Source organism: Callorhinchus milii, unplaced genomic scaffold (genome assembly GCF_018977255.1).
Source record: "Callorhinchus milii isolate IMCB2004 unplaced genomic scaffold, IMCB_Cmil_1.0 Scaffold2, whole genome shotgun sequence".
NCBI classification, from domain to species: domain Eukaryota; kingdom Metazoa; phylum Chordata; class Chondrichthyes; order Chimaeriformes; family Callorhinchidae; genus Callorhinchus; species Callorhinchus milii.
This window is the reverse complement of record NW_024704743.1, coordinates 117,296,811-117,368,899: the sequence shown is the minus strand read 5'-3', so window position 1 is coordinate 117,368,899 and position 72,089 is coordinate 117,296,811.

The following is a 72,089-nucleotide window of genomic DNA, read 5'->3' as shown; positions in this document are numbered from 1 at the left end:
GATGAAAAGGAGAGGGCCAAGGACAGAGCCCTGAGGGATGTCACACGTGATGGTGCGGGGGCTGTAGGAGAATTTGTTAGAAGCGACAAAGTGGAGACAGTGGATGGAATTGGGGGAGAGGATGCGCGAAGTGCAGGAAGTTGGACAGAGGAGGTGATTAGTGGTGGAGAAGAGGATTTTGGGATTGTCTTTGGCCTCCAAGATTATCTTGGAGTAAAAGGATGATTTGGCGGAGGCAAGGGCAGAGTGGTAAGATTTAGTATGGTCAAGCCAGATCTGCCGATGAACCGTTAGGGTTGATTTGGTCCAGGTGCATTTGGTGGCGAGTGAGAGGGAAGATAGGAAAGTGGAGATATTGGGAGGAAGGTGGGGAAGGGCTTGGGGAGGACGATAGATAAGGAGAAATTTGAGGGAAAGGTTGGAGTGGTGATAAAGGTGCTCAAAGGATGGGAAAGTTCAGGAGGAGTAAGGGGATAGGCCGAGTGGGGACCGGGAGATGAGAGCCACACCGCCACCATGGTCGTTCGGTTGTGGGGTATGATGAAAGGTGTAGCTAGGTGGTGTGGCCTCTGTCAGGGAGAAGGTGTCACCTGGAGTGACCCAAGTCTTGGTGAGGGCGAGGATGTTGATGTTTTCATCAGCAAAGAGGTCTTGGATTGTGAGCGTTTTATTGGAGAGGGAGGGGACATTTTGTCGGCTGATGTGTAGGGGACAGTTGGTGGTGGAGGAATGTGGGAGATGAGGGGCAGAATTGACAAGGAGTGTGGGGATGTGGATCAGGGAGGAGAAGTTGGCCCCCATGATCAGGGACCGATGGGCCTTGTGGTGAGAACAAGGGATAGAGCAGTCAGAGTGGCTACTGTTGGACATTCAGCGGCATCTGCCACAGTGGGCCAGATGGAGGATTCGCAGGCTGGAGCAGAGGGAGTTTGTGGGACAGTCGAGCAGGGATAGATGTCGAGGAGGGCGGTGGGAGAGGAGGACGGAGCGGGAGTAGTGACCCGAGCAGGGGGGAAATGGTCAGGGTGAGGGGAGGCAAGGGAGGGAGCGAGGAGGGGGTAGAGAATTGAGAGGGGAGGTGAAGGCATGGTTGAAGAGAAAGGTCTTGAGACCAGCCTTGAAGGAGGAAAGGGAGGAAGCAAGGCGAAGGCACTGGGGGATGGAGTATCAGAGCCTAGGGGCTGAGAGGCTGAAAGCCCGGCCACCGATGGTAGGGCGGTTAGGGCGGGGGAGCAGACCGGAGCCGGAGGAACGGAGGGTACGGGCAGGTAAGTAGGGGGATAGTAGGTCAGAGAGATAGGAGGGAGCAAGGCTGTGAATGGCCTTGTAGGTGAGGATGAGGATCTTGAATTCGAGATAGCGCCTCATCATGTTTTCGAGACATCGCAAAGCGCTTCAGACAATAATAATAATAATCCTTGCATTTGATATAGCGCTGTTCACGTCGGGAGGACGTCCCAAAGCGCTTCACAGAACACACTGTAAAGTGAATTGACTGTATATTTTGTGGGCGAAATACAGCAGCCAATTGTGCACAGCAGCGTGTTACAAACAGTCATGGAATGAAGTGAACAATTTATTATTATTTTTGAAGGAAATATTATCCCCGGAAAAACAATCTGCCAATCGACTTACAACATTGTTCCTACTTACTGCTTGGTAAACAGAGACATGTGGAGTAAGGAAACTTGCCCAACATTTCGCACTGCTGGGAATCGAACCCAAGTCTCACTTGCGAGGCGAGTGCTCTAACCACTGAACTACAAGATGGATGTTACAGAAGTGTAGGATATTAGTTAATTGATTAGTCTTTGTATTTGATGTAGTGCCTTTGAGATGGGAGAGCATCTCAAAGTGCTGCACAGGATTAGTAGGATAAAGAAGTAGTAAATAAGGCAGGTGAAGTTTTGGGTATCTCAGAGGCTGTGGTGTGCCGTGAATTCTACTTATTATGTATTATGCTGCGGACAAACCATGTGGGAAGACATTGTATTTTGTTCCATATTTAAATAATGTGTGAAGGCATGTACATAGAGGGAATTACATCTATCCTCGGGGTTGGAGGGGGAGGGAAGGAGGGTCTCCTTGGAGCTAAACTGAGCTGGCTCTAAGGTGATACAACAACAACAACAACAACAACAAGATTACATTTATTGAGCACCTTTCACGTCGGGAGGACGTCCCAAGGCGCTGTACAGTTGGGTCAGGACCCGAGCGGGGGGAAATGGTCAGGGTGAGGGGAGGGAAGGGAGGGAGCGAGGAGGGGGTAGAGAGTCGAGAGGGGAGCTGAAGGCACGGTCAAAGAGAAAGGTCTTGAGACCGGCCTTGAAGGAGGAAAGGGAGGAGGCAAGATGAAGGCACTGAGGGATAGAGTTCCAGAGCCTAGGGGCTGAGAGGCTGAAGGCCCGGCCACCGATAGTAGGGCGGTTGGGGCGGGGGATGTGGAGCAGACCGGAGCCAGAGGAACAGAGGGTACGGGCAGGTAGGTAGGTAGGGGGATAGTAGGTCGGAGAGGTAGGAGGGAGCAAGGCCGTGAATGGCCTTGTAGGTGAGGGTGAGGATCTTGAATTCGATATGCTTAGTAATGGAATGTTGGAATCGATTGTTTAGTTGCCTACAACACCAACAACAAAATTACATTTGTAAAGCACCTTTCACGTCAGGAGGATGTCCCATGGCTTTGGACAATCAGTGTTTTGGACCCGATCTGGGGTTTAGGCTCGGGGAGGGTAGGGAATGAAGGAGTGTGACTGAAGGCATGGTCGAAGAGGTAAGCCTTGAGACGGGTCTTGAAAGAGGCAAGGGAGGGGGCGAGGCGGAGGGACTGAGGGATGGAGTTCAAGAGGGTGAGAGCAGAGTGGCTGAAGGCCCGCCCACCAATGGTGGGGTGGGCTAGGCTGGGGACGTGAAGCAGGCCGGAGCCCGCTGAACGGAGGGAGCGGGTCAGTTGGTAGGGGGGTAAGAGGTCGCAAAGGTAAGGGGGAGTAAGGCCATGGAGAACTTTGAAAGTGAGGACCAGGATCTTGAACTGCATCCTCTGTGTGATGGGAAACTAGTGGAGTCAGGCGAGGATGGGGATGATAGGGGTGCAGAGTTCTAGATGATCTGCAACCTTTGAAGGGAAAAGTTGGGGAGGCTGACAAGCAGGGAGTTTGCAGAGTCAAGCCTCAATGTTATGAATGTATGCATGAGGGTTTCGGCGGCCTGCGGTGTGAGACAGTGGCAGAGCCAGGCGATGTTGCGGAGGTGGGGGAAGGCAGAGAGGGTCATGGCGAGGATGTGGGGTAGAAACGATAGTTGAGGGTCAAACAAGGCTCCAAGGTTCTGGACTGGCTTAGTAAGGTAGAGTGTGCAACCATGGATGGTGATGTGTCAGCCCCTGGGGTGTGGAGGCGCTGAAGGGAGCCAATCAGGAGAGCCTCAGTCTTGTTGACGTTCAGCTGTAGAAAGTTAGCTCTCATCTAGAACTTGATGTCGGACAGACATTCTACTTAGGATATTACCCCTCAACCCCTGCCCATGCCTTTCCAAGACACAGTGTGACGGGCAACAGGCTTATCCAGCCCCTCACCAACAGTGCAGTTCTACTGAACTTTTTAACCATATCATGTCGAAAGAGCCTTTGTCGAAGCAACTGACCCACTCAGATATGGAGCTACAGTGACTGTTTGGCTATAAAAATGCACTGTGCTCTCATGTGATGGTCAATGTTTATTATATGGTGACTCAGCAGAATGGCAGTAACATTGGTACTCTCATTAGATAAGGCATACTACGGTTCAAAATGCAGCATTTGCAAACCTGAGGTCACTTTGCTTATTGCACTGAAAATCTTGGGATATGTGACCAAATTCAGGATCAAATCGACTAAAACATGGCCCCTATAAAGGTGCCCTTCTCAAAGGCCGCAGAGACCATTTTGCAGCACTCTGTTTCTGCTGACATTTTTTTGGCTTTTTTTTTAATAAAATGTATATCTATTTGTAGATGTATATTTAAACTTATCTCAAAAAGAAACAATTCCCGTGACAGAATGAAGAAAAGTTATTATCCCGTTACAGGACACAACAGACCCGTCCCCTTGTGGAGGAGGGATTGTCTCTACCACTTTATTTTGGTAGGGGAAGCAATTTGTTTACTTTTATTGGGCCTTTTCAAGGAAGTAAATCGACAGCTGTGATTGAGTCTTGTTTTATGTGCTGGGGATTAGCAGTATCTCCTCACCTAAGGCTCCAAGTGAATCAACCTCCCTGTCACTCACTTCAGCTCATGGTGACAGTAAGGAATCTTGGATTTTTATTTGACCTTCGACAATCCTTGAAACAATCCGGGCTCTGAACAAATCCACTTTCCTCCATCTCCACAACATTGTCTGCCATAGTTACTATCTCACCCGCAACACAGTCACAACCCTCATCCATGCCTTTGTCATCTCCAGACTTGACATCTCCAATTGAAATGCAAAATACTGCAGATTGTCATCTCTAATGCATTGTGCATTTCCCTCCCCTTCGCCTACAAATACAAAGTCACTACACTTCACAGAAAAGTCTGTGAAGCTCATTGAGATTATTGATAGGGCTACTCTATTAATTGCAAAACTAATTTTATTTGTGCTGTGCAAGTTCCGCTTTTTAAACCCCAATATTTGGATTCCTGCACTATTCCAACAACTAATGTTGGAGACTGAAGTTAAATATCCAACACATTTACTAGCCAGGGATGAGTTGATACAGCTATCCAAATTGGACAGGTTGTAGCTTTTCTCTCTAAAGCTGAGACGATTGAGTGAGGGGGAAATTAATAGAGGTGTATAAAATTATGAAAGCATTCAATAGAATGGACATCAAAACACTGTTTTCACAAGTTGGCAAGCCCAAAACAAGAGGGCATAACTACAAGACAACCAGTGGTAGATCGAATAGGAAGTTAAGGAGGAACTTTGTTAACAGAGGGTGGTGAGAAAGTGAAAACCACTGCTGAAAGCTATAACAAAGCAAAAAGCATCAATGTATTTAAGAGAACTTGATGCAAACATGAGGGAGAAGAGAATAGAGGGGAATAGGAGGAGTGGGGGCTCTTATGGAGTATACTAATCCAGCGTTTTGGGCAGAATGATATGTTTCTGTGCCGTACCACTCAATGTAATTCAATATAATTTAAACAAAACTATTTGACTAATTTTCAAAACTGCATAGATAATACTGTACCGCCCTAGAAAGCTACACCAGAAGTATAAATTGGGATATTTCAAAAAGCGATGGTTAGGATCTTATATAATAAATAATACGCACATTTGATATAGTGGAGTATCACTTCGCCAAAACGTATCAAAACCTCTTTACAGGATATATTGTAAAGTGGTGTGACTGTATGTATTTTGTAAGGGTATTAAGTGGTATTGGGAAAAGGTGCGGAAATAGGATTAAAAGATATGCTGTTTCTATGTTATTACACATTATGTAGAGACTGTTGTCATTAGTGTCTTCTTACTGGTGGCTTCCAATGACGGATACTTTCTGCTGATTTCTGTTTCTCAAATGAAAGCTTAAGTAACTGCAATAAAAACATTTCAAATAATTTAACATCGATCTTTCGAAGGACAAATCTGGTAACAGCATCTGCACACTTAGCAGTAATAAACAGGGATTGAATTCTGAAAGTGCTGCACTGTCAAAATTGTTGGCCGTAGTTTTTTTTGTTTAAATATTTGGATTCTCATCTTGCTTTAGGAGGCCGTGTGTCACGCCCGGAAAACAAAACTTGCACAACGGTTTTAATAATAAAAATAGAGGTTTATTTAGAAAATGAAGTTTTACCTTTTTTTAATCAAAGCTCTACCTTTTTACAGCCGTCATTTCCAGACTTTCCTTACTTCTCACCAGACCCCAACTCTATCGTGGTGCCCAATTATCACTTAGGGCTGGAAATCCAAACAAGCCTGATTGGAGTCCAGCCCTTGTTAACTCCTTTGATGTGGCACATTTTTACCGGGTCACATAAAATAAACAATATGCTCCTTTACACATAGGTTGAGCGCCAATAACCATAAAAAGTAGTGACAGGGTTTATCTCCCTGTCCCATTTGCTTATTAAGACATCAAGGGTATCAGTGAGGCCAAGTGCCACCATTGTCAAGGAGCCCCAAAATTCCACCTACTATTAGTCTGTCCAACTCTGTCTTAAATTTAACATTCAGGGAAAACTCTTGCATTCAGTCTTTGGGATCCAATTTCTTTATGAGATCTACGGAAAACCAGCTTCCAAATTAAGAGTGATTCAAGGATTTTCCACAATTCTGCACAATCTTAAACTTTAAGACAAAATGGTTTTACAGTCTATCGCAAGATGGAATTTCAGGCATCAAAAGTACTCTCAGCACAAATACAAGGGGAAATCCCAAAATAGAGATTTACTTGCATTTTAATTAGTGTCCTTCACGCCGGGTAGTCTGACACCAAGCAGGAGGAGAGAGGGAGGGAGGTGACTGTAAGCACGATCAAAAAAGAAGATCTTTAGGTGGGATTTTAAAGTGGGGAGGGAGGGAGCAAGGCAGAGGGATTGAGGAAGAGAGTTGCAGGGTTTCGGGCCGTAGTGGCTGAAGTCATGGCCACCGATGGTGGAGCAGAGAGGACTGGGACAAACAGGAGGCTGAAGCCAGAGGCAATGGATGGTGGAATGGGGGGTAAGCAGATCGGATAGGTAAGGGAGGTGCGAGGGCATGAAGGGATTTGAAAACACGTTTCATTATTTAGTTGAAAATGTGCTTCGCGATCTGGAAATTCTTCTTCTGTCTCAACAATTTAGTTATTATTGTTCGCAAAACACACACTTGATAGTGTATGCTGTGAAGCACTTTGGAATGTCATTCTGATGTGAAATGTAAAGATTATTATTGTTATTATTTGCTGCTCTGCACATTCTAAGTGCTATTCTGCTCCTTATGGTAAATTTCTTTAATTTGTCCCTGTGAACTTATAGAAAATCCATCTAATCTCAGTGCCCATTAAGCCCTTAAACAACTCCTTGGATATAATCAGCCGAACTATGCCAACATTAACATCTGTAGATAAATCTGTATAAAATGAATGTATCAGCATGCAATACTTAATAACGCTAATGATAATAATCTTTGCATTTGATATACAGCCGTATCAACACAGTAACACGTCTCAACGTACTTTACAAAATTTTTCTAAAAAGTCTTCGAACCGTGTATTTATCGCAATCAGCCAATTTGTACACAGTAATGTCCCACAAACAGCCAGGAAGTGAATGCTCAATTTTGTTTTGGGGAAAGTCGGTCAGGATACCAGGAGAAACTCCCTTCTCTTTTCAAATAGCGTCATGGGATTTTTAAACATCCACCTCAATGGGCAGACATAATCTTGGTTTATTGTCTTATTCAAAGGCTGGCTCCTTTGACACTGCAGCACACTCCCAGCACTGCATTGGAGTGTCAATCCAGACTGTGAGCTCAAAGTCCTGACGTGGGAATTGAAACCGCAATCTTTTGACTCGGAGGCGAGAGTGATACCAACTGTAACATACTGTAATACTGTACTTCATTACAGTATAACTCAACATGCTTTTAATTATACCCGAACCAGAGAAAGTATGTGTCATGTAAATATTATTTTCAATATTTTATAATAATTAGAATAATCCTTGCATTTCATATAGCGCTTTATCACATTGTCGAGACGTCTCAAAGTGCTTCACAGAATATGCTATAAACTGGATTGACTGTGTATGTTGTGGGTGAATGCCAAATAACAAATACAATCTTGAATTACAATGACAAAAATGGATTTCCAGTAACTAGATTAGTCCAAATGTATATACAGGTACTCATTGATTAGTCAGCTTTAATTGTAAGTTTTGGCAGGCTATTTGATGGAGCGGAGCATCACAGCTGAGCCCAATTCTGTCCTCATCCAATGTCTACTGACATGTGCTTTCCAGCAGGTGTCACAGTCTAATGATCAGGCGCGGGAATGGACAAACGTGGCCACCAATTTACGGTAAACACAAAACACCCATGAAATAAATGAACAATTTTATCTTGGGGATTGTTGACCAGGACTCCTCAAGAAACTCCCTTCTCTTTTCGATTAGTGCCACAGGATTTTTAACGTCCACTTGAACAGGCAGATGGGACTTCAGTTGAATGCCTCACCAGAAAGATGACACCTCCAGCAATGCAGCACTCCCTCCCCACCAGCATCGGATTGGAGTAACAGCCTAGATTATATGAGCTCAAGTTCCCTACGATCTTCTGACTCAGAGTGAGAGTGCACCCAACTGAGCCAGGAATGACACCCTTAATGATTCTAAAATAGCTGGGGCCACATTGTTACAAGATCACAAGAGAGGTTCAGATGAAGGTTTTTTTTTGCCATTTGATTTCATCCTTCCAAAATACAGACACCTGTTTCAGCATCAAGCTTTTCCTTAAATGTATCCAGCGTTGTAGCCTCAGACTACTTTTCTGGTAATCCTTCCAGCTGTTCAATAACTACCTGGTGTTAGTCCATAAATGGACTTCAACACAAGATCTCTTGTCCTGCTGTCTTGTTGGATCTGAAAGCATTGCTCCCTGTGCGTTTTTTCCTTCATATTTCAGATAGCAACAGGCGATCACAGAGCCTAGACACCAGATGGTGCTCTTCTAGGACTCTTTGGTTACTTTAACTTCTCTAAAGTCTTTCCTTCTGGAAAGCTGTTCATCCCACACAATCACAAAAAAGGCCATTTGATCACCTCTCCTCTTTGAAAGATCAGTAATGATTACATTAAAACAAACCGCAAAGCAACAAAATCATACAGAGGAGCTGCTGCATTCAACGTTTTATTTTATTAACATTGATACAATTCGCTTTGCAATTCCCTTTGCTCTGTGGCTATCCTGGTGGAGCAATAACTTCAGGAGCGTCTAAACCTATGCTATCGTCGTTACAATGTTTTCGTGAGGTTGTAACTGTTAAGTCGTTAGCAAAGTTCACATTTGTCAGCATGACTTACCTGAGGGAGTCCATGTTGTCATTCGGAGTCGTTATTAGGAGCTTGGTTAGAAATCACCTTGTTTTAAACCCCAAAATACATTCACTGCTACAAGTTATTTCTCAGCAGAAATGGATGAGCAGGGAAAGGCTGGCCCTGAAGTGTCAGTAAAACGGTAGAGTTTGAGCACAGCAGCTGCGTGTTCAGAAACCGGGACAACTGGCCGGTAAAACTGAATGGCCCACTGGTAATGCAATTAGAAAATGGCCAAAAGATCAATTTACGTTCAGAGAATTTTTCAGAAAAATCACAGATGTTATGTGCACACATAAATAATAAATAGAAATACCTTCAACTCCCCATTTACCAAGCTTGATCAATACCATGAAGGCCATTAGATAATGGAACAAAACAAACTTTACTTTGGTCCAGGCTATTTCCTTTTATCTTCCTTTACAATCTTGCCGCTTACCACATGTATCTTTACACAAAGCCTTAACTAACTTGTTGGAACTGAACAATCCTACTAGGTTTCTGAGGAGTCAGTTGTTAGCATTTTCGCCACTGGGGAAAGAGGTTGTGGGTTTTAAGCCTCCAAATTGGAATTTCAGATCAAAGTACAGGCAGTGCAGCAATATGGGGGTGGCTAGATTTTTGAAGTTCCATCTTTTGGTTAAGATAGTAAATCAAGAGGTGGGGCAGATACAGAATGAAAGGTTCATATAACTCCTTCCGATGGAAAGTTTGCAATGGTGGTATTGTTTTCCAGCTATCCTGAGGTGGGCTGGAATGTTCATATCGAAAACCTCCCTTAACTTATATTTTATCAGAGAACTCATGTGAGCGCAGGCAAGGTGGTCAATGTAAGCTGGTGTAACAGTGTATGAAGGGAAGCTAGGGATGGTCGTTTTTTTCACACACAGGGTTTTTGTTAAGTGCTTTACGAGGCAAAGAACAAATTAATTGGTCTGAAGGATTGTCACTGGGACTAAACCCTTCTCTTTTTGAATAGTGGTGTGGAATCTTTTAACATCTATCTGAAATACAGAATTTCTGTTTTATAATAATAATCCTTGCTTTTGATATAGTGCCTTATCACGTCGTTGAGATGTCTCAAAGCGCTTCACAGAATATACTGTAAAATGTAGATACTGTATATTTTGTGGGCGAAACGCGGCAGCCATTTGCGCACAGCAGTGTCCCACAAACAGTTGTGGATTGAGTGGCCACATTATTATTATCTTTTTTGTTTAGCCCAAAAGAGCTGAAGATCATCTGTTTCCAAATTAGGACTGAATTTTAAGACCGAGTTCCTTTTAAGATGGTCTTAAAATATTAAGACAATGATCCTAATCTTAGGAACATGAGATTTTTGTGCCCCTGGTTTGCACACCTTTTGCGAATGAGTGTGCTGCTTCACATATTATCTCCAGTGCGTTGCACTAATATGTTGACTTTTAGATGTATTCCAATGATTCATATCTGCTATCATAAGTGCAGAAGCACTTAAAACAGGAGATAAAGAGGTTTCTCTACACAAAACCAAAAGAGCTTGTGGTATACCCATTAAGCCTAGGAGGCTATTCACAAACTATGCACATAAAATGCAAGAATTGCTTATCCATCCTCCAGGAACTGTATTAAAATGTTACATTGTGGCTCAAGGCTTGCATTTTGTTTCAACAACTTGTCTCCTTGAAGTCACAGCCGCAGGTTTGCTTGTTTGCCTTCTAGAGACCATTTCCAAAGGCAGACTGGCCTGGCTCCTCAGAGAGGGCTGTGTGGGAATTGGTGGATTTTGGGAGCTGCCTCTTCAGTCTCTTCTGCAGCTTAAGGCCTTTCCGGCTCTGGTGTGAGAGAAGGAAAGGCTGTGTTTGCAGGGCACAGGCTCTGATGACTCTCCTCCCGCTCACTTGGACACAGTGATGCATTCAGCTGCAGCCTTGAGTCAAACTCACAGTAAACTAATAACAGGGATTGCGTAGGGGTTCGCAGGCCTGGTTACAGATGTAGAAAGCAGAGAGAGGTGGAAAATGTAGCCCGATTGTAGACAGACTGTCAATAGAGGAATGGATCAACACACATGACAACAACACTTTGAGGTGCTGACAAAGCAACACATTGTCCCATCTTCCTTTCCAACGTCTTAAAAAGGAATCAAAATGGTCAAAATAAGATCAAGGTTTAAAAGCTGCTCTGAAAAATAGTGCTTTGCCAATTAAACTGTTAGCCTGGCTCAATTGGTTTGGGGTTATCACTGTGTGCAAATTGATTGCTGCCTTTGCCTTCAATTACCTATGACGCTTTGAGACATTTCATTGTTATTTGCACTATAATACAAAAAAATTAATATTTCCAAACCCTAATTAAGGAAACGTTCACCTGAGGCATTGAAATTCCTAGTGATATTAACCACAATGGGCTCAAAAGTTAAGATCATGCAGCAATTTGGAAAATTCTTGACTCTATCTTAATTTGGAGCTGGCCTTCTGGAGTTATTAAATGTTTAAATATTGAGACACAAATAGTTTTGGTGACTGTTTCATAGTCAAGAGAATTCAGACTGTTTGATCCAGAACAAGAGGGCAAGATATTAAAATTAGAGCTAAGCCATTTTGGAGTGAAATCAAGAATCATTTTACCAGTTTATTGGATCATGGCAGATCTTTTATCCCACTCCCTACTTTTTCGATTTCAAGATCCTCACCCTCATATTCAAGTCCCTGCATTCCTCTGCACCCCCCTATCTCTCTGACCTCCTCTCTCCTCAGCATAGTACTCGTTGCCTTCGTTCCTCTTGGTCTGGCCTCCTCCTTGTCCCCGGAGTCCTCCGCTCTACCCTCGGTGGCCGTGTCTTCAGCCACTATGTCCCGAGGCTCTGGAACTGCCTTCCTCACTCCCTTCGTCTCGTTCCCTCCCTTCCCATTTTCAGGTCTCTGCTGAAGACCTTTCTTTTCAACCGCGCCTTTGGTCACCTTCCCACCCCTCCCCCTGGCTCGGTCCCGGGATCCGAAACTGTAAAACTCTCTGAGACGCCGTCCGGCGAGGAGGGCGCTATATAAATCCAAGTTGTTGTTGTTTTTGTTTTTGCCACGCACCTAATGCCCTTATTTCCTAAGCAACCCAGAAGTGATGAAGACACAGATGTTTCTAAAAGAGCTCTTCAGGGATGAAACCAATGTCTTGCGAAACTGTGACTGTGTGCTGCATGTGGATGTTTACCGTAATTGATAGATGTAAAGTAAGCCCTTGAAGCCTCTCCTCTGGGTATTGTTGCAGTACAAAAGGCTTTGATAATGACTAACAAGAGCTAACGCAACACATAATATCCATCTCGGAATACCAGTGGGAGACTAGTAAGTACTGTACATTATATTTATCGCCTGCCTTTCCACAGGCACAAAAGGGATTCAGTGGCCAGCAGTCCATCAAAACATAAATGTCAGGATGGTGCCTCAAGGATTGTTTTGCCAAAAGTCACAGTGTTTTGTGATGTAACTTCACGGCAGTTGATTCCTGCCGTGAGTCCAAGGCATTTGTTGACAGCTAGTGCTTCAAGACGTCCTCCCAGCTTGAAAGGTGCAGTATCAAATGCAAAGAATATTATCGTTAGTTTTGCATTCTCATTCATTTTGCTTTGCTGGTCTATATCTGTTACTGTGAGCTGAAATTCCGGTTAGTGTGTTTTGGAATGTCAGCTGAGAAAGGGATCGACAAAGGCACTCTGAGTAACGTTGAGTGGAATTTCAGTCACTGACACCTTTCCCATCGGAAGCCAACCTGATGCTTTTTCCATTAGAAGGCAACGGTTTGCTATTTCAGTGAGACGAGAATACGACGAGGGTCCAGCAGTTTACACAGGGACAACCATAACCCAATTAAAAAAAAGTTGGATTTGACACACAAGCCCTCTTCATCTGAACCTCTCTTGTGTTCATGCAATCCTTCAATTTTTCTGGTGGAATCTGGGTTGGATTAACACTTGCCGCATTGTGTTGATAGACTTCATCTGCCCTTCCATAATGCACTGAGAAACACAAGGAAACATGGTCACTTTTGGCGTTTGAACACCATGCCTCTTAGGAATATAGGAGCATAGGAACACAAATAGGCCATTCAGCCTCTCAAGCCTGTTCCACCATTCTATTAGATCGTGGCTGATCTGTAACCTCAACTCCAATTGCCCATATTTGCCCCATATCCCTTGATACCCTTACCTAACAAAAATCTATCCACCTCAGTCTTGAATATTTGAATGGCTCCAGCATCCACAGCTTTTTAGGGGAGAGAGTTTCAGATTTCTACTACCCTCTGTGTGAAAAAATGATTCTTGATTTCGCTCCTAAATGGCTTAGCTTTAATTTTAATATCATGCCCCCTTGTTCTGGATCAGCATGCTGCCAGTGCTTGAGAATTGCTTGGGCCATGACCTACAACCAGACAATGGTGTCTTAGATAGTGGGGCTCTCTGGAAAATAAATGAGTTACATTGTCGGAACACAATATTCCTTTTTGTTAGCCTATCAAGGCCACACTTCAAAGGACATTCCAGAGTTAAAGGCCCAGCCTCTTTTATTTTGTTAGTCCCACTTGATGGGCATTTCAAAATCATTGTACCCAATACGTGATATCAGACTGGTCACATAGTTTCAGGCAATATTCCAATATCTTCTGTATTAGCTTCAATCGACTTTTTAAATATAAAGAGCCCCTTGGTGTGTAAAAGAGAGCACAGTGTCTCCACGCTGAGACTTTGCCCAAGAAGCTGACACTACAATATTGTTGTATTGGAGGAGCACTGCATTATCAAGGTGACGTCCTTCAATAGAGAGGCTAAACCAAGATCCCAGCTATCTGTTTGGGTGGATGTTAAAGATCCCATAGTACTATTTGAAAAGAAAACAGAGTTTCTCCCAATGTCCTGGCCAACAATCTTTCCCAAATAAAATTGGTCATTCACTTCATGGATGTTTGTCGGACATTGCTGTCTGTAAATTGGCTGCTGTGCTTGCCTACAAAACACAGTCACTACACCTCGCAGTAAATCATGCGAAGCACTTTGAGACATCCTCCTGATGTGAAAGGTGATCTATTGAATGCAAAGGCCATTACGTGCAATGAATCGATTGCTGCACAATTATAATGGGATTTTCTCATTCCCCATGTTTAGCCTAACCATGGGTGAAAGTGCCTGTTTCAACCAGCTGCCTGAGCATTGAAGGCGGTAATTCAATCCAAGGGCTTCCCCTGAGATCCAGGAAGGGATTAGCTTTATTTCTCATGGCGCATGATGTTATGAGAGCCCTCTTGACCGATGCACTGTCTGGTAACTGGAAGCCAGCTGTTTGTTATTCTGCTTCCGTATGGCAGCTCAGCGACTGCACTGGGCAAACATCACCAGTCGGACACATTGAAGTCCTCACAAACCTGAAGTTAGTGCCCTTGCGTCCTCTGTTGAGCTTGTCGAGTCCTGATGCATATTGGTTAGAGCACTCCCCTCGCAAGCAAGAGGACCCGGTTTTGATTCCTGGGCAGAGGGAAACCTTAGGCAAGTTTCCGAACTCAACACACCTGTGTTTGTCTATAATAATAATAATAATCCTTGCATTTGATATAGCTCTTATCACATCTTCTAGACATCTCAAAGCGCTTCACAGAATATACGGTAAAGTGAATTGATTGTATATTTGTGGGAAAAACACAACTGCCAATTGCGCACAGTAGTGTTCCACGAACAGTCGTGGATTGAGTGACCAAATTATCATTGTTTTTTTTTCTTGAGGGATTATTATCAGGTGTGTGGAGTAAGGAAACTTGTCCAAGGTTTCACCCTGTTGGGAAGCGAACGCAGGTCTCTCGCTTGCAAGGCGAGTGCTCTAACCACTAAGCTACAGGACTCCAGTACTTCTCCTACTTCCTGTGGAGGAAGTAGGAAGCCGGTTGTTAATCCATTGGCGGATCGCTTTCCGGGGGTAATAATCCCTTTTTTTAAAAAATAATAAATAAAAACAATAATAATTTGGCCGCTCAATCCACGACCGTTTGTGGGACACTGCTGTGCGCAATTAACTGTCATGTTTCGCCCACAAAATATACAGTCAATTCACTTTACAGTGTGTTCTGTGAAGCGCTTTGGGACTCCTCCCGACATGAAAAGCGCTATATCAAATACAAGGATTATTATTTACAATATATTCTGTGAAGCGCTTTGAGACGTTTCAATGACATGATAAGACACAGTATCAAAGGCAAGATTATTATAATTATTATAGACCCCAATGGGTTGCTTTAGAAAACCAGAGAATTGTTGTTATACCGTTTGGTTTAAGGGAAGCTTGTGGAATTCAGAGGTCTGTTGGACTGGAGAGCTGCAGGTGTGGTCCAGAGCTCCTCTCAACAGATCGCTTGGTTTGGCCTTCACTGCCTTAGCGGAACTCCAGTCAGAAAATGCAATTATAATAATGATGCCCATCTTCATTCAGTTACAATGACTGATTTTACATATGGCTGACAGTAGGAATGGAAACGGTGAACTTTGCTTGATGCTGCCCCATGCTCTGCTGGAATATTAAAGGGGTATCGCCTTCAAATCAGAACCAAGTCAGCGAGAGCTGAGATCAGGGAGCATTTCTTAACACAGAAGGTTGTGAAGCTGTGGAATCCTTTTACCTAGATAGGTGGAATCACTAGGGATATTTCAACGAAAGATGGACAGAAACTCAGTTTGGAGAGGTATTAAGGAGTACAAATAAGATACAAGTTACATTTAAACAGCACCCTTCCTTTCATGTCAGAGAGACATCTCAAAGCGATTGATGCTGCTGGACGGGTAATCGAGGTGGGGGTGGGAGCTGAGGGGGTGTGGGAAGGACTTCATGAGACAGACCTTAAATGAGGGATGATGGGAGTGGGTCGAAGGGACTCCCAGATGGAATTTCAGAGAGCGGGAACAAATAAGCTGAAAGCCCACCTGCCAATGGTGGGACAAATAGGGTAGGGGACATGAAGCAGGCCGGTGCTCACTGAGCAAAGGGAGCAATCAGTTAGGTAGTGTTGAAGGAGATCGCAGAGGTAGGGTGGGGCAACATCACGGAGGGATTTGAAGCTTATAACAAAGATGTTGATTTTCATCCACTTGAGAATGGGAAGTCAATGGAGCCCAACAAGGATGGGGGTGATACAACAACAACAAGATTTCATTTATAGAGCGCCTTTCACGTCGGGAGGACGTCCCAAGGCGCTGGATAATTGGGTCGGAACCCGAGCAGGGGGGACATGGTCAGGGTGAGGGGAGGGAAGGGAGGGAGCGAGGAGGGGGTAGAGAGTTGAGAGGGGAGCTGAAGGCATGGTTGAAGAGAAAGGTCTTGAGACCGGCCTTGAAGGAGGAAAGGGAGGAGGCGGCGAAGGCACTGGGGGATGGAGTTCCAGAGCCTAGGGGCTGAGAGGCTGAAGGCCCGGCCACCGATGGTAGGGCGGTTGGGGCGGGCGATGTGGAGCAGACCGGAGCCAGAGGAACGGAGGGTACGGGCAGGTAAGTAGGGAGATAGTAGGTCGGAGAGGTAGGAGGGAGCAAGGCCATGAATGGCCTTGTAGGTGAGGATGAGGATCTTGAATTCGATCCTCTAGGGGATGGGGAGCCAGGTGAGCGAGGGTGGGAGTGATAGGTTCACGGAATGCGGGAGAGGACATTGGTTGTAGAGTTCTGCATAGTCTGTGGCCTGTGCTAGCAAGAGCTGGCAAGTCTGGTGATCAGGGCATTGGGGTAGTCAAGCCTGGTCATAATGAAGAGATAGTGACGGAGGCATGAATGGCATTAGGGTTCAAGATCTGCCACTGTCTAATAAACTGGTGGAAGAGGCTCAGTGGTTCAGTGGTCTCAGTGTAAGACTACTGGACTAAAATATCAGATTGTGCAGAAATTCTTAAATTCTTAAATTTATTCTTAGTTTTGAAAGCTCTTTTTTAATATTTTGTAAAAAGAAACTACTTCCAAGTTAGGCCTGGATTTAAGAATTTTCCATAATTCTGCACAATCGTATATTTGAATGTTTTTAAGGCTAAGACAATGAGAATAATAACATCCCAGGCATTTATTCCAGTAAAGTGAATATTACATACACCTTTAGATTCAAATGATTTATTCCTACTACTTAAATGATACCCACTGTTGCTAAAGTAAAGTTCTTGGGGGCCTACTTTGCTAAGAGCTTATTGTGTCTCTTCCTATTAGCCACGAAAATGAAACATTTTTTTTCAGATCTGTAACTGTTGTTTTTTAAAAGAGTTTGGTCTAATGTTTCAAAAAAATATTATGTCAATTTTTTTTCTAATTTTCTCTCCACAGGCCTCTGCTGGTCTCATCTGCTGTGCTCTCATTGGGATACTGGTCTCATGAGCTCTGTTGGGCCTCTGGTACCCGTGCCTCAAGTAACCATTGTTAACGTATGATCCTTGACATTGAATGTTGGCAGATCACTTGACTGGAAAGAGTGTCAAAGCCAAGTCCAATAGAATAGGGTAGAAGGCCACGGGGCAGCCCTCCGATACAACAGAGGCTTCTCAGATGCATCTGAGCTCAAACTTAACCTCCGTGGACCACCTACACCAGTCACAGCACCTCCTTGTGGCTCAGACGGACCTATGCCTAACTAGCCACTCTGGATAACTCGGCAATGAGCTGGCTTCCCCACCCCAGCTGCCACAGCTGCACACTACCAATAGCTGGTGCTGTAGAGGGACAAGGAGCAGGAACTTTAGTTGTTTTTCTCCTCCCTAATCCTTGTAAGGCAGAGGCTAATTTAATCTCCTCAACTGAGACCAGCAAACTCAGCATAGCACAGAACGGGCAGGATACCAGGAGAAACTCTCATCTCTTTTTGAATAGTGCCACAGGATCTTTAATGTCCACTTGAACAGGCTGACAAGATCTCGGTGTAACGTCTCATCCAAAAGACTGAAGTTGTCACTTAGCTCAAAGTGCTGACATGGGTCTGGAACCCACAACCTTCTGATTCAGAGGCAACAGTGCTACCTCCCCCCAAGGCAGGCTGACACATCTCACAAGGTAAGTCTCTCCTAGACTTAGTTTTGACGAGCATCTGATAATAGTACTGCATTAGATACTTTCAAAGGTACTATTACATGTCTGATCCATAAAACCAGATGGCCCAAATTCTGGGTAATAGAGAACCATTTCTCTTCTTAACCACCACTGAGAGATTTTAACCACAGTTTAGCTTTAATAACTGAGAAATTGTTCCCTTCAACTGGTTCACCAAACATGACTGGTTTATTGCAGGAAGGCACTCAACGGATAATATGAGATGATTGCTGGGTATTATTCAAGTGGCCCTTGAGACCCATCCATGCTTTGCTGCTAACTCTTGGTTCAATGATCAATGATCCCTCGAATAATGAGGAATGAAGGATCCCTCAGGAGAGTCTGATATTCTGGAATCTTTCATAAGGTTTCTCAAAAACGTTTTATTCCCCAACACAGACAAGTTTTAGCTTTCAAAAGGATCAGGGGTATGGGGGAGAAAGGATAGGTAAATGGGACTGAAAGGATTGCTCTTAAATGAACCAGCAAGGACACAATGGGCCAAAAGGCCACCTTCCATATTGCAAATTTCTATGGTTCTAAGTGGGAATTAATAAGATTTCCAACTGTATTCACATTTAACTCATCACTAGTCTCGGTCACTCCACTGCCTGCTTACATCACCACCACCTTGTAGTTATATTGCAGGTTTGACTATGGAAATTTCCTGCTCTTCGGCCTCCCCAACTCCTCCCCCAAAGGCTGCAGATCATCCAGAACTCTGCAGCCCATGTCCTCTCCTGCACCAGGCTCCACCACCCTATCATCCCCATCCTCGCCTGACTCCACTGGTTTCCCATCACACAGAGGATACAGTTCAACATCCTGGTCCTCACTTTCAAAGTCTTCCATGGCCTTGCTCCCCCCTACCTCTGTGATCTCTTACCTCCCCCCTACCAACTTGCCCGACCTGCTTCACGTCCCACACCTAGCCCACCCCACCATTGGCGTGCGGGCCTCAGCCACTCGGCCCCCACCCTCTGGAACTCCATCCTGCAGTCCCTCCATCTCGCATCCTCCCCTTGTCTCCTTCAAGACCCATCTCAAGACACTCCTCTTCAACTGTGCCTTCGATTACCTTCTTTCCCACCTTGCCCTCCACCCTCCCCAATCCCAACCCACAGCTCGGGTCTGAAGCACTGTCTGTCCAGTGACTTGGAACGTCCTCCCGATGTGAAACGCGCTATAACAAATGTAATTTTGTTGTTGTTATGTAGTGTCCTTCATGCAGGGCAGTGTCTCAGAGCCTTTACATCCTTCTTACCCTTCTTGCATCCTAAACACGAACAAAAATCTGAACGCAGCCACAGTCCAATCCAATTTACAATCCATTCTTTTTATCGAGAGCTGATGAGCTTTTTATTAACTTAATTGTATTCATCAGCCCCTGTCTGAGGAGTTTACGAGACAAATTACTTCCCTCCTATTTAAAGAATCATTACAGAACTAATTCAATGGATTAGCTGCCCCGCTGTTTGTATTGGAAGAGTAAACAGGATTAAGCCATAATTACCTCTGTTTCTCTTATTTACCAGTAAAGATGTAAATTATGCAATCTCTCAATTAATTTTTGTAAAAGTAAAAAAACATGTATATACATTTATAAACATTATAATTATTGCAAAGTGGAGCAAGAGAAGCTCTCATTTACAAAATTATTATCAGGCAACCCAATGCAGATGATGAATTATATCTCAGGCGTTCAATACAACAACAACAACAAAACAACAAAATAAAGCGCTTTCACGTCGTGAGGACGTCCCAATAATAATAATAATAATCCTTGCATTTGATATAGCGCTTTTCACGTCAGGAGGACATCCCAAAGCGCTTCACAGAACACACTGTAAAGTGAATTGACTATATTTGTGGGCGAACGCGGCAGCCAATTGCGCACAGCAGTGTCCCACAAACAGTTGTAGATTGAAAATGACCAATTTATTATTATTTTTGGTTTTGGAGGGATTATTATTAGGCGTGTGGAGTAAGGAAACTTGCCCAAGGTTTCGCCCTGCCTGGAATTGAACTCAGGTCTCTCGCTTGCAAAGCGAGTGCTCTAACTGAGCTACAGGACTCCACAAGGCGCTGGACAGAGTTACGGACCTGAGCTGGGGGTCGGAGGGCAGTGGGGGAAGCAGGGAGATCGAAAGCACAGTCGAGGAGGGTCTTGAGATGGGTCTTGAAGGTGGCAAGGGAGGCGGCGAGGTGGAGGGACAATGGGGCAGTTGTGCAGAAAAGTGCTTCTTCATCTGAATACATTTGAACCGCATTTCCTTAACATCAGTGGTGGCGTCAGCCTGATTCATTCAGTAGCACTCTAACCTCTGAATCAGAAAGTTCAAGCCCAACATCGAGCCTTTAAGCTCACAGTCTAGACTGATACTCGCCCAATAAAACTAGTGAATGGGCGAAACAATGGTCCACATCCCCGGCACTGAGTCCTGATCCACGTCCACCTTCAGATGATCTGGATTATTTCTGCGAAGGGAAAATCATTATAATCAATTCAATATATTTAGATGCTAAATTAGTTAAATAAACAAATTGCCCAATGATGGACCTAACCAATGCAGACAGACCGCTGAGGCCCAAATGGTTCTAAGGTCTCAGTCTAAGACCTAAAATATCAAATTGTGCAGAAATTCTTAAATTCTTAAATTTAGTCTTAATTTTGAAGGCTCTTTTTTCATATCGTAAAAAGAAACTACTTCCAAGTTAAGCCTGGATTTAAGAATTTTCCATAATTCGGCATGCTCATATATTTGAATGTTTTTAAGGCTAAAACAATGAGGATAATAACATCCCAGGTATTTAATCCAGCAAAGTGCACATTACTTACACCTTTAGATTCAAATTACAACAACAACAACACAATTCCATTTAAAGAGCGCCTTTCACGTCGGGAGGACGTCCCAAGGCGCTGTACAGTTGGGTCAGGACCCGAGCGGGGGGAAATGGTCAGGGTGAGGGGAGGGAAGGGAGGGGGAAAGGAGGGTGTAGAGAGTCGAGAGGGGAGCTGAAGGTACGGTCAAAGAGAAAGGTCTTGAGACCGGCCTTGAAGGAGGAAAGGGAGGAGGCAAGGTGAAGGCACTGGGGGATAGAGTTCCAGAGCCTCGGAGCTGAGAGGCTGAAGGCCCGGCCACCGATGGTAGGGCGGTTGGGGCGGGGGATGTGGAGCAGACCGGAGCCAGAGGAACGGAGGGTACGGGCAGGTAGGTAGGGGGATAGTAGGTCAGAGAGGTAGGAGGGAGCAAGGCCGTGAATGGCCTTGTAGGTGAGGATGAGGATCTTGAATTCGATCCTCTGGGGGAAGGGGAGCCAGTGGAGGTGAGCGAGGGTGGGAGTGATGTGGTCGCGAAGCCTGGTGCGGGACAGTACACGAGCTGCAGAGTTCTGAATGACCTGCAGCTTGTGGAGGGAGGTGCCGGGAAGGCCGGCGAGGAGAGAGTTCCCATAGTCCAGCCTTGAGGTGATAAAGGCGTGGACCAGAATTTCAGCAGCGTGAGGGGTGAGGTAGTGCTGTAGTCTGGCGATATTCCGGAGGTGATGGAAGGCAGTGCCAGTTGTGGTGCAGATATGAGGGAGAAAGGACAGCTCAGGGTCGAACAGAACACCAAGGATCCTGACTGGCTTTGAGAGGTGGAGAGTGCAGCCTTGGATGCTGATGCTGTCAGCGCCTGAGGTGCGGAGGCGCTGACGTGAGCCAATCAGGGGGGCCTCAGTTTTACTCACATTGAGCTGAAGAAAGTTGTCTCTCGTCCAGGACTCGATGTCAGACAGGCAGCTGTCGGGACATTGGTAGTCGTGGAGTTGAGGGTAGAGGAGGAAAGGTAAAGTTGGGTGTCATCCGCATACATGTGGAAGTTAACCCCATGTCTGCGGATGATGTCACCAAGGGGGAGCATATAGAGGGTGAAGAGGAGGGGACCGAGGACAGAGCCCTGAGGGACACCGCACGAGACAGTGCGGGGGCCGGAGGACAAGCCATTCATGGAAACAAAGTGAAGACGGTGGGACAGGTACGACCTAAACCACTCAAGGACAGGGCCTTGAAAGTTGAGGTGGGAGGACAAGCGGTGGAGGATAGCATGGTCGACCGTATCGAATGCTGCCGATAGGTCGAGGAGGACGAGGAGGCAGAGGGAGCCCTGGTCACAGATGGTCAGGATATCATTGGTGACCTTGACCAGGGCAGTTTCTGTGCTATGGGCAGCACGGAAACCCGACTGAAGGGGTTTGAATAATGAATGGGTGAAGAGGAAAGAGCGCAGCTGGGAGGCGACAACTCGTTCCAGGACCTTGGACAGGAAGGGGAGGTTGGAGATGGGCCGGTAGCTTGATAGCTGCGACGCATCAAGGGAGGGTTTTTTCAAGGTGGGAGTGATGGTGGCAGTTTTTAAGGAAATGGGAACAGAGCCAGAGGAGAGGGACAGGTTGACGATGTCTGTGATATGTGGGGCAAGGAGGTGGAGCTGGGAGATAAGGAGTGGAGTGGGGATGGGGTCAACGGAGCAGATGGTGGGTTTCAGGAATAGGTTGAGTTTGGTGACAGAGGGTGGGGAAACGGGTACGAAAGTGTGTAGGGGAGGATGGGTAGGAGTCGGAGTGTGGGAGGGAGGGGGTGGGTGGATGTTGGAGGGGAAGTGACCGCGGAGCGAATTCCCTTGATTTTGGATTCAAGGAAATCCAGCATCTCCTCGCAGTGAAGGTTGGAGTACTTCTGAACAGTATGGTAAATCAATCAGTTACCAGATATCCTTTCCACTGCACAATAGGATTAGATACATTAAATTTAACCTAATGTTCGCCTGCAAGAAAATTTTGTCTTAAAAATGAAGGTTATGCAAAAATTGTGGAAAATTGTTAAATTCAGCCTTATTTTGGAAGGCAGTACTTTTCAAGAACTTTTTAACGAGACAAAATGGTCTTACTGCCTATGAAAAAATAATAATAATAATTTGGTCATTCAATCCATGAATCTTTGTGGGACACTGCTGTGCGCAATTAGGTGCCTCGTGTCACACACAAATGATACAGTCAATTCACTTTGCAGTATATTCTGTGAAGCTCTTTGAGACGTCTCAGAGACCTGACTGCGAGCAACAGATGCACACACACAAACACCCACCATGGCTGATCAACTAACAGAAGAACGGATTGCTGAATTCAAAGAGGCCTTCTCTCTGTTTGACAAAGATGGGGATGGTATAATACAAAGGAGCTTGGGACAGTCATGAGATGACACGACAGAACCCAACTGAGGCAGAGCTACATGATATGATCAATGAGGTTGATGCTGATGGAAATGGAACAAGTGACTTTAACGCACTGTATCAAATGCAACGATTATTATTAGTATTATTATGATGAGGTGGAACTTCAGACCTTTCACATTCTGAATGACAGAAGAGTTTGGGACTCTTACTCTCTGCTCTTCCAATTCTGATCCATTGCTCACTCCTCAACACCATGCTTTTGTCCACAGGCATTCCTTCCAAAGCCACTTTGCTTTGCTGCCTCACTGACCTCAACACTCTCTTAAAAACATATTTGTCCCACTGTTCCACTGTGTTTTAAGTTAACATTAAATCTGGACTTCCCTGCTCAATGTCTGCCACTACTGGGAAGAAATTCCACCTCGATCTAGATTTACTCTTTTTTTTAACATTTGAGAGCATTCAATATTTGCTCCACTCTGTCAATTTACATCACTCTTTGTATTAAAACCACTACTTGTAGTTATTTACACCGCTGTGTATTAACGCTGCTCTGTGAATTAACAACATGTCATGTATTAATACCACTCTGTATTACACCACTCTGTATTACACCACCCTGTCTATGAGCACCACCACTCTGTGCCCGAAAACAAATTATAACTATCTTAAATTGAAGAAAAGGTGAAACCCCTTTTCTTTTTGTGTCGTGTCATTAAAGCAAGTTTCCTTACTGCATATGCATCTGTTTACTTAGCAGTAAGTAGGAACTCGGTCTTTACAACAACAACAACAACAAGATTCCATTTATAGAGCGCCTTTCACGTCAGGAGGACGTCCCAAGGCGCTGCACAGTTGGGTCATGACCCAATTGACTTTAGTCAATTGGTGGATCGCTTTCCGGGAGTAATAATCTCTCCAAAACTCAATTCACGACTGTTTGTGGGACACCGTTGTGTGCATTTGGCTGCTACGATTCACCCACAAACTATAATCCACTTTACAGTATATTCTGTGAAGCGCTTTGAGAAGTCTCAATGTGATAAGGAGCTATATCAAATGCAAGGATTATTATTAATAACACCACTAATATCACTTTGTATTACACCACTTTGTATATTAACACCACTCTGTAGATATTGGCAGAAGCTCCTTCTTATTAATGGTTTACTTATTAATTTTTCCCATGAAAGCAAACATCTAAGGAATAAATCCAATAAAAAGGTAGGTCACCATCCAATGTGTTATCACAATGTTATTACGCACATTAACAAGCAATCACAATTAATAGCACTCATACTGGCAAAGTGGCTCTAACAAATTAAATATTAATACCTCATAGAATCATAGAATCGTACAGCACAAAAAGAGCCATTCGGCACATCGAGTTTGTGCCGGCTCTTTGAATAGAGCAATGATATGTCAATCTTACTCCCCAGCCCTTTCCCCATAATCCTGCAAACCCATCCTCCTCAAATACCCATCCACCGCGTTTTTAAAAGTTGTTATCGAATCGGCCTCCACCACCCTTTCAGGCAATGCGTTCCGGATTCGAACAAGTCACTGCGTGAAAACATTTCTTCTCACCTCCCCTCTGCTTCTTTTAGAGACTATTTTAAATCTATGACCTTGAGTCACCGATATACCCACCAGTGGAAACAGTTTTTTCATTTCTAACCTATCAAATCCCCTCATGATTTTGAATACCTCTGTTAGGTCTCCTTGTAACCTTCTCTGCTCCAATGAGAATAATCCCAGCCTCTCCAGCCTTTCCTCATAATCAAGGTCCTCATTCCTGGTACCATTCTCGTAAATCTCCTCTGCACCCTTTCCAATGCATTAATATCCTTCCTATAGTGTGGTGCCCAGAACTGGGTGCAGTATTCTAACTGAGGCCTAACCAGTGTTTTATATAGGTTAATCATAACCTCCTGACTCTTGTACTCTATGCCCTTATTTATAAAGTCTAGTATCCCATATGCCCTTTTTACACCTTTATCTGCCTGTCCGGCCACCTTCAAGAATTCATTTACCTGAACCCCCAGGTCTCTCTGTTCTTTCACCCCTCCCTTAAGATTGTATTACCAGCCTGTATTACCTCCCGTCATTCTTTCTACCAAAATGCATTACCTCGCATTTCTCCACATTGAAATTCATCTGCCATGTGTCTGCCCATTTTACCATTCTGTCTATGTCTTCCTGCAGTTGGCTCCTGTCCTTCTCACTGTTTACCACCCTACCTAACTTTGTGTCGTCCGCAAACTTGGAAATGGTGCTTGCTATACCCAAGTCCAGATCATTTATGTATATTAAGAAGAGCAGTGGTCCTAATACCGATCCCTGGGGGACGCCACTGTACACTTCCCTCCAGTCAGAAAAGCAGCCGTTCACCACAACTCTCTGCTCTCTGTCTCCCAGCCAGTTCTGGATCCATGCTGCCACTGTCCCTTTTATACTATGGACTTCTATCTTTCTTACAAGTCTTTCATGTGGCACTTTGTCAAATGCCTTTTGAAAGTCCATATAAACTACATCAACTGCACTACCTTTATCCACCCTCTCCGTTACCTCATCGAAAAATTCTATTAGATTTGTTAGACAAGATCTGCTTTTAACAAATCCATGTTGGCTGTCCCATATTCTTCTAAGTGAAGATTTATTCTGTCCCGGATTATAGTCTCCAGGAGTTTCCTCACTACTAATGTTAGGCTGACTTGCCTGTAGTTCCCAGGTTTGTCCTTCTGCCCTTTTTGTACAGGGGAGTCATATTGGCCACTCTCCAGTCCTCTGGCACCACTCCTGTGTCTGACGACGATTGAAAAACATGTAGCCAAAGCCTCCGCTATTTGTACCCGTGCCTCCCATAGTAACCTTGGTTGCATCACGTCCGGACCAGGCGACTTATCTACCTTCAATGCAGTCAACCTTTTCAGTACTTCCTCTCTGTTTATACTTATCCTATCTATTTCCTCTACCCTCTCCTCTGATACTGTGGCATTTGGTGCATCCACTTCTTTTGTGAAGACAGATGCAAAGTATTCATTCAGTACATCAGCCACGCCCTCTGCCTCCACAATAAGATTTCCGTCTTTGTCTTTAATTGGCTCCACCATACCTTTGACTAACCTTTTTTTCTTGATATGTTTGTAAAATATTTTAGAATTCCCTTTAATGTTACCCGCTAACCTTTTTTCGTATTATCTTTTGGCCCCTTTTATTTCCTTTTTCAAACCTCTTGTTTGTTAAACTCTGTGCATTTAGGCACATGCACTGCCAAGACTGACTTGCCCTGTTCTGCACTTCCCCCCTGTTTTACTTCTCCATTTTCTAGCTCTTCGTTTTTTGCATTCCCTTCCCCCCTCAAAACTAGTTTAAACCCTCCCCAACAGCATTACCTTCCTATATTCTATTTGGTTGTCTTCTGTGTCTTGGGTTTGACATTTGTCATACCCTTCCTTTTTCTGCTTCATTCTAGATACAATTACCTTCTTCATCCAGGGAAGTTTGGATGCCCTATTTTCCCTTTTGTGGGGATGTATTTATTCTGTCCCTGAGCTATCTCATCCTTGAAGACTTCCCACTGCTCTTTAGTTGTTTTACCTGCCAATCTTTCTTTCCAGTCCACCTTGGCTAGGTCCCAGATTATAGTCCCCAAGAGTTTCCCCACTACTGATGTTAGGCTGACTGGCCTGTAGTTCCCAGGTTTGTCCTTCTGTCCCTTTTTGTACAGGGGAGTCACATTGGCCAACCTCTAGTCTTCTGGCACCACCGCTGTGTCCAACAAAGATTGAAAAATTGTAGCCAAAGCCTCCGCTATTTTACCCTTGCCTCCCATAGTAACCTTGGCTGCATCCCGTCTGGACCAGGCGACTTATCTACCTTCAGCCCATTCAACCTTTTCAGTACTTCCTTCCCCTCCTTGCCCTTTACGTTGTTGTTTTGCCAGTCTATGTTGGGATAATTAAAATCCCCCATTATCACGATTCTATTGGCCTTGCATCTGTCTGAGATCTGCTTGCAGATCTGCTCATCTATTTCCTTCCCACTATTTGGTAGTCTATAATATACCCCTACCAGCGTAACAGCTCCTTTTTTGTTCCTTAACTCTAACCAGATAGATTACGTTTTGGGGCCCTCCAGCACCTCAACCCTTTCCATGACTATAACCGTATCCTTGATTAACATTGCCACACCCCTCCTTTTTTTCCTTCCCTATCCCTCCTGAATACATTATAGCCAGGAATATTCAGCTCCCATTCCTATCCTTGTTTGAGCCAAGTCTCTGTTACTGCTACTACATCGTATCCCCCTATGACTACTTGAGCCTGCAGCTCACCAATCTTGTTTGCTAAACTCCATGCATTTAGGCACATGCACTCCCAAGACTGACTTGACCTGTTCTGCACTTCCCCTCTGTTTTATTTCTCCATTTTCTAGCTCTTCGTTTTTTGCATTTCCTTCCCCCCTCAAAACTAGTTTAAACCCTCCCCAACAGCATTAGTTAGCCTGTCTGCAAGCACATTCGCCCCAGCCCTGTTTAGGTGTAACCCATCCATATGGTACAGGTCCCACCTGCTCCAGAACTGGTCCCAATGATCCAGAAACCTGAAGCCCTCTTCTGGACCATTTCTCCAGCCAAGCATTCATATGCTTGATCCTGCCATTATGGTACTTATTTGCCCGAGGCACAGGGAGTAATCCAGAGATCACCACCTTAGATGTTCTATTCTTTGGTTTGTTCCCCAGCTTTTGATATTCACCCTGTAGCGTCTCAGCCCTTTTTTTTTTTTTACCAGTATCATGGATCCCAACCTGGACCACCATTTCTGGATGTTCTCCTTCCCCCTGAAGAATTTTATCCACCCATTCTGCAATGTCTAAGACTGTTGCACCAGGGAGGCAATATACCATCCTTGACTCTCGTCTTCTGTTACAGAAACGTCTGTCTATACCTCTCACTATTGTATCCCCTATGACAACACCATTGCTCCTGTTACCTAGGTCCCCCTGTTCAACCAATCGGTTTTTACTGTCCTCCCTGGAGATATCAACACTCTCAATGTTCAGTACAGAGTACCGGTCTGAGAGTGCTACACTGTTAGGGGCATTCTGCCCAGCCCGTCCCCTCTTCCTACCATGCCGGACAGTCACCCAGTTATTTTCCGTCTGAACCCATGGTGTGTGGGATGGGGTGACCACCTCCTGAAGTGTCTGGTCCACCAAATCCTCACATCCGTTGTACAAGTTTGAAGCTCAAGGCTCCATCACCCCTCTCTCAGGGGTCCCATTATCTGCAGAACTGATAAAACTATCCTGTCCCTGAGCATTAATCAGATGCAAGCATCTCCCAAGCCTCAGGGAAGTGATGGTTTCCTCCATCATACTGTCCAGGAACCTCTCACTGTCCCTAATGAAGCGCAGTGTCTGCACCTCAACTTCCAGCTTAGCTACTCTCAGCTGGAGCTTCCTGAGTTGCAGACACTTGCTGCAGATGAAGTCTCCTGGGCTCAGAGCGCCCTCCATTAACTCCCACATGTCACAGTCCTCGTATTTCACTTGCCACATCATCTTCTCACACAGTGTTTTCAATATGTATATTTTTTATTTTTTGTTTTTTTGTTTTAATTTACCTATACATATTGACACTGCAAAATATATGAGTAATGAAGAACTTGGATAATATACAGCTCAGTAGGTCTTTAGGTAGATGAATCTAATAATAATAATAATCCTTAGTTTTGAACAACTTCATCGAGAAGTCTCAAAGCTCTTCACAGGATTCATTGTAAAATAGTGTGGCTACATGTATTTTGTGGGTGAATGCAGTAGTCAATTTATGCCTAGCAATATCCCACAAACAGTCATGGAGTGAAAGACTAATTTTATCTGTGGGATTGTTGGCCAGGACACCGGGAGAAACTCCCTACTCTTTTCGGATAGTGTCATGGGATCTTTAATGTCCACGAACAGGCAACTGTGACCTCGGTTTAACAACTCATCTGAAGGATGGCACTTCGGTGAATGCAGCGTATGCCCAACACTGATATAGAGCACAGTGTAGTGACTGCGTAAACTGAGATACCCAGTCTGTTCAGGACCTGGACTACAAAGACTGCCACAGAGGGTTAACTTGATACTAACATTCCATTGCAAGGCACATCGCCTGTATCTCCATGATCTGTACCTAAAAAAGATGTTGGCTTAAATTGTGTAGTTAGATTGTTCTAATCTAATCTAAAGTTGATCATTGCAGTATTTCTGGGTAGAGAAAGCATTTATATTTGCATTCAAGTAACTGCAGCAAGGAACACTCTACCCATTTAGCTTCACGATATGTCCACTCGTGGAGTCTTGTAGCATATTGGTTGGAGTATTCACAAGTGAGAGGACCTGAGTTTGATTCCTAGGTAGGGCAAAACCTTAGACAAGTTTTGATACTCCACACTCTTCTGTTTACATAGTTGGAAGAAGGAACCTGGTTGTTAGTCGTTTGGCGGATCGCTTTTCTGGGGGTAATAATCTCTTCGCAAAAAAATAAATAATTTCGTCATTCAATCCTCGACTGTATTGTGCATAATTGACTGCTGTGTTTTGCCCATGAACTGTATAGTCAATCAACTTAACAATATATTCTGTGAAACGTTTTTAAAACGACGTGATAAGGCGCAATATAAAATGCAAGGATTATCTCCAATTTTGTCTCGAGTTCCTGCAGACGTGCCTGGTAACAGGTCAGTTTCTGAGTGGAGTGCTGGATGATGACATGAGACACATCTGGGTAAGAATTCATCTATGAATCAACACAAAGTAGACCCAGATATTTTGATCGTTGTTCAGCGACTTTACAGCTTTTATTTTAATTCAGATTGAAATGTCCACGTGAGTTATTCTAGTATTCAGTCAGCTTTATTCATAAAAGCCTCATATTGACTGAAACATCGAATGAAGGATCAATATTCACGTACAAATTATTTTCTATCTCCACCTTTGCTAATGGACCCTTTAATGTTGTAGACATTTGTGATGCCCAATGCCAAAGTATCGTAACCCATATTTATTTGCATTAACCTCCATCTGCTTTGCTCCCTACTTAACTCCCAGATGGTCAAAATTTCTATAGGCCAAAAAGGTCCACAAAGGCATACCCTGATCCTCAAAAATATTCAACAACAGCTTGCATTGATACCCCATCAACATATATTCACATTGGATAATGGAAATTGGCTTGAAGCAGTTTACAAGTGGATCACAGAACAAGGTGGGAATAAAGGAAGCTTCAACAATGTTGACTGAGCAAAGGGATGTATTATTAGGAGGATTTTGAAGGTAAGGGCGCAAAGCAAGAGAATTTGGGAGATTTCCAGAGAAAGTGGCTCAACTAATGGTGGGTCGGGGGTGGGGAAGGGGGAAGAAAACAATGAACTGGAGACTTGAGTTGAAGGAACACAAGGAATGGTTCAGATAGGGTTGGAAGAGATTGCAGTGATAGGGTGGAGCAAGAACATGGAGAGATTTCAAGGATATTTAAGTATGAGGGTCTCCATCTACACGGAATAGGAGGCAGTGGAACCTGATTTTTTTCAGCAATTTTTTATTACAGAACTATTTCAGAAAACCCAACTACTGACTTCCCATTAAAGCATCATGTGGTTTCATACACAAATGTTCATAACTAATATTCTGGATTAGTGATTAAAAACTGTTCTGGACACCATAAATAACATGGTTGGCTGAGTGCCAGGTACACACTGGATATTAAGCCGCCCAAAGCATTAATCACTCTATGATGGGAAAACATTGGCGACTCAAAGCCTGCATTTGGGAAAGTACTTCATAAAATCCCATTAGTTCATCATTATGGAAGCATGAGATCAAAAGGGCCAAACCGATTTGTGACCTTCTGTCTGCCTCTAGTTGATGCAAACAGGGTAGATAGTAGCCAATGTATGTCATTCAGTTAATCATTTCGCAAACCATAGTCCTAGTAAAAATGTCACCTCCGGCTCCATTTCAGGTTCCATTTCTGCTTCTGAAACAAAGTTTTATTCTTTGACCTGCCATGGTTTAATATTTATAAAATTCCTTTGAAATTACATCAGAGTCAATCTGCTTCTGTGCTTCGTTCACCCAGATTCAAGCAGTGCATTGGTACTGCAGCTCACAGTCTAGACCAGTGATGGCCAACTTTTATGGTCGGCCAACAAAATATTTTTTCTTGATTGAGTAATTCTTGATTTGGGCCCATAAATCAAGAAATATTCAAACAAGAGAAAACTGAAAACACACTACTGTTGTTGTTGTTGTTGATCGAACATGGACTTATCTGGACTCCTGCAAATGTTTGGGGGAAGGGCTACTTCCTGCCCAAGCACCATAGGTTGGCCATCACTGGCCTAGACAGACACTCCAGTGATGTACTGAGGGAGTTCTCTACTGCATTGTTGGAGAAGCCATCTTTTGATTGAGATGTTAAAACCAGTCCCATTTACCTGTTCAAACAGACTTTGAAGACTCGATGGAACTATCAAAAAAATTGAAAGGAGCTTCTTCTGGTATCCTGGCCAACAACTCTCCATAGTAATTAGTCATGGCTGTGTAACACTCTAGAACAAATAAATGGCTGCCACATCTGACAGCAAGTTCCGTACATTTCACAATAATTGCTGTGTAGAGTTTTTAATAGTCTGACGTGACAAAATGCTACAAAAATGCAAGCTCTTTCTTGTTCATTTGTACTGTGCCAGGCCATTTGACAACTGATTCATTCTGCCCATGGCTTTCTTCTTTCTAATGTAACCCTTGAAGAATTTTGGAATGCTTTAGCAAAGGAACTTCAATGAGTTTGTCATGAAAGGAGCTATATAAATATAATTTGTTGTTGTTGTAATCATGGGCATATTTGTAGGGGTGAATTCAGAATAAGGAGGGATTATAAACTTGGTTAACTAGTAGTAGCAGTGGTGTATGTTTGGGAGGGGGTGAGGGGTTCCAGTGGGGGGGAGTTGTGGAGGGTTCGTTAACATTCGCCTGAATCATAAGACAGAGTAAATAGCTCCATCAAAAAGCAGATGATAAAAACACAGCAAAATATAAAGCATAAATAAGATTAGTTAGTACATTTTTCACATTAGCTTTCACATATAAAGACTGCAGATCCACCCAATTCTATTTTTGGCTGGTTGTTTTTCCAATTCACCCATTTCCTGAAGTTGCCTTTTCCGTAGCTCTCTTGGAGGTTAGACAGCAATGACTTTGGCTGTGAGTGAAGGGCGGAAAAGCAAATCCAATTTCCTTCCTGGAGGACAATTTGGGTCAATAATTCAGCACCAGCCAATGCTGCTTTCTGATGCAAACACAACCAGTGATTACTTACAATTTTTTTAAATTTTTATATCCAGTTGTTTGTTTAATTGTCTCTCTACTGACATTACAAGCGAAAGGACCCAGGTTCGATTCCCAGGTGGGGAATTCGATTCCACACGCCACTGTTTACCTAGCAGTAAATAGGAACCCAGTTGTTAATCAATTGGCGATTGCTGACCAGGGTTAATAATCCCTAAAAAAAAAGAAAAATGTAGTAACTCAATCCATGACTGTTTATGGGACACTTCTGTGTGCAAATTGGCTGCCGTGTTTCACCCAAAAATATAGTCAATGCACTTTACAGTATATTCTGTGTAGCACGTTGAGACGACTCAAAGGCTTGATAAGGTGCTATAACAAATGCAAGTATTATTATTATTATTAATTGTCTCTCTGCTCCTGATCCTGTTTCCTATTGTTGGGGTGCACTTCACAGAATGTACTGTAACGTTCATTGACTATATTTTTTGGCAAAAGGTGGCAGGCATTTGCACACAGCAGTATCCCACAAACAGTCATTGGAGTGAGTGATCAAATGTATTTTTTGAGGGATTATTACCCCTGGTCAGCAATCTGCCAATTGACTTACAACCAGGTTACCCTCCGTTTGAGTCTTGCCCATTCCTTCCCACTTTCAAAACATTTTTCAAAACTTTTCTCTTTGAACACTTTGGTAATTACCCACAACAACAACTTGCATGTGTACAGCGCCTCTCACACAGCATAGCGTCCCAGAGCATTTGACAGTGGCGGAGTACAACATCAAGCTGGGGGGGAGGTGGCATGTGACCATGGACACAGTTGAAGAGGCGCAACCTGAAGATGAAGAAGGAGGGGACAAGGCGGAAAGATAGAGGGAGAGTAACTCCCACAAACGCTCGAGAGGTTTATCTAGAGGATTGTTGTTCAGGACACTGAGAGAAATTCTCGTTTCAAATCTTGTTCTGGGTTATTTGATGCCCACCTGAAGAACTTTATTTACCTAGTACTTTCGAGCATTCAGAATGTGGTAGATTCTTAAACACAGCCTTAATTTTGAAGCTGGTTTTCTTTAAGTTTATTTTAGGCAACAGCAGAAAGCTGATGTCAAAGTTAAGACTGATATTCTACAATTGGCCCATTCTGGATACTCCAAATTGCTACATAAATAGGGTAAATCTCGACCTGCATGGACTTTCTCCTCAATAAAATCACACTCTTAACAAATAGAATAAAACATTTGTACAAAGATCTGAGTAGACAAAAGTAAATAATGCAATATGTTTTGATTGAACTCAATAGTTGTTGCAGTAGATAATGAATTTGTTCTGTGGCAACAGAGGAAAGGGGAAGCGAGAATCAATAGAGCAAAACAATTCGGAAGCTTCAAGAAGGAATGTTTGTGTGTAAAACATGTGACTGACCAGAAGAGTCTGTGGAAATTAGCTGTGTAGTTAGAGGTGAGTAATGGTGAGTGAGAAATGAGAGTGCAGAATGAGACTGAGCGCAGTGAGTGTAGGGTGAGGCAGGGGACTGAGAGTAGAGTGAGCCAGAGCAGTGAGTCTAGAACGACCAGATCATTCACTTCATGGCTGTTTTTACATAACAACTTGCACTTATGTAATGCTCTGCACGAAGATTAGTGTCTCAGAGCGCTTTACAGTGGCGGAGCCTGACTCCGAGCCGATGGGGGTGGAGGGGGAGCTGACCGTAAGCACGGTCAAGAAGGAGGATTTTCAGGTGGGAGTTGAAAAAGGGGAGAGAGGGGGCAAGGCGAAGGGATTGAGGGAGAGTGTTCCACAGTTTCAGGGCATAATGGCTGAAAGTGCGATCTCCAATGGCGGAGCGGAGGGTGCGAGGGACAAGTAGGATGCCAGTCGAGGGGAAGCGCTGGGTGATGGATTGGGGAGTGAGGAGGTTGAGAGGTTGGGAGGTGCCAGGCAGTGAATGGATTTTTATAATCTTTCAGTGCTGTGTTTGTCAACAAAAAACACAATCCCAGTAATTACAACTTTACTGACAAGCACTTTGGGATGTTTTGACATAAACTAGTGTGATTAAAAAGTCCTTTCTTTCACAGAGTCCCTGTGTAACAGTATCATAAACTGATTCAAATGAACAGACTGGCAACTCGCTGTAAAATTAATTAGATTAGCGCCTGCAGAAGAGAGAGAAAGACCCTGAAAATACACAGTCACTACACTTCACAGTATATCCTGTGAAGCGCTTTGACACATCTCGATGATGTGATAAAGGGCTCTATCAAATACAAGGATTATCATTATTATTATACTATTAATATTGTATAAAATATTATTATTATCACAGGATATACTGTAAAATGGATTGACTATGTATTTTGTGGCCAAAACCCAGCAGTCAGTTTACGCACATCCTACAAACAGCTATGGAGTGAGTGACCAATTTGATTTGGGGGATTTGATGGCGAGAACTCCAGGAGAAACTCCTCTCTCTTTTCAAATAATGCCATGGGATACAATGTCCACCTGTAACATGCACAGATGAGACCTCGGTTTTAACATCTCTTCCAAAGGACGGCATCTCCAACACTGCAACAAGCCCCCCCAGCGCTACATCAGAGCATCACCTTAAACTATGTGATTCCAAGACCCAACATGGGGCTTGAACCCACAACCTCTGACTCAGAAGTGAGAGTGCTACCACTGCGAAAGGCTGACTAAAGAGAGATAGCGCAGGGCAGATATTGGGAGATTTACTGCACCTCTGAAGACCAATGCAATCATAATGATGAATGCATCTCTGTTTCAAGACAGGTCTGACCTATTACATTCTTTATCAAGGAATCCCATTTAAATTCCCTTTGACCTGAGGGAACTCTGCTCTTGAACTACTTGCATTCAAATGAAGTTTCTTTAGGTTGCAATATAACCAGCACATGACCCCCCCCCCCCCCCCCCCCCTCCACCCCCATTTGCTTTTGTCACATTCTTTACAAAGGAATACTGTTAGAAATGGTGCAAAATAGATCCCATTATTCCGGAATGAAAAGTAATCTATTCAAGAATACAACTGAAGGCAAATAAAGCAATCTGCCCCTTTTCACCAGCCAGCCAGCCCACCAGTGAGAATAATAATCCTTGCATTTGATTTAGTGCTGTTCACATCTTCAAAACATCTGAAAGCGCTTCACAGAACATACTGTAAAGTGAATTGATTGTATATTTGTGGGCGAAACGCGGCAACCAATTGCGCACAGCAGTGTCCCACAAACAGTCATGGATTGAATGACCAAATTACTATTATTACGATTTTTGAATAATTATTATCCCCGGAAAAGCGATCCGTCAATCGACTAACAACTGAGTTCCTATTTACTGCTAGGTAAACAGAGGCGTGTGGAGTAAGGAAACTTGGCCAACATTTCGCCATGCCAGGAATTGAACCCAGGTCTCTCGCTTGCGAGGCAAGTGTTCTAACCACTGAGATACAAGACTCCACGAGGAATCATAGTCTCATAAATATTTATCTTTTGGGACTGATGTTGATTTATGAAATTCCCCGGCCACTTTGCTTTGGATAATGATCCCATCTATGTGTTAATCCTTCTGACTATGACTCGGGTGCTAATGTGGGACTACCATACTGTGGGAACCAGAAATACGGTGCTGTTAATTGGGAATCAATACTGAGCAGCAATTTAGACATTTCCTGATGGCAATCATGGGTATCAACAGACTGGCAAGTCACTGTGGAAATTAACTAGATTAACACCTACGGAAGAGCATGAGGGAGGAAGGGAGGGAGAGAGAGAGCAGGCCAGAAAGTGCAACAAGCCAGGAACCTGAGCAGACACATGCAGCTCTATTAAAGTCTAAAATATCCTTTCACCATGACTCCAGCATGATTTGCATGGCACTTTACCTTGAAGAGTGCAATATAAGCACTCTAGGCCGCTACCCCTTGTGAAGGGCGCTATATAAGTGCAAGTTGTTGATATAAGCACAGAGTTAAAACTAATACCAGAGTAACTAAAGGAATAATATCATAGGAAAACATACATCATAGTAACACAGGAATATATCATAGAAACAAAGAAATGCACAGGGAGGAAAAAGCTACTGAGGTCCATCGAGCTGGTCCCAAATTAACCAAATAATTAAGGTTAAAAAAACGGCAAGCTCAAGTATTCAAATCAGCAGTATTTGGATATTTGACCTACTTGTAGCATAAGACCAATAAGAATATTCTTTCAAAGGCATTGAAAGGGTTTTCTAAGTAACTCATACAGATTAATGTGAAAAAAACATTGTAAATATCTTATTACTTCTGCAATAGCTCTGTGCCCCCAATAATTAGCTCTGTTCTGAGTGTCTGACTCACAAGTATCACCCAGTACTAGACGGGTTTTGTTGTGTGTCATGCATGTTTTTGTGTTTAGATATGATCAGATACCATGGATACAAAGGATGCACTTTGTGTTTTTGGTTTAGCCTGACACATGCCGAAACTTGTCCAAACCAAATTATCCAAACCAGACCGAGAGTTCCATACCGCTTACACATGGAAATTTTGTGTGTGGGATGGAATGGTCAATCTGCCCCCAGTGGGAAGCATCCTGTTTCCCTAATTCTGGAAAGTATTAGGCGCAGGTTGGCAAGAGCTAAGGTTTGGGGAACTCAGATGTGAGTTGGGGTAACTGCTGGAGTCTACCCAGCTAAAACTACATAGCTTGCCATTGATATCACTGTTTGGCAAGCTTCCCCCTGCTTGTCCAGCTAGGACCACCCCACCCATTAGAGATTTAGTTTGCAGGGTTAAGGATGTATGTTGTTCATACAGAGTGAATGTCCAGTCTCTCCCAATGTACATCATGTACGTCTTCTAGCTGGCTTGACTGCAAAGCCTTAGAATGCATCCATCTGTGGAGTCCTGTAGCTCAGTCGTTAGAGCACTCGCTTTGCAAGCGAGAGACCTGAGTTCAATTCCCGGCAGGGCGAGACCTTGGGCAAGTTTCCTTACTCCACACACCTAATAATAATCTCTCCAAAACCAAAAACAATAATAAATTTCAATCTACGACTGTTTGTGGGACATTGTTGTGCGCAATTGGCTACCGCGTTCGTCCACAAATATACAGTCAATTCACTTTACAGTGTGTTCTGTGAAGCGCTTTGGGACGTCCTCCCGACGTGTAAAGCGCTATATCAAATGCAAGGATTATTAGTATTATTATTATTATTATTATCTCCAAACTGTTCCTTTCAGAAAATCTCGGTGCATGGAGTTTAAAAAAGAGTGCTAAATAATGACACAAATAGAGTAGTTAAATGTGACTGCATCTGAGATAGAGACGGTAAAGACAGTAAAATGTTGTTGTTGTAAAGACAGATGTCCAATCCCAGAAGAACATTTGCTCACACAATATCTAGTTAGTATATTCTGTGAACCACTTTCAGATGTCTCGAAGATGTGATGAGGCGCAATGTCAAATGCAAGGATTATAGGATGTCGAAGCATTTAGTGGTTCAGTTTAATGACTTTTCTGTGACAAATTCTTTTCGACTGCACTTTCAGTGCACTTTTCCCCCCATCCTCCTCAATTCCCCCCCCCCCCACCAGCTCGGACACCCATCCAACTGTATGAAGCGCTTTGAGATGTTCTACTGACACGAAATACATGCAAATTGTTGTGGTGGTAAATCTGAGTTTTGTTGGCTTCTCAAATCCAATTTATAAAAAAATGCATAATTACCGCAAGTAATTATAAATATATTGCCAGTCAGATTGGCGTTTCCCTCCACAAAAGCCAGGGTGCACTTTGTTTCGCACCAAATCAATATTCTGCTTCATATTATCTGCTACATCCTGTCCTCTTTTTTAGCTTAAATTGGCATTTATCCATATCAATTCTGCTTCAGGGTCAAGTGCTTACATCCTATTACAGCTACGACCAATTCCTCGTCTTATATATTTAATGGTCTTTACCAGCAGTAGTGAGAAGCTTAATCTGCCCCCAATCCTTAGGAACTCGCAGCCAGTGGTGAGGCTGTGGATGGAGCTTGAACCTATCGAGGCTTTGTCAATATTCTGAGAATGTGCAATGAATGACAGTGAAAAATAGAGGCTTGTACGAGGTGCTATAGCCTCTCATCTAGTGCTAAAACATCAGGGACTGATCAATGGGCTGTTACTGGTCCCGGTGCCAGTCTGCCAGCTGTTTGCCCTCGGTTATATCTTGCCATTATTTCCACATCCTTTCTGCAAGTAATCTTTATTTTTTTTAACAAGGTTCAGAATTGCATTAAGGTTTGCTACCACAATAGACCTTGGGTTCCCCTGTTTTGGCTTTTCTAGTATTTACAGAAATCTTTGAAGGAAAAAGGTGTTTCAATAATCCTTACATTTGATAAAGCACCTTTTCAAATCATCCATAGGATTTACTGTGAATCGTAGTGATTGCCTATTTTGCAGGTGAATGCTGTAGCCAATTTCCACACAACAATGTCACACAAACAGCCATGAAGTGAATGACCAATATTTATTTGGGGAATTGTTGGTCAGGACACCATGAGAAACTCCCTTCTATTTTCAAAGACCATCATGAAGATCTTAACAATGAAGTACATAAAGAATGTTTTAGAATTTGATATCCGATGTAGGAAAGTAACGTTGCTCTTTTGATTGCCTCTTCTATTCAGTGCTTCATTTTCCCTTCAGCTTGTTCAGGTGGATGTTAAAGATCCATTGTTTGAAAAGAGAAGGGAATTTCTCCCAGTGTGGTAGCCAACAATCCCTCAGATAAAATAATTCATTCATTTTTATGGGACAAAAATGCTATTTATAGGACATTGCTATGAGCAAATTGGCTTTCACCCACACATTCACCCATAAATACAGACCTTGCATCTTACAGAAAATCCTGTGAAGTACTTTGCGACATCCCACCGAAATAAGGTACTACACCAAATGAAAGGAGTTTTTTTTATTATATAAGATGGTCTAGAGATGGCATCAACAGGGATGTTTATACAAGAGATAGACAGATACTTGTGCAGTAGAGGTATTAAGGATGGGATACTGATATTAAAGGATCTGCCAAAATCTAATAAACTACTGGAATAAGCTTGATGGGCTGAATTGCCTCCTTGTGTGTTCCTGTTTCTATATTGCTCTATGTAGCCATCATCTTGTTCAAGTGGAGGCATTATCAGGCATAGTTTTTGTTCAAAAAAGCGAAAGTAAGCATGAACCTTTTAAATCGCTGTGTGAGACCATTCGAATGAAAATATTTCAAAAGAGTACAGAGGGTAGCAAAGACTTTTATTCAAGTTCAGACATTTGCAGGATTTATTTTGCCCTTCAAAGGCTATTCGTTTCCACAGCTCAAGCATGATCACTCCATCCAGCTTCCTGCACTCCTCAACTAATCTGAACGACAACCAACAATAACAACTTTCACTTATATAGCACCCTCCACACAGGATAGAGTCTCAGAGTCCTTGACAACAACAACAGATTATAATTATTTAGCGACGTTCATATCGGGTGGATGTCCCATACTGGAGTGTTTCCCTATAAGCACTAGAGGGCATTGCATTGGAGAATCAGTTTCCTAAGCCAGAGCTCTCTCAGGACTCACCATGTCAGTGATTGGGGCATACATATGAAACATAAAAATTTACAGTGCAGAAGGAGGCCATTTGGCCCATCAAATCCGCACTGGTTCACAGAACAAGGATATTTCAATCCCATCACCCCACCCCACCCCAGTGCCTTGGGACGTCCTCCCGATGTAAAAGGTGCTTTACAAATGTAATTTTGTTGTTGTTGTTATTCCCATACCCCTTCAAGCCCCTCTCTTTCAAATGCCTGTCTTATTCCCTCTTGAAAGCTACAATGGACTGCTTCTTCACCACCCTATTCAGTCGAATGTTCCACATCCCAACTACTCTCTGGGTGAAAAATGTCCTCCTAAATTCTCCTTTCGCTGTTCTTGTGACTATTTTATAACTATGGCCCCTGGTTACTAACTCCCCAACCAATGGAAATAACTTTGCTCCATTTACCCTAACAAAACCTCAATTGTGCAACTCTCAGTTTATTTGGATACACAGTGATGAATTTACACAAGTGTCAGACACCCCCAGATGACTCCCAAAAATTATCAAATCTGGAGAATTATAATTAATAATAATAATAATAATCCTTGCATTTATCACCTTATTGAGGTGTCTAAAAGATCTTCACAGAATATACTGTAAAGTACAGTGACTGTATATTTTGTGGGCAAAACACAGCAGCCAATTGTTAGGAACTCTCCATGAAAATAGATTTTGGTGTATATGAATGAAAGTACAATTTGTGGCAACATTTACTGTAATAACTGCTGGTCCTGGAACTTGATCCAGTTGCTGAGCCAGTAAATATGTTTCACAAATGTAAAATAACAGAACTGGCTCTGTCCAAGGTCTGTCAAGGGTGTTGAGGGCTCTGGAAATTTATGAACCTCAGCATAAGCCTTCATTCAATATGATTGAGTCTTGGTCCTAACCTTAGAGGGGGAGGTGATTAGGCATATTGGATATTTTCATCACGCCAGCTTTGACGATTCCAACAGACTCCCTGGCTCTTCCCTACACAAGCTGCAGCCTATGTCCTTTCCTGCACCAGGCTCCACGAGCCTATCACCCCTGTCATTGCTTGCTCCAATATCCCTCCCACCCTCACCCCAATCCATATTGGATTGAACTAACGACCCTTGTTCTAAACTTCAAATCCCTCCATGGCCTCCTCCATTCAATCTCAACAATCTCCAACGCTCCCTTCACTCAGTGAGCACCGACCTACTTCATAATCCCCTGTATTGTTGGGTAAGCTTTCAGCGATTTTGTTCCAAGATTTATCTTACTGATCGCGCTTTCTATCACCTTTCTTTCCCCTTTTCATGCTACAGTTTCCACCCTTGGGTCAGATGCCCAGCAATAGTCAAAACCTTTGGTGTTTCCTTCTGATGTGAAAGGCATCGAATACGTGCAAATGGTATAATATTTACTTGGACTTACACAGATATGTGTTGACGGCTTGAGTTGTTAACTTGCCCAGGGTGGACGGTATGGTTAAATAAATAAATAAACAATCCATTCATTTGATATAACAGCGAAACGCTGGGCAAGTTTCCTTACTCCACATGCCTCTGTTTGCCTAGCAGTAAGTAGGAGCCTAGTTGTTAGTTGATTGGCGGATCGCTTTCTTGAGGGTAATAAATAATCCCTTCAAAAATAAATAAATAATAGCAATTATTTGGTCACTCAATCCACAATTTGTTTGTGGGGCACTGCTTTTGCATTGCAGCTTTTGTGCAATTGGCTGCTGCATTTCGCCAACGAAATATACAGTTAATTCACTATACAGTATATTCTGTGGTATAATAATTCTTGTATTCGATACAGCACCTTATCACAGCGCGCTTAAAGTAAATGTGTGCATCTAGAGTAGGCAAACAAATGGGTTCGAGGGTAACATACACAGTCTCAAAGCGCTTCACTGAACATACTGTAAAGTGAATTGACTGTGTATTTTGTGGACGTTTAAGCTCATTGTGTCAGGGGAAAGTCTCAAAGTGCTTTGTATACTGTACTGTAGAGGGTAATGACTATTTTGTAGATGAATCTTAGTAGTTTTAATAGGCCATTGGGTACATTTATAAAGGATATTGGAGTGTACATGAGATATCAAGAGACACCATTTGAAAATTTGACTGCTCAGATGGACTCTACTGGTATTTGCGCTCTTGCACATTTTTATATTCCTATATACATTCAATAATAATGTAATCTTACATTTGGTGTAACACCTTTCACATCGGGAGGATGTCCCAAAGCGCATTACAGAATTTACTGTAAAGTGTAGTGGCTATTCGCTTTTCGAGCAAAACCTCATTAAAATCTTACTAAACTATCTGGAAACGAAAAGCAAAGTACTGCAGGTGCTGACAATCTGAAATAAAAACAGAAGTGACTGGGAGCACACAGGAGGTCAGGCAGCATCTATGCAGAGTGGCAAATTAGTTAATGGTTCAGGTCTATGACCTTTTGTCAGAACTCTGATAAAAAGTCATAGAACTGAAACATTAACTCCTCTCTCCATAGAGCCTGCCTGACCTGCTGCGTGTTCCCAGCAACTTCTAAACTACCTGGAATCCTGCCTGAGATCACCTTTGTAAACAACAACTACTTGCATTTATAATAGTGCCTTTCATGTAGAATAATGTCTTTGAGTGCTTTACAAATGCCGAGCAGGGGAAAGTGGGGAGATAACCATAGCAAAGGAGTATATGCCTGCCTGCCCCACAAGCGGCAGGGAGTGAGGTAAAGGCTCAGCATCCTGTAAACGGAAGGCAGAGCTGAGACTAGCCCACTCGTGTAACTGCTCCCTATAGATAAAGTGAACAGAACCTCAGCAGGAATGCCGTGGTGACAGGGGTGAGACTGATTTGGGTTGTTCTAGTGTACAAGTATTTTTTTTTGTTTGCGAAGTTTTCGGGTGTTTGTTCGGGTAAACATGGATGCGTACGGTACACATCGGGGCAACTTATGTTTTTACAACAAAATATATGTTACCGTCGAACCCATTTGTTTGCCTACTCTAGATGCACACATTTACTTTAAGCGGATGTAGCAAATGTACGGGTGGGATTTGATTCCAGCAATCTCAGCACGTAGGTGTGCACTAATTACCTTGGCTCCAACCTTGAATCATTTATCCTTATAAATTCTGGTTCAGACAGGAGATCTGCATTTCTGTGTCCTTGAGTCTGCAACCTGTTTGCTTTAACGCAGAGTCAGGATAAGTGCTGAAGCGATAGCCCAAGAAAATAACTTATATTTCAAAGGTTCTTGGAGTGCTGCGCGCAGAGATTTTCAGTAAAGTTTAGTAGCCAATGTTGCTACAGGAAATAAGAGTATTAAGGTGTTTGGAAAAGGCAATTCCGATGATGCAGTGGATAAAACTGCATTTTTTAGAGTAGGAGTTCACTGGTTTATATTACAATAACAATAATATTCTTTGTGTTTGATACAGAGCCTATAATGCTTTACAATGATCATTGTGTTTATTGACAAATGACTATCCTCCCTGGGGCCAGGTAAGCTGAACTGGCTCCAAGGTGACTTGCCTACCAATGGAATATAGAATCAAGCCAGCCCTCTGTGGCGATCCCAGTAGTCTGGTTCCTATGCCAGGTGGGTCCGCAGTGTTCCAGGGCACTGCTGATGACGGCATAGCCAGTCTGGTTCATCGGCAAGACCTGGAAAGGCAGACCAGTCACTGGGAGTCATCCCACTCAGCTCCTATTGACCCTGCAATGGGTAGGGTTGTCCTAGCTGGACAAGCAGTGGAAAGCTTACCAGACAGCGATATTAATGAGATGCTATGAGAATTTAGCTGGTTAGATTCCAGCAGTACCCCAACGGCCACTCTGGGATCCGCAAGACTTGGCTCTTGTCAACCTGTGCCTAATACCTTCTGGAATTAGGTAAGCAGGATGCACCCCTCCAGGGAGAGAGTGTGCATTCCATTCCGACAATCTATCACTGGGATTTCCAATATTTAGGTGGGACAAATGGAATTCGCAGTTTGGTTTCGATACTCTTAAACATAGCGATGGGTTTCCTCATGTGTCAGACACCCGGCTGACCAAAAGAAAGAATTGACAAATGCAACAGGCAATTTACAAACAACGACGTTGCACGAAGCCATGAAGTGAACAACCAATTTGAATCCACAACCTTCTGACCCAGAGGCAACAGCTCTTTTTACTGAGACAGGCTGACTCATGAATTTTCCCACTAGCACTAGATGTTGGAGAAATTTTTAAAACATTAAACAAAAGGGGATATGTAATTTTACAGCACATTTTCATGCCAACACATCTCTGAGCGCTTCGCAAGCATTTACTGTCAAGTGTAGTGACTGTCTTTTGGTTGGCACTCAGTGATCTCCATTACTGTACACTTTTACCTTTGTCAATCTTGCGGAGAAATCACCCCACATGGAGTGAGTGAACAATTTTATTTGGGGGATTGTTGGCCAGGACACCGGGAGCAAGAAACTACCTTCTCTTTTCAACTAGTGCCATGAGATCTTTAACATCTACCTGAATAGGCAAATGGGATCTTGTTTTTAACGTACTATCCGTAGGACGGCACCTCTGACAATGCAACACCCGCCCCCCAGTGCCGCATTGCCGTATCAGTTTAGCCTATGCGATTCCAAGCCTCGACGTAGGTCTTTAACTCACAACCTTCTGACTTAGAGGGGATAATACTACCACTGAGCCAGGCTGACACACAACATATTTTTTAAAAAATATGTCAGCAACGATTAGACAAGCAATGGCTCTTCTGTCTTGATAAAAGATGGCACGGAGGAGACCTTAAAGAGGGATATAAATTGGATGGGAAAAGTAAACCTTGAACAATACTTTTGGATATACTTAGACAGTAGAAAAAGGACACAGAGTTCCAATGAACAATTTCAGAACAGAGGGTAATTAATGACTGGGAACAAGTTACCAAGAAGGGTGGTTGAGGCCAGGACGCTGGGACTCATTTAAAAAGCAGCTTGATACTCTGATGGGGGGATGGTAGGGTTGAGATCAGATGGGCCATTGTGGCTTCTTCATCCAAACCAATCCTGTGACCTTGTCCAAAATTCACTTGCCAAACAAAACAAAACAGTTGTTCGAACTTAAAATATACAAGTACAAAAAATTAACAGTATCCTCTTTGCCTAATTTGCTGAGGCCAAGAATAACGCACACATTCTCAATACTTTTCATTGCTGTAGCTCTGGTAGATTAATAATTCACAACAGTCAAATGGTAGTCTAAGACGTTGGTCGAAGGCCTGATAATTTGAGTGTCTGTAGCAAAAACTAAAATGGCAATGTGAAATCAATGCTGTCCATTTTCTTCAGTATTGATCTCTTTTTGATGCCAGTCAGGCTGTGATAATGGTGTTTTGCATCTTTGTAGTTTGTAAAGTCAGTGTGTGGGTTTTTAAAATTAATTTTCTGGTAAGTACGCTGAAAATCATAAATATTCCATTGGATTAAAATAAGTTGTGAGCGATTGGGGGACACTTCCTACAGTATTGACACCAGTTAACAAATACAACCACAGTAGGTATTTTTACATATCCTACAGTTTATCCCTATATTCAGGAAAGCACAAGTAGTTAGTTCTTTTCACTAAAGCATACAAAATACACTGTCACTACACTTTACAGTGAATCTTGTGAAGTAGTACTTGAGATGTCCATCTGCTGGCCGGTGAGTTGGGAACAATCGAGGCCTCCAAGATTCAGCACAAAATCCAGACCCAACCATTGTGTCAAAATTGAGGAGGGCGGGGATGGGCGGCAGTAAAAGCTTCCCAACTCATGGGCACTGTTTAGGTTTAGCTGAAAAAAAGTATTGAATCTGTTACAAAATAGTGTATTTTTCACCCCGTCTTTGTTACTGCCCATCACTGCAGTTCCGAGATAACTTTGAGTGCAGGATTTAGGCCTGACGCTCCAGTGTGGTGCTGGGGGACCATTGCATTGTTGGAGGTGCCGTCCTTCAGATGAGATGTTATATCAAATGCAAGGATAATTATTATTATTATTTTATAGAATGGAGTATCAGTATTATTATTGTCTATCCACCTCAGTCTTGAAAATATGAATGGATTCAGCATCCACAGCCTTTTGGGGGAGAGAGTTCCAGATTTCCACTACCCTTTGGATGAAAAACTGCCTCCTGATTTTACTCCTAAATAGCCTAGCTCTAATTTTAAGATTATAATAATCCTTGCATTTGATATTGCACCTTATCAAATTGTTAAGACATCTCAAAGCAAATGCATTCCCCCACCAGAGGAAATGAAGCTCTATATCAAATGCAAGGATAAAATGTTATTGCTTTGGATAGTGAAGTGAGTTCCTTTGCAGAAACAACATAAATAATTTAAAGTAATTAATAAATTATTGAGATTGATCATAGTGGTTTGGGTTGCATAACTAGTTTATACAAGTGCGACAAAAGCCTTCATTGCATTATTTGCAAGCAGTTGTATGGGCGAAAGGTATTTTAATAAAAAATAATCCTTGCATTTGATGTAGCCTTACCACATCTTCGAGATGTCCCAAAGTGCTTCACAGAATATACTGTAAAGTAAATTGACTATGTTTTGTGGGCGAAACTTGGCATCCAATTGTGCACAGCAGTGTCCCACAAGGAAACTTGACTAACATTTTGTCTCGCCCAGGAATCTAACCAGGTCCTCTCCCTTGCGGGGCAAGTGTTCTACAACATTATCAACAACTTGCACTTATATAGCACCCCCCACGCAGGGTAGATTCTCAGAGCGCTAAACAGTGGTGGAGCCTGACTCTAAGCCGGGGGCTCTAAGCAATACGCTACAGGGTCTCCACATTTTCAAAACACAGTGCATTTCGGCAATTTTTGGCTTGCTTGTTGTTGCTCAAGGGACTGAAAAGCAAAACCAATTCAAGTCACAATCATAACCCATTCTGTTCTTGTGTGGGTTACATTCAGTTACCTCACTCAAGGCACAGCTAACTTCGAATATTAATCGCCACGATTTTTGGTAAAATACGAGCTTAAGACTTATTTTCCTAATAGTGTAGTGAGTTTCACTGTAAAGGCAGCCGTGCTGTAGGAAATATTAGGGCAAAATCTGTAACCTTTAATGTCCCAAAATTTACTGTATATCCTTTGAAACACTTTGAGACATCTCGACGATGTGATACGGTGCTATATGAAATGCAAGGATTATTATTATTAAAAGCCCAATGCTTTTTTCTGTTTCCCCCCCACCCCCAAAAAAACCCACCAGGATAAAACCCTTTTGCTGGGTTAGTTGATTAGTGGATCGCCTTCAGAAAACATAATAATTTGGTCACTCAGTCCACAGCTGTTTGTGGAACACTTCTGTGCGCAATTGGCTGCTGCATTTTGCCCCCAAAATATATAAAGTCAATTCATTTTACAGTATATTCTGTGAAGCTCTTTGAGATGTCTTGAAGACGGGGTAAAGTGCTACATCAAATGCAAGGTTTATCATTGTTATTATTACAAAAGTTCTCATTTCTATCTCTCAGCTTCTGGTTTTGCAGCTACATTACATTAGTTCTGTTTCTATTTCCAGACCTTCACAGAACTGGTTGAAACGAGTCTGCAAAGCAGTGGACTGGAATCAACAGAGGGACTGTTGAAGAGGGATGATTGACTTTTGGAAGTAAATTTCAACTTCTCTGGCCCTAGGCAGAAATGGGAATGTTGTTGTAATTTTTCAATCAAGTTTTTGAGAGAAGGAATTGCCACTGTCACCGGAGCACAGTAATGTACAGGATTGGAAAAGTCCATTGCAGTCTATCCAACTGGCTGGCCCCGAAGTTCAAAGAAAACACGTACGCTATACTTTGTACGCTGTTCAGTGGTGCGTTTTTGGCCAGTGTTTAATGGACTAGAAATAGTTTACTAAGAGCTGACTCCTCAAGCATCCTCAGAGGACACACAACAATTGCATGAGTTTTCTTAAATTCCTTAGCTATTGGCTACTTGGAGGAACATTAAATCATTATTTGATAGCATTCCTTTTTATTCCAGGAAGTGAATTTTAAAATCTTCTTTTAAAACTTTGTTCTTCTCCTTTGATCACCTCCTCACACAACCCTGCCAGACTGAGGGAATGGTCAGACAACTTGTTTCCAGGCCTCCAGCAATGGCACTTTGTAACTGGATACCAAGAGATGTGCGAGAGCAACCCAGAAACACCTTTCTCATTAATTTCCAGCCCTCTCTCCTCCCTTGGCTGACTGGCAGAGACCAGGGTGGGTGCTCGAGAGAGAATGGGCAGGCAACCACAGGATGCTGGGGTTCATAGCAAGTGTAGCAAATAAAAGAAGGAAATACCATTGTGATTTCTCTCAGTCACACTTCTCTTCACATCTTCACTTTACACTTCATGTCTGTTTGTGGGACATTGCCGTGCACAAATTGGCTACTCGGTTCGCCTTTAAAAGACAAATTCACTACACTTTACATTGTATAGTGAATGTAAAATCCTCAGTGAAACCTGGATCAACCCAGGTGACATCGTCTCCCTGATTGAGAGACCACACCACTTGGCTATACCTTCCACCATACCCCACGTCCTGGTGGTGTGGCTCTCATCTCCAGGTCCTCACTTGCTCTATCCCCCTACTCCTCCGGCTCATTCCCCTCCTTCGAGCACCTTACCATTTACCATCCCACCAATCTTTCCCTCAAAATTCTCCTGATTTATCGTCCCCCTAAAGCCTCCTCCACTTTCATCTCTGACAACTCTGCCCTCCTAGCTTTCCCTCTGCCTCTATTCTGAACACCTCCATCAACCTGCATTCACCCCTCTTGCTCTATCTCCACCGACTTCTCCTCTCTCCTCCCAACACGTCTCCCTCCACATCCACACTGCCACCCACGTTAATGGCCATCCCCTTGACCTGGTGATTACCCAATGCTTTGGGTCTCAGTCCTCACAATCACCAATAAAGCCATCTCAGATCACCATTTCATCTCCCTCAACTCCTCACTGTCACACAACCCACCTCCATCTCCTACTGCCCCTGGAAAGAAATCTCCCCGCACTCCCTCTCCTCTGCCCTGGAGTTGTCTAACGTCTCCCCCTCTGGCCTACCTCCTGCACCGACTTATCCTCCTCGGTCACTCTCCTCCACAACTCCTTCTCCACCATTCTCGAGGCTTTTGCCCCCCTCACCACCCAAACCACCTCAAGGGTCAGGTGCATGCCTCCGAACACATCTGGCTCAAATCTGATTTAAAGGTCCACCTGCAGATCTAGCTGGACCACATAAAAATTTAGTGGTCCTCCCTCCCTCGCCTCCGCTATGTCGTCCTTCTATTCCAAGGTAATATTGGAGGCCAAGGACAACCCCAGGCTTCTCTTCTCCACCAGTCCAGCCTCCCAGGCCTCACCCATTCTCTCCTCCAACTCCAAATGCGAGGAGATGCTGGATTTTCTCGAGACCAAAATCAAGGAGATCCGTTCAGCTGCCTCCACTCTCCCAAACACCATCCTGTCCTCATCTCTCCCTCACAATCTGACCCTTACCCATGCCTTCCTCCACACCTTCAAAACTGTCTCCCCCTCCTCTTTCACCACCACATGAAGCCCATCACCTGCTCCCTCGACCACATCCCTACCCCTCTCCTTACCTCTCAGCTCCACCTCCTTGCCTCTTTTCTCTTAGACCTTGTCAACCTTTCCCTGGCAACTGGCAAGGTTCCCACCCTCCTAAAAACAGCTGTCATCACCCTGAACCTAAAAAAACTTTTCCTGGACCATTGGCTGCTCGCTAACTACTGCCCCATATCTCACCTCCTTTTCCTTTCCAAGGTCCTTGAAAGAGTTGTTGCTTTTTGAACTTCAATCCACACCTCAGGCATTGGCAGCACTAGCATCACAGATGCACACTCCACCTCACTAAACAGACCCTTTTGAGACAAAGCATCTTGCTCATTATTGTCCAACATGACATCTTGCTTCTCCTTTCCAAGGCCGGAGCCTGTCTCTGTCTGGTAGAAAACATTTAACGTGATCGGCCTGTGTTCACAGATTACTGAGCAGCTTTACTTAGGTGCCTTCATGGAATACAGATTTCTTGGGCTCTTCTTGATGCCTGTTCTATGCCTTCTCTCAGCATCACAACTGACTGACCATTGGCCTTTCAGAACCAGGATGGCTTGTTCTGCCAATTCCTAAAATGTTAGTAAAACAGTTTCTAATTATGACTAACAGTTTCTTCCCGTTTCCTACCATCATGCATATATGGGTATTGATATACACACATATATATATTCACTATTAATTCTTCTATTGCTCTTCTTACAAACTATATTAAAATCAACCTTTCTAACAGTCCCCACCTTGAGAGAAAGAAAATAAGATTTTCAATCTCTCATTTTATCTATGATTTATTACGCTAGATAACTGGTCAGATTGCACCTATGTAGCCCTTAATAGGAGTGCAAATAACATAAAGACATAATCATTGTAAACAAAATTATGGCTTCAGTAATCACAAAAGCATAAGACATGAGTAATAAAGTTCATTGCAATTAATTAGATTGATACAGCGGCTGTGATTAGGAATCGACTTGTTAACGTGGTTCGATCAATATTGATTGTAGAATATCTCTTCTTAAGATCGGTTAGACTTGTCTTCTTTGTTCCCAAACTTAGACCTTTTTAGTCACATACACCAAGTCGGCAGTGAGACCTTCAACGGCTTAATTTTACCATTCATTGTAGGGTTAAAAACATATCCTTCAAGGTCGGTATACTCCTTTTGTTCTTGGCAACCTTTATGTACTGATGTTACCAATGTCCTTGAGAGTCCATAGAATCGGCAAAACAAGTCATGAATCTTCGCGATATCCTTTTTGGTCAATTGAGACAAATCAGAATTCTGAGTTTGCGAAATGTCCAGTCCCCACCTCGAGTGGGTCAAACTGACAACACAGCCCACTATCACCATCAAAATCTTCACAATTCCCTTTTACCTCAGCCACCACATCAATCCTTTCAACATATCAGCAACTGTAACAAGAGATTCTTAATACTATCACATCTCCTTCTTAAACTGTCACAGTGTTTATCTGTCGACCCCTTCACTGTATGCTCTACCACACCCGACGCATACAAAACCCGCACGGTTGCCAATGTAGACCCTGTCCTCTGTGCAGGTGTTGGCCGCTGTTGTAAAGTAGACGATTAATTGGGTTGTACTTGTTCACTCATCTCCCCCCTAGATGGTCAAGCTGAAATTGAATGTGAATACCAGCTTTGTGGGTGGGAGGGTAAGCGAAGTATAAGTCGTCCCAGAAGAAGTCGCTGGAAGGAAAGCGACTTCCATATAGTGTAAAGAGTTATTGTCAGTAACTGTAGGAACTAAATCACAAAGTGAAATCTCCCGTTTCTTTAAACACTTTAGTTGGTTAATATGATTGCAGTAAAGTTGGTGACCATCATGTGAAGTGGGAATAGAAATTTGATCTATTTGTGCTACTGCCTCAAAATATTTGCACTACTGGCTTTACCAGGGATTCAATTGTAGCTTGGACATGATCATTAGCTGCAAAAACAGTTTCACTTTATGTGAAAACCAAAGGGTTAACTCTCTCTGATCAGCCTGTGCTGGTCAACATGAAGCAGTGAATGTTTGTTTATATAAACCAGAGTGCCAGCGGTCAGTGAATTTAAACTGCTCACAGTCAGTAGCTACAGTCAGTGATTTTTAAAGTTGCTGTGCCTTATAAATTTTGTTTCTCTTGTTTTTTTTCAATGAACCCATTCTCTCGCTCTCTCAACTTTTGTTAACCTCTTTATTTGAGAGAACAGCATTTTAACCTTTCCTGACTCCTCATAAGTATCAAGCAGACTAAACTGTTTGAAGACTTTCAGATTCGCCAATAAGTCATCTCCCTGTTTGGTCTGGAGGCATATCGGTGAGACACAAGGATCTATACATAGCTCAATCAGTTGTCTCATTGCTTTTAACTCCTTCTGTTATCTTTCTAATTCGGAAGTAACCATTTGACCCAATCTTTCTTCCAAATTTGACTCTTTAGTACCTTTCTTAGTTTCACCTTTACAATCGGTCGGTATTGGTGATTTTGTCATTGATTTGAGTTTATCCCTTTACCTTTCCCCCTTTGTTTACCTGCAGAATTAATTTGTCCTGTTTTATCTTTTAAGCCTCGCAGTGAACCCTTGTTCTCCTGTACTTTTTCAGTTTTTTCCTCCACTGAGGCTGCTACTTGTGCTTTAAGTCTGTCCACTTCTTCATCTTTCTCACGTTTAATTCTATCAATTTCTTTTCTTGCGTCATCTCGTTCTGAGTCAAACTTCTCAGATTCATGTTTAGCTCATCCTAACATCTTTCTTTCACATTTAAGTTGTTCTTCCAACTGCAGCACCTTTTGTGACACTGTATAGGTGACACAGGATCCCCGTCTAGATAATATAATAATAATAATCCTTGCATTTGATATAGCGCTTTTCACGTCGGGAGGACGTCCCAAAGCGCTTCACAGAATATACTGTAAAGTGAGTTGACTGTATATTTGTGGGCGAACGCGGCAGCCAATTGCGCACAGCAATGTCCCACAAACAGTCGTAGATTGAAAATGACCAATTTAATTATTGTTTTTGTTTTTTGGAGGGATTATTATTAGGCGTGTGGAGTAAGGAAACTTGCCCAAGGTTTCGCCCTGCCTGGAAACCCTGGATTCCCCGGCCATAGCTGCCTGTGTTTTTACAGTAGCTTTTAAGGGTAAGGAACTGGAGGTTTTATTGATTTGATGACGCCTCCAGTTGTCTGCTGGAGGGTTAATAATGCAGTCAATCTATGCAATTTTTGGTCCATGGGCGAAGGTTTAGAGGTGATATAGGGGAAATTTTTATTTGGTTAGATCCCGGTTGTAGCTCGCTCGGACAATCACAAGCAAAGTGCCCTCTACCCCCACCTTTATAGCATTCGCCAGAGGCATTACTCCAATTACTACACCTTCCTCCTGTTACAGTCTCTACCATAGCCAGCCTTCCCTTAAGTTTTTGTTTTAAACCTTGTATCTCTATTTGACATTGTCGGTGATCGCATTCCTTTCCTTTATTCAGTTCCATAAATTCCCTGATTCCGCCCCTGGCATTTTCTAACTTTTCCTTTAATTCCTTGTTCTCGGCCACAAACTGTTTCACCAGCCTTTTATTTTCCTCATTGCTACACCGTTCAGCATTGGCTAAATTCACCGCTCCCTGCTGGCTGTCCATTAAGATCCCCATTTTTCTTATTTTATATTGATAATTTCCTTCCACTTCTCTCCATTGAGCCCTATCTGTCTCGTATTTCTCTCTTTCCGCATACAATTTTATCTTACGAGGGGTGGATTCGCTCTCTTTCTCCTCCAAGTCTCGCTTCAACCGAATCAATTCCTGCTCCTTCTCTTCTAACAGAACTTTCTCCATCTCATGTCTCTCTCTCTCTCTCCTTTTAACTCATTTTCCATTTCTTTAAGTTTTTTCTGGGTCCCCAAACATTCTCTCCACATAGAGTACTCTACTAAAGATCTGCAGCTCTTTCCTCCTGTTTTTATTTCTCCCTGGTTTTCTATCCATGTCATTCCCTGTTCAAAGGTTTTGGTGACCCCTAGATGTTCCATTTCTAAGTGATCAGCCTTTTGTCCTGCATTTTTGCATAGATCTTTGTCATATTTCTATAACCACTTTTTGAATACTTCTTTCGCAATTGTTTCCTTTGACTGATCCATTCCGAAACAACGACGACAAACATCGAATTAAAAAAAAACCTCCCCGAGTCTACATTTGAGTCCAAACTCCCCGAGTTTGACTCTCGTGGTTCCCCGAACCACTACTTCGGCCAAGACTCTCCGAGTCTTATCCTCACGACTCCCCGAGTCGACACTTCAACAAGACAGTCCGAAAGCTTCGCTGAGTTTTCTCTGGTGGTTCCCTGAAACAGCACTTCAATCAAGACTCCCCGAGTCTTATCGAATAACACAAAAAACTTTGCCGAGTTTTTATACCTAGTAGATCCGCACCGAGATCTTTATGGATCTTCTAAGGCCTCTAACCCTTGAATTCCCCGAGTTTTAGTAGGGTTCACTTAACCTTAAAAATGACTTCTTTGAAAAAAACCTCTGTCACTTGTCGGGTTCTGCCGGGGTTGCCAATTTGTTGGGATTTCCGATCCCGAAGTTCGAATAATGACCCGACAATCCAATACTGGTGTAATAGAGTTTTTATCAATCAAAGTAACACATACAAAACTAGTAAAACAATACTGCCACTGCAAGTAACAGAGCTTATACTACCAGTTTTGGAGCAGTCAGTCAGTTGCGAAGGTCTCAGCACACTTTCTCTCCGATGGTTTGGCTGCCCTCTTTGTCTGGCTGGATCTGCTGCCTTACTTGCCTAAAGTCAGGGTAGTTATCCTTTTTCCACCTAGCGATCTTCCCCCCTTCTTCTCCAATCAAGCATCTTAGCACGTACCCAACGTACTCGACCATCTCATATCCTTGTACCCATATCTTCTTGATAATCAGACCTTATCTCATATCCTTGTACCCATATCTTCTAGATAAGCAGACCTTTTTGAGACAAAGCATCTTGCTCATTGTTGTTCAACACATGACATCTTGCTTCTCCTTTCCAAGGCCGGAGCCTGTCTCTGTCTGGTAGAAAACATTTAACGTGATCGGCCTGTGTTCACAGAATACTGAGCAGCTTTACTTAGGTGCCCTCATGGAATACAGATTTCTAGGGCCCTTCTTGATGCCTGTTCTATGTCTTCTCTCACCATCACAACTGACTGACGGTTGGCCTTTCAGAACCAGGATGGCTTGTTCTGCCAATTCCTAAAATGTTAGTAAAACAGTTTCTAATTACGACTAACAGTTTCTTTCTCCTCCTGTTTCCTACCATCATGCATATATGGGTATTGATATACACACATATATATATTCACTATTAATTCTTCTATTGCTCTTCTTACAAACTATATTAAAATCAACCTTTTCTAACACCATCCCTCAGTGTCGAGTTCAATTTTCTGGTCTTCACCATCAAGGTCCTCCATGGCCTTGTCCCTTCCTACCTCTCTGACCTGCTAACCCCTTATCAACCTGTCCGCTCCATCTGCTCAGCAGGCTCTGGCCTGCTCCACGTCTGGCCCGCCCCACCATTGGCGGTTGAGCCTTTAGCCTCTTTGCCCCCAACCTCTGGAACTCCATCCAACATTCCCTTCACCTCGCTCCCTTCCTTGACTCCTTCAAGGCACGCCTCAATACCCTCCTCTTCGACCGTGCCTTTGGCCACCCTCCTACCCTCTCTGCCCTCCACCCTCCCTGATCCCAACCCACCCACCCCCCCCACTCGGGTCCTAATCACTGACTGTTCAGCGCCTTGGGATGTCCTCCTGACACGAAAGGCACTTTACAAATGTAATTTTGTGTTGTACTGTGTATCCTGTGAAGCACTTTGAGACATCCTCAGGATGTGAAATAATAATAATAATCCTTGCATTTGATGTAGCATCTTATCACATTGTTGAGACATCTCAAAGCGCTTCACAGGATATACTGTAAAGTGGATTGACAATGTATTTTGTGGGCAAAATGTGAAAGGCACTAATTCAAAATGAAATCAATAAAAGGTTGTGAAATGTAGAGTCACAAGGATGCTAACAACAATAAGAATTTGCATTTATTTAGCACCCTTCACACGGGGTAGCATCCCAAAAAGCTGAATGATATTGTGAATATGGATGATTCAGTGGATTATTGGATATTATGGAGCTTTGCTTGATCATTTTTAAGTGATCGGAGAGAATGTTTTCAAATTTTCAGATATTCGTGCAATTGAGGCCCGGAGGGCGGTGGGTTATTCTTGGTCTGTAGTTGGAGCAGGATCAATGAGGCTGAATGGTCTTTTTTGTTACCACGTCGGTGATTTAATAATAACAATTATAATCCTTACATTTACAACAAGATTTCATTTATAGCAACTTACATTTAATATAGCAACTAATCACATCATTGAGACGTCTCAAAGTGTTTCACAGAATACATTGCAAAGTGGAGTAACTGTGTATTTGAGATATCTCAAAGTGCTTCACAGGATATTACTGTGAAGTTTAGAGACTGTGTTTTTTAGGCTCAACGTACTGTAATTTCTATGATTCCCCTAATGTAAATGAAATCCAAGATGAAGCATTTAAGCATTCCGAGATGCCGTCCAGTGTGAAGGGTGCTATATAAATTCAAGTTGTTGTTGTTGAATGTTAGGACATGCCACAGACAATGAGCTAGATGGGAACGAGATTCCTACCAGCAGTAATGGTGCCCTCCATTATTATTTTCCTCTCGTAGCACCCACAAGAGCAAAACCCACCCAGTGGACACTGAAATCTTCCTATGGCAGAGCGGTGAGTGGAAATTTCCCCGAACACTTAAGATCGGGAGCTTGGATCATAATATGACACAAATGAGAACTTTCCAAGATTTTCTCAGTCTCTTATATCCAGCCCGTAAGTAATGTTGAGCTGCATTTTAGTTTGTTGAAAAAAAACACTTAAATATGAAGCTGCTATGAATTTGGGCTCTGGACAAGACCCTTTAAATGTGAACTGGCCCGATTCATCTTAACAGTTGGCAGCTGAGAGGGTTTGTTCCACGAGGGCAAATAAAACATGATGGAAAGGTTGAAATCTGATCTACAGCCAGCCCTGTGGCTTCATTCCTGCTACAACTGTTTGTCAAAATAAATGTGAGCAACGGTTAAACACTTCACAACAATGGGACTAACTGGGGAGTGACTGAGAGATGATATCTGATAACTGTGGTTTGTTTGTTTTTTACCCCAATATACAAGCAAAGTATTTTACAGTGCAAGAAGTTATTTGACTCCTCATGGTTCTCCGAAAGGGCTTTCTGTTGCGTACTGATCTCCTGCTCTTTCCCCTCATCCTTCTATATTTTTCCTTTCCAACTATTTGTCTCTTTCCCTTATAAAGGCTAATGGGGATTCTGTTTCAGTTGCTATGTTGATAATGGAGCTTTCCATGCCCTGCTGTGTTTAAAAAAATGTCTCCTAACCTATGCCTTTATTTATTTGACAACGTTCTTAAATTAAAGCTGCAATTAACCATTTCTTGTGATATAAATCATGCAAAATGCCAACATTGTTACGTTATTATAAATCCTGCAATGATACACTATTTGATACAGTACGGTGATAAAATAGTTCAGATGAGACGTTAAACTGAGGCAGAACTGTCCCGCCTGCCCTGTTCAGGTGGTCATTAAAGATCCAGTGGCACTATTTGAAAAGAGATGGGAATTTCTCCTGATGTCCTGGCCATCAATCCACCAAACAAAATCAGACATTCCCTTCATGATCTCTGCGTAATTTGGCTGCTACGTTCCCCTACAAAATACGCTGTCACTACACTTTACAGTAAATCTCGTTAAGTGCTTTGAGGCATCTTCCCACTGTAAGAGACACTGTAACGAATGCAAGGATTATGATTATTATTATGGGAGTAAAAATTCTATTCAGCGCTGCACGCATTGCCTTTGGCGATGTTGGCTGCTGATGGGATTTCCCTATTATACTCCTGCATCCTCAAAAGTGCTATGCATTGTGTTGCACGAAATGTTAGCCCTTTTCTGCTGTTCTGAAATGCGAACTGAAAACTTTCCCAGTATTATTGAACAGTATGTGCTAGATCCACCTCAGGACCTTCCTCCTTGACTGCGTCATCGGTTAGAATAGATTAGGAGGTATAACTAGATAAGGACACAGGTTCACAGTTGTGAGTGGCACATTTAGGACAGGCACCGCAGTCAAATATTCACACAGTGGGTAACCAACTATTAAAACAGGTTCCCATAGAATGCGGTTGAACTTGGATACTTCACTGATTTAAAAGGCAACTTGATGTTGTCAATGGAAAGATGGTAGGGTTGGTAACAATAATAAACCTTGCATTTGATATAGTACCTTATCACATTGTCAAGATGTCTTAAAGCACTTCACAGGATATACTGCAAAGTGTAGTGACTTTACACTTTGTGGGAGAACATGGCAGTCAACATGCAGATAGCAACGTCCCACAAACAGTCATGGAGTGATTGACCAATTTTATTTGGTGAATGGTTGGCCAGGACACTGTATTCTGAAAGGCTGAGAACCAATAGACTGAAGAACCTCTTTGTCTATATCTCACTTGTGATCTTCGATATCTTTTGGGGTTATGTTTCAGGAATGTTGCTGAAGGTATTTGAGGATAAACTCTGGATATGCTAAAACATCCTTTCTTTGCCTCTTTTCTGTGTGTATGCTTCTTTGATCTTTTACTAAGGATGAAAATGGTCAAAATTTCGCAAAGCAAAACTGCAAAAAAATTTCAAGACGTTAAATACCCTTCAGTCAAAAAACATAATGAACAAATTTCCTGAACCATTTAATGCTCCAGGGGACAATAGGTCCTGGAGGTGAAGTTTTGATACACAGTTTTAGATAACCCCAAATTGTAATCCACATTGGCTCCAGTGTTGATATCGCACTGGTAAGAGAGCAAACAAAGCCCCTTGTTCCTTTCAGATTACTGTGTCAAGTGCCATGTAACAAGGAAATTAATATTGAAGTGATTATATTAATAATATAATACATAATCCTTTCATTTGATCTACCACTTTTCATTTTGGGAGGACATCTCATTTATCATTTATCGTAAAAATGTAGTGACTTGTGTACTTCACAAGCAAATGCAGCAGCCAAATAGCACACAGCAATGTCCCAGAAACAGTCATGAAGCGAATGACCAATTTTGTCTGGGGGAATCAATAGACAACAGTAGAAGTGAAATAAATCAATGATTCGATATTCTCCTTAGTGTCAGAAGATCCCATTTTTAAGGCAGATTTTGTTGGGGAACCATGCAGGTGCTTGTCAGGGTTTGTCTCAGTTATGATTAAATGACTATAAGTCCCTGTGGCATTTCTAAACCCAGAGCCAGAAAACGGAATGTGAATCGGGACATTGAATCTGTATTTCTTCCTTCGCTTCACAGCGGTACTCTCCAACCCCCGTTCCTTTTACTTTTTTCGGTTTTATCCCCTCTTCTCATGAAGGTACGGGCAGTTTCATGGGGGCTGATCACCCTCCTTTAGTTTCCTGAAATATCTTTTCCTCATGCCTGAATACAAACAGGCCGGCCCGCAGAGCATTACAGCCAAGTCTGATCCTGTCCTCCCCAAAGTCCAGACTTGTCACTGTCCAGCATTGCATTGGAGTGTCAGCTTAGGCTTAGTGAGTTCAAGTCCTGTCATGTTTTAGTTTTGGTCGGCCGAGTGTCTGCCACATATGGAAACCCATGACCAAGCTGAGATTTCCATGCATCCCACCTACAAATGAAAATCCCAGAGATAGATTGTTGGAATGGAATGTGCTTTCTCTCTCCCTGGAGGGTCACATCCTGCTTACCTAATTCCAGGAAGTATTAGGTGCAGTTTTGGCAAGAGCAAAGGTTTGGGGTCCCAAGAGTATGGGTTGGGGTACTGCTGGAGTCTACTCAGCTAAAACTGGATAGCCTGTCATTGATATCACTATCTGGCAAGCTTTCCCGCTGCTTGTTCAGCTAGGATCACCCTAACCGTTAGGACTTTGGATTGTAGGATTAATAGGAACTGAGTGAGATGTCTTCCTGCCACAAGTGACTGGTCGCCCTTCCAGGTCTTGCCGATGAGCCAGGTTAGCTATGCTTGAACCCACAATGCTCTGATTCAGTGCGAGAGTGCTACCAACTGAGTCAGGCAGACACACACACGTGTGAGGATTATTATTCGAGTTGCTTTGTCAGCGCAAAGAGGAAAAATGTGGTTTAAAGTAAAACACTTGCTTGCATTTCAGCTCATTTATTGTTGCCTTACTTCTCAGATGCCCTTTGTGGGCTGTAGGCACAGAAAAATAATGGACAATTCATCACTATCAATTTTACATAGAGAAATCGGAGAAGCAGTATTATTGCAGGAGACTGCACTTGGTTAAGGCAGAGTTTGATGCTATAAATGGAGCACAAAAAGGTTGGTAATCTGGAAATTGACATCAAATAGGCTGAAGTTACTAAAAAAATAATAAAAATGAAAACCATTAGAAAGGCAAGATGACACACATTTGCAAAACTTTGTCTATTTCTTAAAGTCCTTATATATATGATAGTTTACAAATTAAATTAAACTTTACGTGTTTTTATTTAAAATAATCAAATTAGTGAGATTTTTATTTATGATAATGACAATGGTCACACACAAACGGATCACCAATATCAGATTCAATCCAAGTTCAGGTTTGCTTTCCTTAGCTATTACAGCATTATTTCAAGTTTATTTTAGAACCAAATACGCAAGTTATTACTGTCAAACATATAGCAAGAGAAGTCTCTCAGAGTACCTAAATATAATATTTTTGGAGTCCTTTGGCTCAGTGGTTAGAACACTCGCCTCGCAAGCGAGAGACCTGGGTTCGATTTCTGGCAGGGCAAAATGTTGGACAAGTTTCCTTACTCCACACTCCAGTGTTTACCTAGCAGTAAGTAGAAACTCAGTTGTTAGTCGATTGGTGGATCTCTTTTCCAGGGGTAATAATTCCTTCAAAAAAATAATAATAAATTGGTCACTCAATGCACAATTGTGCACAATTGGCTGCCGCGTTTTGGCCTCAAAATATACAGTCAATTCACTTTACAGTATATTCTGTGAAGGGCTTTGAGACGTCTCACAGATGTGATGAGGAGCTTTATCATATGTAAGGATTCTTCTTCTTATATTTTCACATCTTTCCTCACCATAAAGCTCTTCACACCCCTAAACCTGTTATACCCTTAAATCCCTTCACACCTTGAACCCTTCAAATCCCTAAACTCCGTCACACTCACTTATTACAACAACAACAACAACAACAAGATTCCATTTATAAAGCGCCTTTCACGTCAGGAGGACGTCCCAAGGCGCTGCACAGTTGGGTCATGACCCGAGCAGGGGGGAAATGGTCAGGGTGAGGGGAGGGAAGGGAGGGAGCGAGGAGCGGGGAAATGGTCAGGGTGAGGGGAGGGAAGGGAAGGAGCGAGGAGGGGGAAGAGAGTCGAGAGGGGAGCTGAAGGCACGGTCAAAGAGAAAGGTTTTGAGACCGGCCTTGAAGGAGGAAAGGGAGGAAGCAAGGCGAAAGCACTGGGGGATGGAGTTCCAGAGCCTGGGGGCTGAGAGGCTGAAGGCTCGACCACCGATGGTAGGGCGGTTGGGGCGGGGGACGTGGAGCAGACCGGAGCCAGAGGATCGGAGGGTACAGGCAGGTAGGTAGGGGGATAGTAGGTTGGAGAGGTAGGAGGGAGCAATGCCGTGAATGGCCTTGTAGGTGAGGATGAGGATCTTGAAATCAATCCTCTGGGGGATGGGGAGCCAGTGGAGGCGAGCGAGGGTGGGAGTGATGTGGTCGCGAAGCCTGGTGCGGGACAGTACACGAGCTGCAGAGTTCTGGATGACCTGCAGCTTGTGGAGGGAGGTGGCGGGAAGGCCGGCGAGGAGAGAGTTCCCATAGTCCAGCCTTGAGGTGATAAAGGCGTGGACCAGGGTTTCAGCAGCGTGAGGGGTGAGGTAATGCCGTAGTCTGGCGATATTCCGGAGGTGATGGAAGGCGGTGCCAGTTGTGGTGCAGATGTGAGGGAGAAAGGACAGCTCAGGGTCGAACAAAACGCCGAGGTTCCTGACTGGCTTTGAGAGAATTATTATTAGTCAGAATGATGGCGGTTCAAGCCCATTGAGTATCATAACTCCAGCCTGTATTGTGGGAATACTCTCCTGCTGCATTGTAGGATGCCACCCGGCATGGAGGCTGCTATATAAATGCAAGTTGTTGTTGTTGGAGATGACAATTTTGGGGGAGACATTGTACTGAGGTGCTGACTGCCTTTTCTTGCAGTGGATATTTAAAGATCCTACAACCCTGTTAAAAAGATGAGCATTTCTCTCGGTGTCCTGGTCACATACAACCCTCTGGATCAATTGGTCATTCACCACATGGCTGTTTGTGGGACTTTGCTTGTGTAGACATATTTGTCACATCTGCCTACAAAAACTGACTCCATTTGATAATAATCATTGTAGAGCGCTTTGAGACATTTCAGTGTGATGTCAGGCCTAATCATTGATGTACCGTATAATCAAGTGATATACAAAATTCTGACGAAACCCCAAATTCATGGGCAGACAGATGAAGTTATGCATTAAAGGAGCTTCAAATCCCTTTTTCTCCACTCTCTCCCCCCCCCCCCCCCCACCGCCACACCCCACTTTACAGACTTCTCTGTTTTGAGGTTGGGCTCTGCACTTATTTCAAAGCTAGTGCTCAGAACAGAGGAATTCAGAATGAGGAGGAGAAATTGACAGCAAAGTCTCTAAATTGCACTGGGAATTAGGTAGAAAAACAAATGTGGTTACTTTATGATCATAGCATACTGAATTGCACATTACATGTAACCTGGCTCCAAATAAGCTTTGAAAATCAATGTGCTTCATTCTCCTACTCACAGATAGCAGGCAAGATGCTTCACTGTTAATCAGAAATGGGATTTTCTGTCATGAATGACTTGCCACTGAAGTTGGAAGGTTTACCAGCCAGCTGTAAATGGCCTTGCCCTACTTGCCCCCAGGTAGATAGACACATGCAATGGTATGATTGTTGGTAGGGGGTGAAATGTGAATTGTTGTGGCAGTTGTTATTGACATTTAATCTTCCAAAGAAGACACAGCCAAATTTTCCCCTACCTTATCTCCCTGTCCCAAGAATAAATGAAGCTAAGATCCAAAGGTCTCACCTAGTCTCACATCCGAACACATTCAAGTGTCAGCCCGACTCAATTGATAGCACTCTTGCCTCTGAGTCGGAAGGTTCTGGGTTCAAAACCCATGTTGGGACATTAAACTCAGCTAGTCTGTGACACTCCAGGCCAGTGCTGGAAGTGTGCTGCATTGTCAGAGGTGCTGTTCTTTGGATGAGACATTTAACCCAAGTCCTTTCTGCCAGTTCAGATGGACATTAAAGATCCCACGTCACTGTTTGAAAAAAGAAGGGAGTTTCTTCCAGTGTCCTGGACACTAATCTTCCAGATAAAATTGGTCATTCATTTCATGGTTGTTTGTAGGACATTGCTTTGTGTAAATTGACTGCTGCGTTTATCTCGATATACACACACACTGCACTTTACATTAAATCTTGTGAAGCGGTTTGAGACATCGTGACGTGATAATGTGCTGTATCAAATGCAAAGATTATTATTATTACTAGGGATCCAGAGCGGTCACACACTTTGTGCTGTTTGTAGCCAAATTGGGCTTCATAATACAGTCACTACACTTACAGTCCTGGAGAAATGCTTGGAGATTTCCTCCAACGTGAAAGGCATTATATCAAATGCAAGGATTATTTATGCTCTATTATTTATTGTTGCTACTTCTGAGGCATTTTTCAGCCCAGTGAAAATATTGCTGTTAATAGCACATTGGATAGAGCACTTGCCTAGCAAGCGAGAGGACCTGGGTTCAATTCCTGGACAGGGCGAAATATTAGACAAGTTTCCGTATTCCACACACCTCTGTTTACCTAACAGTAAGTAGGAACCTGGTTGTTAATCGATTGGCGGATGACTTTTCTGGTGGTAATATTCCCTTCCAAAAAAGTAAATATATAATAATCGGATCACTCAATCCACGATTGTTTGTAGGACAGTCTGCTGAGTACAATTGGCTGCCGCCTTTCACTCACAAAATATACAGTTAATTCACTTTACAGTACATTCTGTGAAGCGGTTTGAGACATCCCGAAGACATAAGGCGCTATATCAAATGCAAGGATTATTATATTATCATAATGCCTTGACTTGGGACCCTTCCTTTGCTTCTTTCTATTTCTCACTCTCGGCGAGTATCGGTGCTTCCAATGTGGCAGAAGTAATGGGTGATGTCAAATGGTTATGAGTTTACACAAGATATTTCAGTTGTGGACCAGGGATACATCACAACTTCACATCCAAATCGGCACTTTGAACTCACAAAGTTTACGCTGACAACAGTATGGTGCTGGGGAGCGCTGCATTGTTGGAGGTGCCGTCCTTCAGTTGAGATGTTAAATTGAAATGCCGTCTGCCTGTTCAGGTGGACGTTCAAGATTCCATGCCACTAATTGAAAAGAGAAGGGAGTTTCTCCCAGTGTCCTGGCAATATTCCCTCAGATAAAATTGATAATCCACGTTATGGCTGTTTGTGGGATGTTGCTGTGTGCAAATTGGCTGCTATGTTCATCTACAAAGTATCCTCACTACACATCTTAGTAAATACTATAGAGCACTTTGAGATGTCCTTCCAACATGAAAGGCGCTTTATCAAATGCAAGGATTATTTACCAGCATAGATTTAGATTCGCAGTTTTCATAAATTATGGAATTGCATTGCGGTTTACTTAACTTAACGAAGGAAATGTGATTAGAAGGTTGGAGTTAGAAGGTTCTGGCACCAGGATCAGCCACCTGTTTAGCTGGAGAGGTTCTTATTACAGTACTTTCCAATAACTCCAGGTAGTGAATCTATCTACCAGGAACCACTAATCTCCTCCGGTTTATTCTATTTTCTCAATTCTGACCCCATGAAATAAATGCACTGAAATTTTAAAGTGCAAATAAAACCGTGTTAAGTGCTTTCAGCCACTACTCTCCAAAGCTTTGGAACCCTCTCCCTCAATCCCTCCACCTTGCCCTCTCCCTCCCCACTTTCAAATCCTGCCTAGAGACCTTCCTTTTTGATCGTGCTTATGGTCATCTCCCCCCTCCCTCTCCCCCTAGCTTGGGGTCAACTTCCACCACAGTCAAGCGCTCCAGGATGCTACCCCGCGTAATGGGTGCTATAAAGATGCAAGTTGTTGTTGTTAAGTGTGTAAAATATGTAAAGCAAAACTGTATTTGTAAACTTGTTTCAGACATGATTCTAATCAAAGCACTCAGAGACAGATTCACAAAACATCACTGGACTGAACAGAGAGTTTGCCCACAGCAGTGAATTCAGTCCTTGGATTGAGCAGAGTAAAACAACCCCCAACATTCCCAGACCATGGAACCTCTACCAGATGTTTAAACAAATTCTAAAGCTTTAACCTTATCCAGTCCATAGTTATTCAAAGTATTGGGAGCAATATTGCAGTGGTATGAAAGTGAGTACACTTATTGGTTAAGAGTGTGAGGCTGTGTTGACTGTAAATTATTTCAGAAAGTGATTAAAGGAACACCATCCATGGTTTTGAATCGAATCATTTCCTGATATCCCTTTGAAGAATCATACCTGAACTTTGACTAGATTTTTTGAGGACTTTCTTGTGGCCAGCTCAAGGCTGAAGCCAGGTTGGCGCTTGACATTTCAGACGTGGAATTGTCTGTTGATAAGGAAAATCCCAATGGCCATGGGGAATGGGAGATTTGCTGAAGAAAATAGACTGGAATATTGGAGTGAAATGGAATCCCTGTCAATGTGCAGGCTCAATCATTTCAGACCAGCTGGCTATAATTTTCGATAGTTGTTTGATATATGAACCATATGAAAAACATAGGACAAAAATAGCTGAAAGACAACATGTATTTTCCTTGTAAATAGTTACACCATGAGCAGAAGCACATACTGACAAGGATCAGAAAAAGTAATAGATACATGAACTGAACTCCCATCGTAAGGCAGTTAAAGCTAGTTTAAGCTTAACTACTTTAAAAGGAATTCCGTGACCATCTGCTTAGAGATGGATAGCTAGAAAAAACACGGCCACATATAGATGCTAAAATGTTGTGATCACAATTGGTCTCCTTATATACCTTCTGAAACACTTGTGCTGTGTTTATAACAATCATTGTCCTTGCATTTAATATAGCATTGAAAACCTCAAAGTGCTTCACAGAGATTTCTGTAAAGTGTCTGTGTATTTTGTAGCCAAACATGGCAGATAATTTGCAAACAATAATGTCCCACAAACAGCCATGAATGGCCAATTTATCTGGGGTATCATTCCAAAGAGTTTTTTTTCCAAAGAGTACCATGGGATCTTTAAAGTACACCTGAACGGAGAGATGGTACCTCAGTTTCACCTCTCATCCAAAGGACAGCATCTCTGACACTGCAGTGTCATCCTCAACTATGATATTGCATAGCCACTTCACTCCTAGCAGCAGAGTATGCAGGAATTTGATTTATGTTTACCATCCGCATTGTATTTTATCAGGGCACTAAAAACGTAGTACAAGCACAGCGCATTGAAATCGGATTTCCCTTTGTTTAACGACATTAAGAATTGATCCTTTGAAATGTGCCGGAAAGTCTAAATTGAAGAATTTTCAACAAAGAGTATGGGAGCAGGGATTTTTCCCATTTGACCCTTTAACCTTGCAATGAGTATTGGGTAAGGGTTTTGGGTAGGCACTCTTTTATTCAGCAGAAGAGTGAGAAATCTTTCTTGAGGTAAAGACAACCTTATATTTAAGCAGGCAAACAAGTCAATTAGCAGTTAATCATAGGCAAGGTATTGGAGATTAATAAATTTGCTGACCAGTCGAAACAGGATGCTTTTGTTTGAGTCCTAAATAAAGGAGAAGACTTCTGAGAGCCTCAGGATGGAGGTGGAACAGAGTGAGAATCCTTTTAAGGAATTTGGTGAGAGTGGGAATTAGGTGCAAAGGGGGAAAGAGGTGTATAATTATATAATAGTTATATTCAAATAATGTAAAACATTTCTGGGAATATGGCAGGGTTTCTGAGCTCAAGGTGAGGTCTGTGTCGCTACATAACATATGGGAGGCTGAAGAGTTTATGAGATTGAATGTTTCAGGGGGTGGTCACCCCACAGCAACAGAAGATTCAGAAGGAGAGTGAGTGGTGACCAGCTTGCATGGTAGGAAGAGGGGATGGACAGTGCAGAAACCCCCTGAGAGTGTGGCACTCACAAACTGGTTCTCTATACTGAATACTGGTGAGGGTGATGACACTTCTGGGAAGGGGATCAAAAGCAAATGGATGCACAGGGAGACACAGGAAAAAGTGTCAATGCAATTGTCATTGAGGACACAAAGGTGAAAGGAGTAGATGAGTGTTTCTGCATCCAAAGATGTGACTTACATGGTATGTTGCCTCCCTGGTGCCAGGGTTGAAGATGTCATGGAATGGATGCAAAATATTCTACAGGGGGAAGGGAAATATCCAGAAGTCATGGTCCATGTTGTGATTCATAATGCAGGGGAAAAAAATGGCTGAGATCTTAAAAGGAGAGTATCAGAAGCTAGGGAAAAAGCTAAAGAGTAGGACCTCAGAGGTGATGATCTCTGGATTACTCCCAGTGCCTTGTGCAAGTGTGTATCAAACCAGCAGGATCAAAGACATGAATGCATGGCTGGAAAATTGGTGCAGAAAAGAGGGCTTTAGGTTCCTGAACCATTGGGACCAGTTCTGGGGCAGGTGGGACTTTTACAAGGTGGATGGGTTACACCTGAACAGGGCTGGGACTAATGTCCTTGCAAGGAGGTTAACTAGTGCTTCGGGGAAGGGTTTAAACTAATTTTGAGGGGAGAAGGGAATCAGGATGTAGCATTAGAGAAGACAAGCAAGTTACATAGAGGGCTGGGAGAGACAAAAAACAATGTAATAAAGAGTAGTTCAGAAAAAAGGAGGGATTAGACAGGGGAAAAATGCAGAGTAGTGATAATGGGGTTACTTCAATTATCCTAATGTAGACTGGCAAAACAACAATGTAAAGGGCAAGGAATGGGAAGGATTCCTGAAATGTGTGCAGGATAACTTTTTGGATCAGTATATTTCCAGCCCAACGAGGAAGGAAGCAGTGCTGGATCTAATTCTGGGGAATGATGTGGAGCAAGTGGAGCAGGTTTCAGTAGGAGAGCATCTGGACAACAGTGATCACAACATCATTAGGTCTGGAGTACGTATGGAAAGGGACAAGGAACAATCAAAGGTGAAGATACTCAACTGGAAAAGACTAATTTCAGTGAGTTAAAAGGACCTAGGCAAGGTGGACTGGGAAGAAATATTGGCAGGTAAAACAGCTAATAAGCAGTGGGAAGCCTTCAAGGAGGAGATAGTTTAGGGATAGAACAAGTATATTCCCACAAAGGGCAAAGGTAGGGCATCCAAACCCCCCTGAATGAATAAGGAAATTGGGATTAAAATAAAACAGAAAAAGGAGGTTTATTTATGATAAATGTCAGATCCAAAATGCAGAAAGTAATCAAATAGAATATAGAAAGTACAGAGGAGAACTGAAAAAAGGAAATAAGAGGGGTAAAGAGATTGTATGAGAAAAGATTAGTGGGTAGATGGGTAGTTTTATGTAATAAAACATAATTTTAGTGGGTAACATTAAAAGATTAGTCAAAGGTAGGGTGGGTCCAATTAGGAACCAAAGAGGAAATCTTCTTGTGGAGGCAGAGGGCATGGCTGATGTACTGAATGAGTGCTTTTCATCTGTCTTCACAAAAGAAGAGGATGCAGCCAATGCCACAGTATCGTAGGAGAGGGTAAAGAAATTGGATAAGAATAAACTGAGAGGAAGTACTAAAAAGGTTGTGCTGTCAAGGCAGATAAGTCACCCGGTACGGACGAGATGCATCCTAGGTTACTGAGGGAAGCAAGGTTGGAAATAACAGAGGTTCTGACCACAATCTTTCAATCCTCCTTGGACACCTGGGTGGTGTCAGAGGACTGGAGGTTGCACACAGAGGTGTCCCACAAACAGTCATGGAATGAAGTGACCAATTTATTACTGTTATTATCAGGGGTGTGGAGTAAGGAAACTTACACAAGGTTTCACCCTGCCGGGAAACTAACCCAGTTCTCTCGCTTGCAAAGCGAGTGCTCTAACCACTGAGCTACAGGACTCCATTTAGGCCTATCCAGAAATTCATGTTAAGTGTAGTAACTCTTTGTTGGCAAACACAAACCACAAGCAGCCTTGAGATAATGATCAATTGAGGACAACGAAGAAGACAAAAAAAGAAGACAAAAGAGAGAATGTGTTAGTTGATGGGTTAAAGAGGAGATAGTGGCGAAAACGAAAGGGGGGTTGGGTTGAAACAAAACTGGGGAGAAGAGGTGTTAATAGTGCAGAGCAGACAACACTCAAGAGAGAGGCAAAGAGTGTCTGGGGTGATGATTGTAATGATAACAGAAGATAACTCTTCTGGTAACAGAAAGAGGGGGAGAGGGGAAGGTGAGCTGTTTGGTCTGAAGTGGCTGAAATCGATATTGAGGCCAGAGGGCTGTAGGGTCCTTGTTCTGCACTATTACCACCTCTTCTCCCCAGTTTTGTTGTCTTTGTCCTGCCTCCCCCCTCAACTTGTCCTTAAAAACCTCTCCCTCCCAATATGCCCCAGTTCTGAGGAAGGGTCGTGGACCCGAAACGTTGACTCACTTTCCTATCTCCATAGATGCTGCCTGACCTGCTGAGTTTTTCCCAGCTCTCTGTTTTTGTTTCAGGTGGATAGGATGTTTGTTTGAAGGATGATGTGCTCAAGGGGAGAGTGGTACCAAATTAGCCACACTGACATTTCATTGATTATATTCTGTGTTAAGGGCCATTGTCCTGGTCAACAATCATCCAGGTAAAAGTAGGTTGTACACCTGAATGCTCTGTGCAAATTGGCTGCCATGTTCGCCTACAAAATGCACACAGCCACTACACTTTACAGTAAATCCTGTGAAGCGCTTTGAGATGTTTTGACGATTTGATAAGGCGCTACTTCAAATGGGAGGATTTTATGGATTGTTGTTGTGGAGTTTGCTGCACTATATTAATAGGGATTTGTCAGCCTTTCGGCCCATTCTCCTGGAGAAATGTTACACCAGCACTAATGGGAGAAATGATAGGGATCATTACTATTACATATCGCTAATACATCATGCTACTAATTTCATTTTGTTGTAAAGCAACTGAAATAAAATTCTTCCTGCTTCTTTCATCTCTAGAATTTCTACCTGCGAACAGTATTTCCTTTCACAATCTGATACCACAAATAATGTTTCTTTTGTCTACACATCAATTACAGCTTCTCAGATGATTCTCAAAGGTAGACTGCGTCCAGGTTGAGACCCTTAAACTGAGAACCAACCTATAAGGGAGAGAGGCTGATAGGAATCAACATTATAGGAAGTTTAGTTCTTGCAATGTGAAGACACAGATTAGTTAATGCAATTTATACCGGAAAATGTGTCAACATTATTGGGCTTTTAAGAATCCTTTATCAAATTTCGATTGATTTAAACTGTTACCCTTTAATTTTGTATTATATTTTTGCTGATATTTTATTTTTTTGTGAACGATCCTTGCCAAATATTATTTATATTGACCCATAGTGATATTATTGGCCTGGCCTCTTTGACCCCCTGTAACAAAATGCACAATTGCCTGGAAATGAGCTTGGTATACTATTGTTTTTGGAGCCTCCATTTCTGCTATTTGCTTTTTGTAACTTTAGAATTGTGATTTTTCTGGTTATATAATTCATAGTTTTCATTCGTCACCTCTCTATACTGTGCAAAGTCACTGTACAATTTTTGCACTTTCAACTCATCGAATTTATGAATGAAACAATCATAGAAATTTACCGCATGCATAACGTTTGGTAAGAATAGTTTACAAAATAAATTGTTCTGATCTGGAATGCACTGCCTGAAAGGTTGGTGGGAGCAGATTCGATAATAGCTTTCAAAAGGGAATCAGATCAGTATTTGAAAAGGGAAAATTCGTAGGGCTATGGGATAAGAGCTGGTGAATGGGACTAGTTGGATAGCTCTTTCAAAGAGCCGGCACAGGTACAAAGGGTATCATAGAATTTTACAGTACAAGAAGAAGGCCATTCGGCCCATTGTGTCTGTGCCGGCTCTTTGAAAAAATCTATCAAATCAATCCCACTCCCCGCTCTCTCCCCATAGCCCTGCAAACTTATCCTCCCCAAGAATGGGCTCCTTCTGTGCTGTAGTTTCTATGATTTTAAGAAGAAGGGCCATTCAGCTCTGAAAGAGCTATTTACTTAGTCCTATTCTCTGGCCTTTACCCACACAACTCTATTGTGATTCTCCTTTTCATATATAATTTCCTCTTAAAATGTACAGTATATTCCCCTGCAAAATACACGCAGTCACTCCACTTTATAGTATATCCTGTGAACGACATGATAAGAACCAATATCAAATGCAAGGATTATTATTATATAAATTCAGCCTTAACCACGTTTCAAAGTAAGGCATTTGATATCCTGAAACCCCTCTATGTTTGCAGATATCATTATTGGGTGGGTAGAGGGGGTGGGCTGGCAGCATATCCCTGGGGCTGAACTGGCTCCAAGGAGACAAGCAAGGCAGGTATTCCTGGGCATTGGAGGTGCAGGCAAGCCCTCAACCTATGACAACAACAACAACAACAAAATTACATTTATAGAACGCCTTTCACGTCATATGAGAAGTGAGGGCTTGTCCAGGTAGGCACGAGATGAACAAGGAGCAAGTTTCACAGTTTCTCATTATTTGCATTAAAATTGGGGAGGAATTTGATCTGTTTTTAGCATTAATTGTGTTAACTGAGATGTCCATGCAAGGACCACCAAAGTGGGTGTTCCTTTTCCTGGTGAATGGAATCCCTTTCTCGTAGCTTGATCCATCTTCCTTTTGGATTCTTTATTCGTAAATGTATATTTGTTGGCCGCTGGGGACCT